Genomic DNA, 60948 nt, shown 5'->3' with positions numbered 1-60948 from the left:
CAAGTTTTTGGTGCGGTTGCCGGGGAATAGGTGTTTTAGAAACACTTTGCACTTTGCTATTTTAGCTATCCGTAACTTATTCTATTTCACATTTTCTTATTCTTTCATCGTTCAGATTTGTTTTTCTTTCTTTGGTTACGGCTCCAGGTTATAACCCAAGGGAACCGTTCGACACTGGTTGAAGGAGTCCATGAACTTGAATGAACACTTCATAGAAGGGGTAAAGAACCTATGCAAGAATAGTCTAATCAAGCTGAGATAGAAGTTGAAGGGTCAAATAATAAGGTAGAAAAGAATGAGCAACATAAGACACTCTCAGATTATTCCAGACCCTCAGTTTTGGGCACACATTCTAGTATTGTGCGGCCACCGATTACGGCTCAGAATTTTGAGCTAAAGCCGGCATTCATCTACATGTTACAACAGTCCGCATAATTTAATGGTTTGGCCGATGAGGATCCAAATAGTCATATAGAAAATTTCTTGGAAGTGTGTGACATGCTCAAGATCAATGGTATTACAGATAATGCCATCTAGTTGAGAGCCTTCCCATTTTCCTTTAAAGGGAGAGCGAAGCAATGTCTATATTCATTACCTAGAACATCGATTACTACATTGGAGGAGATGGTAGAAGCATTTCTTGCCCGATATTTTCCTCCCGGGAAATTTGCAAAGTTAGGAATGAAATATCCTCCTTCGTGCAAATGGAATTGGAGTCACTATTTGAGACATGGGAGAGGTTGAAGGAGCTCCTCCGAAAATGTCCTCAACTTGGGTTTTCCAAGTTGATGATTATTTAGACTTTTTACAACGGGTTAAACCCTAGCATAAGGCAGTTACTTGATACAGCAGCAGGAGGTGCCTTGGGTAGCAAGACCCCAGGAGAAGCATGACAATTGATTAAAGAAATGGGTTTGAATAGCTACCAATGGAATGCAATAGAGAAGAAAAAAGTGGCGGCCTCCATGAGATTGATGCCGTTACATCGTTGGCAGCCCAAGTGGAGTCATTGAGAAAGAAGTTGGACACTCTAACTTCTCCTAGATTAGCGGCTGTAACAAATTATAACGGATGTGGAGGAGGCCATGCTCCACCCAATTGCCCAATAGTTATTGGTGGTATATCCTTCGTGGAACAAGTTGATTTTGTAGGTAATACGATGAGGGGCCAAGGAAATCCATATAGCAATACCTATAATCCGGGTTGGAGGAGCCATTTGAACTTTTTTTGGAATAATCAAGGGCAACAAAAGGCCACGGCACCACCAGTTTTCCAACAATAACAACAAGCCCCAAACATGGAGAACTGAGTTTCAGGCTTGGAAACCCAGATAACTAATCTAGAGAAATCTTTAACGAGATTTGTCCAGTCATCGGACACAAGGCTTCAATCGGTTGAAGCTACACTTCGCAACCACACCCCCTCATTGCACAATCTAGAAAATCAAGTGGGGCAAATTGCGAAGTCTCTATCGGAGAGACTTCAAGGAAGTTTACCTAGCAACACGGAAAGCAATATCAGAGAACATGTGAAGGTGGTCACTTTAACAAGTGGTCGTGAGGTTGAGGGTGGGCTTCCAAGTGAGAAAACCAATATTGAAACACACGAGGTCGTGGAGGTTAAGGAGAGAGCAAACAATGAGAAGGAGGTGGCACCATCACCTTACAAGCTCAGAAGCCCTTACCCTTCAATATTAAAGAACGACCAAAATGATGACCAATACAAGAAGTTCTTGGGTCTATTCAAGCAATTGCACATCAACATTCCTTTTGTGGAAGCGTTATCTCAAATGCCTCGTTATGCAAAGTTTTTGAAGGATCTTTTGACCAATAAGAGGAAGTTAGAGAAGAGTGCATTGGTGATCTTAGATACCTCTTGTTCAGCGTTATTGCAAAAGAATATGCCGAACAAGAAGAAAGACCCCGGAAGCTTCATCACCCCATACAACATTGGTAATATGGGTGAAGAGATGACATTGGTGGATTCAAGGGCTAGTATCAAAATCATGCCATACTCATTCTTTCAGAAGCTAGGCTTGGGAGAGCCTAGGTCTACTACGAGGACACTTCAATTGGCGGACCGAATGGTTAGGCATCCGAGGGGCATCATAGAAGACGTGCTTGTCAAGGTTGACAAGTACATCTTTCCTGTGGACTTTGTAGTGTTGGATGTTGACGAGGATGTAGATGTTCCTTTAATACTTGGGAGGCCATTCTTGTGCACTTCCAAGGCACTTATCGACATGGACGGTGGGAAGTTGACACTGAGGGTTGGCGACTACAAGTTGACATAGCGTCTTACCGAAGCTATGCGACATTCTCTTGACTTTGATGATACTCTTTACTTTCTTGACACTATCGATGAACTAATAGATGAATATGTGCAGTAAATGATGAATCCAGACCCATATGAAGGAGTGTTAAACCAAGAAGTTGAAAATGAAGAAGTCTTGATGCTTGGTCTAGAGGTAAAGGTACCATCTACCCTGGGGATCGTGAAGAAGGTGCTCCAAAAGATAAAGCTAGCAAGGAAACATCACAAGAAACACCCCAAGGCTAATGGGGATGTACAAGATACGAGTAAGGGTGACAAACCCTAATGTGGTAACATGCTCAATAACTCCTCCTCTACCCTCAAAAGATTATGTTCATCATGCTTTCAGGCTATGGGTAAGAGGGAAACCTTCATCTATGAGCCCCGGTGAGGTAAGAAGAGGTACGCCAAGCTTAGTGACGTTAAACAAGCGCTTCTTGGGAGGCAACCCAAGTCTTTACTATTTTTCTAATTTTTAGTTTAGAAATTGCATGAATAAGGCTTTGAGTATCGGTGTCTTGATTTTTACATGCAAATTGCTGTGTTTTTCTTGTGGATCATTGGTGTTTTCATGTGCTTACTTATGTGTGGCGAAGTATCTTGGTCGTTTGAGCATGTTTTTCATGTGTCTCGGGTTACTTGTGCATATATAGGCATGCTTTGAATAAGTGTAATTATTGAGAAATTTTTTGCAAAGCTTGTAAAACTTTTCTAAGTTATGTAGAAAAGACACACGGCCGTGTGGAAATTCCACACAGGTGTGTGTTTTCGTTCAGAGCTCATCTCAAGAGGACATAAGGGCGTGTGTCTGCCCCTGTGAATAACCTTGTGACGGTCACACGCCCGTGTGGAATTTTCACATGGGCGTGTGTTTCTTTGCAAACGTTCAGAGCTCTATCCCGAGAAGACACAGGGGCGTGTGTATGCCCCTGTGTCTGACCTTGTGTATTACACACAGGCGTGGGTAATTTCCACATGGCAGTATGATTTCTTGTAGAGAAGACCTCACCATCCCAAGAAGACACAGGGGCATGTGGATGACCCTGTGAGTACCCCTGTGAAGATCCACGCCCTGTGAAATTTCCACACGGTCGTGTGGAACACTGAGAAGAATTCTCAGGTGGACAGAGGAGCAACAGGGGCGTGTGGATGGCCCTGTGGGTCGGGCGCGCGGGCGTGGGGAATTTCCACATGCCCATATTGATGTGTTCAGAGATACAGTGTGCTATCCCGAGAGCACACAAGGGTGTTTGTCTGTCCTTGTAAGGCTCTCCTGTGGAGCCACACAGGCGTGTGTAATTTTCACATGCCCGTGTGGATGTACATAACGCTAAAGGCCGCAAGTTTTCTTTATAAATCTTGTTTGCCTTTTTAGGTTTACACTTCTTAACACTGAAAGAACACTCTCTTTTACTCTCCTGACTTAACACTGTCATTTTAGAGGGATTCTACTCGAGTTTTCTGGCCGATTTCAAGTTTTCTATCTTCATCTTGTTGGTAAACACTATTTATCTCTTTTCTTCGCCATACTTGATTTTATTCGATTGAATCTTGTGAATGTTCTTCGTTTTGATGTCTAAATAATAGGTTCATGTTTTAGAAGCATTTTAGAATAAGTTTTTGATGTATTTTTTAGTATATTGCCTATAAGGCGTGCGGTTTTCATGCCCCGTGGATCCACATGGGCATGTGGAATTTCCACACGACAGTGTGGATTCCTGCAGTGCAGTATTATTCTGTGAGATTATTTGATCTATTTTCTTTTCAATACTTGCAGATATGACACCCAAGACTAAGAAAGCGGCCAGGAAGCACCCATGTGAGACATCACTTGAGTAAGAAAGTTTGGAGTTTGCCATTCCCGAGCACCTGGCTCGGTTTGAGTGGTTATCGAAGCTCAAGTTCAGCCAGACGTGAGTCCTAGACATAAGTTCACTCTGGGAGGTGCAATTAGCGGATGATATGGCTGACAAGGTGAAGGAGCTGCTTTCTGCCGGCAGCTGGAGGAGGTTATTATCAATCCGAGAGCTACCTATTCAGCTGCTCACTTTAGAGGTGCTAGCTTCATTCAAGTTCGACTGATCATATTCCCGATTTGACAACACTGACACTATACAGTTCAGAACATTTGGATAACATTATAGTATGAGTGTCGCTCATTTTTATGTCAGACTCGGACTCTATGATGAAGCATTCACTGACATAGCGGATTACGAGCAGTTGTCTATAGACTACCCTGGCAATTTGACGCCGCAACATGCATACAGAGCGTTGTGTGGACAAGGACAGTATGAGCCGGGGGTGTCTTAGTCTAGAATATAAAAATAGAAACACTGAAAATTGCATAAATCAGAATTAAGTACTCTCAAGTATAGAATCATCCCTTAAAGTGGAGTTGGCCTCGAACTACCATAACTCTGCCATGTCAATCCCAATGTCAAGAGATGGTCAGATAGGGAAACAGGCTTGAGGGATAACTGAACATCGAGGTGCTTAGCAATCCTAACCACATTACTCTAGAGCCACCTGAACATTGAAGAAGAACATGTAATCTGGTCATTGTGGCTAGAGGTAGCGTGTGGCGATGATGGAAATTTTGATCGAGCAGCATCAACAGCAAGAGGAGAGGTAGGGGCTGCAGTAGTGGTATCAGTAGATCGATGCACACAGTACTCTATCCCTCAAGTGGTGTGAACATGCTGCAGCATCCCCATCAACCTCAGAGTCTCAAGGGATATGGAGGTGACTCCTCCTACCACCCTCATCCTCTCTGTTCCTTTAAAAATGGCCATCAGCTTGACCAGTTGAGTGATATACGGGCGACAAATAGGGAATGAATTCTCTAGTTTGTCGCATCATGAGTAATAAAAATGGTAACCTCTTACCCTGACACGACCGAATATGCATGTAAATCGTAAGTGCACGGGTGTTGAAGTAATAATACCCAGGTGAAAGGGTAGTTGAATCCACAAGGAATAGTGCTTAGAACCACCAAGGTTGCTATTTAACTAGAATGAAAATATGTTAATAGTGATGTGAAAACAAACTCAATGCAAATGAAAATAAGAAAACATAAAGGAGGCTCAAGTAAAAGATTGGAGAGGCAATCGACGATAAATGGGGTACCCGGATATTGTTCTGCCTAAGACAATCATTTCAAGTGCAAAACCCTCTATTATGCTTTCTAACTAGTGCATTAATGAGTCGTGGAGATCCTTTAAGACATGGTCCCAAATCTAAGGTCAACCATGCCTAACTCTATACATATTCCAGAGGAGAAATTGAATAACCTCTCAACCTCGCACTTGTATAGAATTGCAATGAGTTCTAGGGATTCCAAGTGGTAAATCCTCTTCCTATATGTAGACCTAACCCTTTGGTCCAGGCGGAAGGTCTCTAGCCACAATTAAGCCCTAGATGCTAAAATCACTTCAACGCTTTACTCCATTGCACTCGCAACTAAGCCCCAGCAGAAGGTCATCCTTTAGCCCATTCACTCTACTATGACCGCAAAGATATCGAGGAAATGGAGGTAGAATAAATCACACAAGAGGGGAAAAGGGACACTCCGCTACCTCTCGACTCACCCTCTCAACCCTCTCCAATCTAGCTTTGTCTAACTATCGTGGTGTGTCACTCACTCACAAGGGTTACCAACAAGAACTCTCAACCCTAGTGTCACTCTAAGGGAGTATTCACTCAATCAAGCATACAAGATTGGAACTCAATTAAAACATCAATTAATTAAAAGCATAATAAAAAGGTTCAATGAAACAAATACATCCTAGGGTTCACAAATATCCAAGTACCCACTAGGGGTTTAGCTGTCCAAGGAGCAAAATACAATAGATAATGAAATCAAAAGCAAAGAGATGCAATCCATGAATGAAAACCCCCTTGTGTTCGTGTCGAAGGTCTTATGGGTCGGCCGCATCTTCTTCAAAGGTCCCCTCATTAAACCTAGGACACACCTTGCCGGATCGGTGCCGACGAAAGCTCCCCCAATAGCTTTCTTCTGAAGGAAACGCGGTGTCAAAGGATGTCAAACCTCTCTAAATCCTTGCTAAAGCCTCCCCAAACCCTAGTCGCGGGCGCGTCCAAAGATGGGGAAAGGTGGAAGAAAAGATACGGGAAAAGATGGAGAAAGCGGGGCTGAATCGCGGCTTTTAAAGGGCTGGAATCCGGCATCCACACGGCCCTGTAGATGTTCCACACGACCCTGTGGAATTTCCACACGGGCGTGTGGGATTTCCACATGCCCGTGTGGATTCTCTGAATTTTTGATTTTTTGCGGGCTGTGAATTGTAAATTACTACAGTGATTTGCGACAATACCTGCTACAGTATCGCCAACCCTACCTGCGCAAAAGAACACAAATACACATGTATTAGCCCTTAAACATGATAAAAGTAATGCTCATTGTAAGGAAAGAACACTTCGCATTCTTAACACACAAGCACTTACCAAATTCCCCCACACTTAAGCTTTTGCTTGTCCTCAAGCAAAGATTAAAACATTGTATGCATAGATGAAGGAAATATTGGAAGTGCTTGGCCTTAGGTTCACCAAAGCATGCAAAGAGAGAATTCTACAAGGGAAATTTCAACACTAAATACAAAAAATCAATGCTCTAGCTAAAAACTTGAATAGAAAAGGACAACAAACCCGAAATCGTGTAAGTGTGTGAACTCACATAAGTCAACCCAAAGTATACTCCTCAAAGTTCTATGTATAAGGTACTTATTTATCTACAAAAGGTAACAAAAATTCAAAAAGGGTAGTAGCTTCACACATCCTCTAAGGTAGCCCTTTCCAAACCGGTCGCTAAGGTGGCTTTCACACTTTCGAGGTGATAGCTCTTTCTACCGGGGTTGTAGCTTTCACACATCCCATGAGATAGCTCTTTCTCTCATTAGAGCATAACTAGTATCCGACTTATGAGAGTAGCTTCATACATCATAGGTGGTAGCTCTTTCCACCCAACAAGCACAACTAAACAACAAAACTATTTTGTCCTTTCTTTTCATTTTTCCATTTTTTTTTCAACAAAATACCATAAGAAATAAAACTAAAACTAGCCCCTTTAACATCAAACTTGAGTTTCCAAAAAAGTTTAAAGAGGGAGTAGTACACAAGTGACAATCGGGCAAAAATACCTAGAAATTCAAGCAAGAACTAGAGCATGAAAACATTCAATGTTAAAACTTCTCCTAAGCTCAAGAATACAATCATTGCAACTAAGGTGAACTGCCATTGGCTGCGTAAGCATGTATGTCAATCAAAACTTGTGTAAAAGACATGTGCAATGTGAACTCCCTCCCACACTTAAGATGTACATTGCCCTCAATATACACATGCAAGCATAATAAAAGTAATACAATTTAGAACACATGTGGGAGTGGGCAATTGAAACAATACTCTACTGACTCCTAGTGGTGCGTTTGATGGAGCTAAATCCTTTGGAGTTAAATTCCAACGGGTTGTGAAGCACACAAGGCCAAGTGTAAAACACATTGACAGTGTCTATGACTAATCCTCAATTTCCATACTGACAAGACCATCTGCACATATACACAAGGGGGTTCAGTGAAGCTCAATAATCAAAAATAACTCGAGTATATAAAAAAAATAAAGCAATGAAATACAACTCAAGACAAAACTAAAAGATAAACTAAGAAGGAAGATCTTTTCTGAGCATACAAGTCCAAAATAAAATACCAAAATAAAATGCGAAAAATAAGAACAGAGAAGGTAAAGACGCCTCAAGTGTAGGTGTCAATTGCTAGTGCATCTGCTGCCGCTGTTGGTGAAGATGATGCTGGTGCTGCAAAATATATGAAGATTGGGCAAAGAAAAGAGAAAGAGAAGCTTACCGATGAAATGACAATGAGAGACTAGAAAATGGCCGGAAAACTCAAGTAACAACCCTTTAAAATGACGGTGAAAGGTCAGGAGAGTGCAAGGGTGTTCTCTGAGTGGTTAGGAGTGTAAAGATGAAGAAAACTGAAAAAGATTTTAAATAAAACCCACGGCACTTGAGTTTTTGTGCATCAACACTTGCGTGTGCAAATTACCCACGCCTGTGTAACTCCCCAAGAGAGACCCACAGGGGTAGACGCACACCCCTGTGGCTTCTCTGTCTACCCAAGAAAATTCTCTAAGTGTTTCACACGCATGTGTGACAATTCCACACGGGCGTGGATCCTTACTTAGCAATTCATAGTGGCAGACGCACACCCCTGTGTCTTCTCGGGATGGAGAAGAAATTCTCTCCAGAGAAACACACGGCCGTGTGAAAATTCTGCACTGCAGTGGACCATCACAAGGTCGTTCACAGGGGCGAGTCCACACCCCTGTGCCGTCTATGGATGAGCTATGAACCAAAATGAACGCCCGTGCGAAAATTCCACACAGGCGTGTGTTTTCTCTGGACACTTAGAAAACTTTGCAGGCTCTGCAGAAAATTCCTGAACACAAATATACACTCAGATCCTGCCTAACAATGCAATTTTAACCAGAGAAAACACGAAAAACACGCTCAAACGACCAAGATTCTTCGCCACACACGATTAGGCACATGATAACACCACAATGTCGACAAGAAAATCACAGAGAAAGCATCTAAGAGTCAAAACATCAACACTCAAGGCCTTATTCATGCAAATACTAACTAAAAAATAGAAAAACAATAAAAACTTGGGTTGCCTCCCAAAAAGCACTTGTTTTACGTCACTTAGCTTGACGTACCTCTTCCTTACCTTATGGAGGCTTGAAAAGAGTGTATTCCTCCAGACTAGACATTGCATAGCTACTTCCTTTAAACCAAAAATCTACTTGCCAGGGTGGAATATTTGTTGGAGAGTCCAACCATCTTACCTTGGCCTCCAAGGAAACAATTTGGGTTAGGAATTGTCCAAGCTTAGCATAGGTGGGTCATTGGATGGCTTCAATCTCCTACCCACATCTTCTTCCAAACCTAAAATCTTTTTCTTGCAATTTGTGAATTAATTAATCCCAAAGAGAGGTGTTTGTTCCATTACCTTAGGATTTACTTCTTCTTGTGTGTTTTCAGCTTGAAAGGGACATGACACTAGCAAATCCTATTAAAAATTTTCTCGCTCATAAGCATAATCTTCATTCACACACTCCAAAATCTCAAAATGGTATTCAGCTTCTTCCTTTTCATTTTCTGCACCAATGTACTCAATTTGCCCAACTTCTTCATTGTCGTTCACTACCACATCATTTCTATAAGGAGCTTGAATTGCTTGCTCAAAAACTTGTTGTTCCTTGGAGAGTGTGTCTAGTATTCCTCCTAATTGATGCTCAAGGTTTTTAAAGGAGGCTTCATGACATCTTAGTGTGGTCTCAATATTTTGGACACGGACATCGGTTGCTTCAATAAAATTAGCTAATACTTTTTGCAATTGAAGTGCATCCTCTCCGAGTATCTCACCCTTTTGACATTCCTCTTGAGGTGCTTACCAATATTGTCCATCACTATTCCACAAGAAGTTTGGGTAGCACTTTTCAATTGGATGATTTGTGTTGCAACAAGGAATGCTTTGTTGTTGTGAAGCAATAATTCTATCAACTTGTTCACTCAGAGCTTCAACTCGAGAATACAGAGCAATAAGCGGATCAATCATCATTTAAACTCCTTGCAAGAAAAAGTAAGTCATGACAAAAGAAGACAAATGAGAATGATGAAAGAATAAAAAAGTGTGAAATAAAAATTGATGATAAATAGCTAAAATAGCAAAGTGCAAAGTGTCTCTAAAACGCTGACAAGATCCCCTTGCGTATATCCTGCTAGTGCACGGGTTTGTCGAAGTAATAATCCCAGGTGAGCTGGGTCGAATCCACAGGGAGTAAGGAGTAAAAACACTTAATTCGATTCTTAGCTATGTAAAAGATCAATGATAAAGAGTGTGACAATGATTCAATTCTCAACAGTAAAAGCAACAAGTAAGAGAGCAAAAGTAAAGAAGGGGGTAAGACAATCGATAAAGGTGGGGTACCCGGATAATGCTCCACCTAGGATAATTGTTTCAAGTGCAAGAACCTTCTATTATGCTTCCTAATCAATGCAATGGTGAGTCGTGGAAATCCTTAATTACATACTCCCAAATCTAAGGTCAACTATGCCTAACTCTATATATGTCCCGGAGGAGAAACCGAACAATCTCAACACCTCGCACTCGCATAGAGTTGCAATGAGCTCTAGGGATTCCAAGTAATAAATCTCTTCCTTATAATAGACCTAACGCTTTGGTCCAGGTGGAAGGTCCCTAACCACAATTGAGCCCTAGATACTAAGATCACCTCAACGCTTCACTCCGTTGCACACGCAACTAAGCCCCAGCGGAAATTCATCCCTTAGACCATTCACTCTATTATGGCCTCAAAGAACTCGAGGAACGGAGGTAGAATCTTTCACGCCAGAGGGGAAAGGGGACGCTCCTGTACCTCTCGACTCACCCTCTCAACCCTCTCCAACCTAGCTTTGTCTAACGCTCGTGGTGTGTCACTCACTCACAAGGTTACCAACAAGAACTCTCAACCATAGTGTCACTCTAGGGGAAATGTTCATACAATCAAGTATTCAAGGTTGGAACTCACAATAAACATCAATTTATTGAAAGCATAATAAAGAGGTTCAAAGAAACAAATACATCCTATGGTTCACAATACCCGAGTACCCACTAGGGGTTTAGCTCTCCATGGAGCTAAGTACAATCAAAGAAATAAAATGTAAAAGCAATTGATAAGTGCTTGAGTAGACATATTTTTATATATGTTTTACATGCATTGAGCATCATTTTTACTGTGGTTTATGTCTCATATTGTGTATTTGGTGTTCTTTTATGCATATAGGTTGTGAATGCCTTGAAGAGTAAAAAGGAAGCAAAGATAGGCTATAAAGACACAATGTTGGGAGTTCTTGTTCAATTCAAGGACCAAGACACGAGAGCAGTTGATAAGCGTGGAGATGTGTGCCAACTTCCAAGAAGATTCAAGTCAATTCACCATTTGGAAGGGCACAAAGGCAGCCACATCTTCATATTCCTTCTCTTTGTGAAGATTGCAAGACCTCTCAAAGATACGTCGATGAAGAAAAGTTTTATAGCCTACCACATGGACGTGTGCCCGGACATGTGACCTTAAGAGAAGAGTGTTCGGATCGCGTTTTGTGAAAAGTACCGTAGCAATTTCACTGAAGCGATCGTAGCAAAATTCATCGCTCACGCCGCGTGGAAATTCCACGCCCGCTGGAAATTCTTGCGACCCACGCGCGCGTGGAAAAATCCACACCCGGGCGCGTGAGGCCACGTGATGACGCGATCTAAGGCCTATAAATAGCCGTTTTGCCCTATTCTTTCTCATCTTTTGTGCGGCTCTTGAGGGGTGAGACGGCTAGGGTTTGGAGAGGAGGTCTTTGCGGCTTTGGAGGCGCTTCGTCACCAACTTTGATCGATTCCTCCTCCGTCATAGCATCAAGGAAGCCACCGGTGAAACTAGCTTCGGAGTTGGTCCTTCAAGACGTCGAAGCTCTCCATCAAGGCCATCAGTTCATATATAAGGGGGTTTATTTCTATGGTTTTAATGTACTTTCATTCATTGATGGTGTGTTTTGTATGTTGCTCCGTGGAGGGCTAAAACCCTAGAGGGTATTTGGGCTTGTGAACCCTAGGATTCTCACCTTTTGTGGATTTGCTTTGTGTTTCTATTTAATCCGAGTTTGATTAAGTTTCATTCTTGTTTGTTTAATGCTTGCTTGCCTTATTGATCTTATGGTTATTTGGTTTGCATGATTTGTTGCCTTGGTGGAAGAGAGATCTCCATTAGGGTTAGAACCTCAAGATTGAAGAGGGTTGAGAGGGTGAGTCATGAGATAGTGAAGTGTCCCCTTTCCCCTCCGATTGGTGTATTCTATCTCCATTCCCTAAGCTCTATGCAACCATATTTGGTGGGAGGCGTGAGATTGCTCGATTTCTCTCGGGACCTTGTAGGGGGTTAGGAACCTTTGTCGGGAATTAGGGTTGGATCAATCTTTAGGAATTGGATACAGCTTGGAATCCCTAGAGTGCTTTGCGGTCATATGTGGTGTGAGGTGTTGAGATTGAGCGATTTCTCCACCGGGACCTCAGTAGGGGGACTAGTATCGGTGATCTAGAGATAGACCCGATTATGTTTGGATTTCCACGACTTAACTTACTCATTATAGAAACACTTTGCTTATCCGGTACCTACTACCTGAATCCTAGGGGGAGCATTGCCCGAATACCCCACTTTTACTGATTGAGATTCTCCTTCCATTTTACCCTTGCATATTCGTCTCCGGTGTTCATCTCTTCGCACATTAGATCACCACACTATCCCATTATCATTAGGCTAGATAGCAGAGAAGAAGTTAGTACTAGTAGCCCTGTTCCCTGTGGATTCGACTACCCGACTCACCGGGTATTTATTACTTCGACACCCGTGCACTTGCGGTACACACACGCATATTCGGACGTGTCAGCAATGAATCCATAAAGAATCCCCCTCGATAGTTATGTCGATGGTCTTGTGGAGAGTCCTCTACTCGTCGCAAGGGATCCTTTGTCCGGCCTAGGATACACCTCGCCGGATCGGTGCCGACAAAAGCTTTCCCAATAACCTTCTTCCAAACGATGCGCGATGTCGGAGCCGTAGAACCTCTCCAAAAACCTAGCCAATACCCCTCGAAACCCTAGCCAAAGCCCTCTCGCAAGTTGGGGAAATGATGGAGAAAAGAATACCAAAATCGGGGCTGAATCGGTTTTAAATAGGGCTGGAATCGGGCGACTCCACGGGCGTGGATGCTCCACGCGCCCGTGCGGAATTTCCACACGGGCGTGGATAATTTCCACACGCCCGTGTGGATTCTTTGTTTCTCTGGTTTCTCGGTCGGCTATGAACAGTGCTGTTACAGTACGTACTACAATGTTACTATAGTGCTCTGCTACAGTATTCGACCTGAATAGCTTCCCAATTCCATACTTTCATCGGGGTAACGCAAACGGGCACACGTTCATGTCATAGATCACTTGCTTCTCACATTCTAGCATCTCACATCGACCTATGTCTTTGTGTTTGAACCTTAGCAAGATTTCCTCCAAAATCGGTGCAATGTGATCCACATTAGCCTATTTCCTTCATAGTCGGCCTCACGACCCTACCTGCATAAAAGTAACATAAAAACACACATATTAGTGTAAAACCCGAGAAAAGTAATGCTCAACATAAGGAATGAATGCTTCGCATTTGTATTGCACAAGCACTTATCAAACTCCCCCACACTTAAGCTTTTGCTTGTCCTCAAGCAAAAATCAAAAATGTTATGTGCATCAATGAAGAAGATATTGGAAGTGCTTGGCCTTAGGTTTACCAAAGTATACAAAGAGAGCATTCTACAAGTAAGGGAAATTCCAACACTAAATACAGAAAATCAATGCCCTAGCTAAAAACTTGAATTAAAAAGAAAACAAAACCCGAAATCGTGTACGTGTGTGAACTCACTCAAAAACAACCCAAGGTATACTCCTCAAAGTTCTAAGTACAAGGGACTTATTTATCTACAAAAGTGACAACAATTTCAAAGATGGTAGTAGCTTCACACATCATCTAAGGTAGCCTTTTCCAAAGCGGCCGCTAAGGTGGCTTTCACACTTTCGAGGTGGTAGCTCTTTATACCGGAGTGGTAGCTTTCACTCATCCTATGAGATAGCTCTTTCTCTCTTTAGGGCATAACTAGTATCCGACTTATGAGAGTAGCTTCATACTACATAGGTGGTAGCTCTTTCCACCCAACAAGCACAAATAATAAAACTATTTTGTTCTTTCTTTTCATTTTCCATTTTTTTTTAAGAATTTAAGACAAGAAAATAAACCTAACTAGTCCCTTTAACATCGAACATGAGTTTCCAATAGAGTTCAAAGAGTGAGTAGTGCACTAAGTATAAATCCGGCAAAAAAATTCCTAGAAATTCAAGCAAGAACTAGAGCATGAAAACATTCAATGTTAGAAATTCTCCTAAACTCAAGAATACAATCATTGCAACTAAGGTGAACCACCATTGGCTATGTGAACATATATCAATCAAGAACAATAGAAAAGATGTGTGCACTATGAAACTCCCCCCTCCCCCCCCAACACTTAAGTTGTACATTGTCCCCAATATACACATTCAAGCTCACTCAAAATATAAATCATTCAAAAGAAAATGTGGGAGAAGCAATCAAAACAATACTCCCCTGACTCCTAGTGTGACGTTTGATGAAGCTAGTTTGTTGGGAGTAGGGTTCCAACGGGTTGTGAAGCTTACACGGCCAAGTACCTCAGTACCTTGGCCGTGCCCATGACTAAGTCTCAATTCCCAAGAAGACAAGACCATCTGCACGCATACACGAGGGGGTTTAGTGAAGCTCAATAAAGACAAAATAAATCGAGTGCATATAAAGGATAAAGCAATGAATACAACTCGATGATGCAAAATGAAAATAAACTCAGAAGGGAAATCCTTTCTTAGTGAAAAAGTCTAAAAACAGGAAAAATAAAATAAAATGCAAGAAAGTAAAGGAAAAATCAAGTGTCGGTCTTGCTCTCGGGGCTCCCTGTCGCTGCTGCTGGTGAAGCACATAGTGGGTCTACCGGTGCCGTGGTAGAGGATGGAGGTGGTAGAGGAACTGAGGGGGCCGGAGGAGTCCTCGGCCGCAATACAAATGATGAGGCAACGTCTCACTCTAAAATCTGCTGTAACATGTCGAAACGCACCATGAACTCTGTGTACTGAGTGGCCTGCGTAGCCCTAATCTTGGCAACCTCAGCTCGGACCACTCCTATAGCATTCTCGAGCCTCTCAAAGTGATCATTGGCTCGAGATGGTGAAAACATACGCAGTGGGGGTGGCTCCTCTACCACTGGAGGTGCCTCGGTCTCCATCGTTGCTGGCTGAGACTCGGGAGCGGGCTGAGATGCTCCGGCATCATCACCCTCATCCTCGGCTATCACTTGAGCTGGTAGTACTAAAGCAAAAATCCCTGTCCGAACCCTGCGGACCATGCCCATCATCCGCATCGTCTCTAGACTCAGGAGAGCAGGTACACTCGTCTTCTCGGCCCCGCGAATCGAATCCAAGAGACCCATGCCAAACACTAATCTCGTAATGTAGGGGCCCGAGAAGATCGCTCCCAGTCTAGCATAGTGTCCCTGATGTCTGATGTACTCTGCCAGGATGTGCCCTAAATGAATCGGTACACGCTGTACCATCGAGTACAAGTACAGTAGCCCCTGACAGCTCAGGACACCAGTGCTATCACCACGGCCATTCACCGACCTACTCATAATGGCATGCAAGTATCTGTATGCAGGTCGCGAAAGGCAAGTGGCCTTGGACACCCCTGGCTCGTACTGACCTTGACCACATAACACTCTGTAAGCTCTCTGCGGGGTCAAGGTTCCAGGGTAATCAGTCGGTAACTGCGCGCACTCCTTTGTATCTGTGAATGCCTCCTCGTACAAGCCAAGTAGTACTGAAAATTGCGTGATGCTCAAGCTATGGTGGTGTCCAAATACTCTGAACTGAATGGTGTCCACACTGTTGAAACTCGCATACGATCTATCGAACTCGAATGATGAAAGTACCTCCAGTGCAAACTCTCGGATGGCTGGCTCTCTAATCATCAGCAACTTCCGCCAACCACCTTCTGAAACGAGATCCTCGATCTCATCGGCAGACTCTTCTCCCTTCTACAGATCTCGCAATATAGTCGTGTCTAAAAATCGAGTCTGCCCAAAACAGAGCCTCGACAGGCGCTCATAACGAACCTGATGCTCTGGAATTATAAACCGCATGCCCTCAGGCTCAGGAGATGACTCACGTGGTCTCTTATCAGCTTGCTTCTTTGACTTAGGTGCCATAATCTGCAAGATTTAAACAAAATGGATTAAACAAGTTGATAAACTAATACTGTAGAAATCCACACGGTCGTGTGGAATTTCCGCACGTCCGTGTGGATCCACGGGGCTTGAGAACCGTACGACTCAAAAATCCAAAAATACAACTCAAAAATGCTTCTAACTTTGTTCTAGACATAAATCAACGTTCTAATTGAAGAAACGAACCATTTATAACCATATTAATCGATGGAAGCATTGAATTGGCAAAAATCATGAGAAATGGGGTTTACTGACGAGATGGGAATAAAAAGTGAAGAATCGGCGGGAAAACCTCGCTAAAATTCTCCCAAATTGGCGCTATGGAACCGGAGAGTGATGTGAAAGTGTTTTTAGACGAATAGAAGTTGTGAAGGGGGAGAGAAACTGTTCTTCTTTTAAAGAGAACTCACGACCCTTGGCGTTCTGTGCAACCACACGGGCGTGCGTTAATTATCCACGCCCGTGTGTCCTTTCTCCAAAAACACTACAGGGGCGTGCGCACGCCCCATCTCCTTTGAGTCTGACTGCTCTCACACGGGCGTGTGGAAAACATCCACGCCCGTGCTCCCGAATCACAGGGGCAGCCGCACACCCCTGTGGCTTCTCTGGACATTCGAGAAAAGTACTAAGTGTTACACACGCCCATGCGGAAATTCCCCACGAGCGTGGAGATTCACATGCCCAATTCATAGGGGCAGCCGCACACCCCTGTGTCTTCTCGGAATGGAGAGAACTCCTCTGCAGGGTTTCGCACGGGCATGTGGAAATTACCCACGCCCGTGCATGGTTCACAAGGTTACCCACAGGGGCGAGTCCACGCCCCTGTGTGCTCTCGGGAAAAATCTGCCCAACTCTGCAGGAATTCACACACCCGTGAGGAAATTACCCACGGGCGTGCGACATTCGCATGGTCGTTCACTGGGGCAGCCGCACGCCCCTGTGCCTTCTCTGGATGGGCTCGCAGTATACACCCACGGCCGTGTAGAAATCCCACACGCCCGTGTGTTTTCTCTGGATGACTTAGAAAAATCTGCAGGCTCTGCAGAATATTTCTGAACATGTTTGCACACTCAGAGCCTGCCCTATTATGCAAATTTTACCACTGAAGAACACGAAATAGAACCCAAACGACCAAACCTCACCAATTCCTCATAAAACACACGATGAATTTTAAACAAAACCCACAACAAAATCGCAACACGACATCTAAAAATTAAGACACCAACACTTAATAATTTATTCATGCAAACAAACTAAACTAAAAGATAAGAAAACAGTAAACACTTGGGTTGACTCCCAAGAAGCGCTTGTTTAACGTCATGAAGCTTGACGTACTGATAAGTGCTTGTGCGATATGATTGCAAAGTGTTCATTCCTTATGTTGAGCATTACTTTTCTCAGGTTTTAACATTAATATGTGTGTTTTTATGTTACTTTTATGCAGGTAGGGTTGTGAGGCCGAGTATGAAGGAAATAGGCCAATGTGGATCATAATGCACCTATTTTGGAGGAGATCTTACTAAGGTTCAAACGCGAAGACATAGGTCAGGTGTGAGATGTTAGAGTGTGTGCCAACCTCCTCGTAATCGAGTGAGCACATTCATTTGGAGGGGCGCAACGGCAGTCACACTTGAGCATTCTGACTTATGCATATAAGAACAAGAGATCCACCAACATGTACATCATTGAAGAAGCAAGTGATTCACATTGGCCTATTTCCTTCATACTCGGCTTCACAACCCTACCTGCATAAAAGTAACATAAAAACACACATATTAATGTAAAAACCTGAGAAACGTAATGCTCAACATAAGGAATGAACGCTTTGCAATCATATCGCACAAGCACTTATCAAACTCCCCCACACTTAAGCTTTTGCTTGTCCTCAAGCAAACATTAAAACATTCTGTGCATCAATGAAGAAAATGTTGAAAGTTCTTGGCCTTAGGTTCACCAAAGTTTACAAAGATAGCATTCTACAAGTAAGCAAAATTTTAACACTAAATACGAAAAAAATCAATGCTCTAGCTAAAAACTTGAATCAAAAAGGATAACAAACCCGAATTTCGTGTAAGTGTGTGAACTCACTCAAAACACCCCAAGTTATACTCCTCAAAGTTCTAAGTGCAAGGGACTTATTTATCTACAACAAGAAAACAAAAAACATTTCAAAAACGATAGTAGCTTCACACATCCTCTAAGGTAGCCCTTTCCCAAGCGGCCGCTAAGGTGGCTTTCACACTTTCGAGGTGGTAGCTCTTTATGCCCGAGTGGTAGCTTTCACTGATCCTATGAGATAGCTCTTTCTCTCATTAGGGCATAACTAATATCTGACTTGTTAGAGTAGCTTCATACTTCATAGGTGGTAGCTTTTTCCACCCAACAAATACAAATAAACAATAAAACTATTTTGTTCCTTCTTTTTAATTTTTTTTGTTTTTGAATTAGCACAAGAAAATAAACCTAACTAGTCCCTTTAACATCGAACAAGACTTTCCAATAGAGTTCAAAGAGTGAGTAGTGCACTAAGTGTAAATCGGGCAAAATTTCCTAGAAATTCAAGCAAGAACTAGAGCATGAAAACATTCAATGTTAGAAATTCTCCTAAACTCAAGAATACAATCATTGCAACTAAGGTGAACCGCCATTGGCTATGTGAGCATATAACAATCAAGAATAATAGAAAAGATGTGTGTACTATGACATACCTTGCTTACCTCACGGGGGTTCATGAATGAAGGTTGCCCTCTTACCCATAACTTGAAAGCATAATGAGCAAAGTCTCTTGAGGATAGAGGGTGTACTATCGGGCTTCGGACCACCTAAAAATTGTTCATCCAACCTTCTTGGTTCTTGTGCGTCTCCAACAGTCTTGGAGTATTTCTGGTGGCGTCTCCTAGCCCTCTTCATATTCCGGAGCACCTTCTTCAATATCCTCGGGGTAGATGTTACCTCCTCAGTCGACCCAAGCATCATTACTTCTTTATTGCTCTCCTCTTGGTTGAACAAACCTTCATATGGATCTGGGTTGAACATTTCCTACATGTATTCATCAACAAGCTCATCACTAGTGTCTAGGAAATACAAAGTATCATCGAAATCGATAGAATGCCGCATGGCTTCAGCAAGGCGGTAAGTGAGTTTGTCATCTCCAACTCTCAATGTGAGCTCTCCGCCGTCCATGTCAATCAATGCTTTGGAGGTCTGCAAGAACGGTCTCCCAAGTATCAAGGGTACATCCACATCCTCATCGACATCTAGCACTACAAAGTCAACCGGAAAAATGTACTTGTTCACCTTGACAAGCACGTCTTCAATGATACCTCTCGGATGTCGTACCATTCGGTCCGCCAATTGTAAAGTCATCTGAGTAGGCCTAGGCTCTCCCAAGCCTAGCTTTTGAAAAAAAGTGTATGGCATGACGTTGATACTTGCCCCTGAATCCGCCAATGCCATTTCCTCACCTAAGTTGCTGATGTTACACGGAATGATGAAGCTTCCCAGGTCTTTCTTCTTGTTCGGCATGTTCTTTTACAGCACCGCCGAGCATGAAGCATCTAGCACCACTGAAGCACTATCCTCCAACTTCCTCTTGTTAGTTAACAAGTCTTTCAGGAACTTCGCATACTTAGGCATTTGAGCTAATGCCTCTACAAAAGGAATGTTGATGGCGAGTTGCTTGAAAAAACTCATCAACTTCTTATACTGTTCATCCCCTTGGTCATTTTTCAATCTAGAAGGATAAGGGATTCTTGGCTTGAAAGGTGGGGATGCCACCTCTTTCTTTTTCTTTGCTCCCTCCTCAACCTCTACAACCTTGGGTGCGTGTTCTTTCGGTTTCTCACTCGGAAGCCTCCCTTCAACCTCACGACCACTTCTTAAAGTGATCACCTTCACATGTTCTCTAGGGTTGGTTTCCGTATTGCTTGGTAAACTTCCATGTGGCCTTTCGGAAAGAGACTTCGCAATTTGCCCCACCTGATTTTCAAGGTTGTGCAAAAAGCGGTGTGGTTGCGAAGTGTAGCCTCGACTGATTCAAACCGTGTATTTGCAGATTGAACAAATCTAGCCAAGTACTTCTCTAAATCCGTCATTCGGGTTTCCAAGCCTGAAATTCTGTTTTCCACTTGAGGTGCATGTTGTTGTTGGAAACCCGGTGGCCCCATGGCTTTTTGTGGTCCTTGGTTACTCCATGAAAAGTTGGGATGATTCTTCCAACCTGAATTGTAAGTATTGCTATATGGGTTCCCTTGAGATCTCATGCCATTACCTACAAAGTCAACATTTTCCACTGAAGAAACATCACCAAAAGAGATCGGGCAATCAGAGGGAGCATGTCCTCCACTACAACCGGTGCAATTGGTCACGGCCGCAACTCTGTTCGAAGCTATGAGATCTAGCTTCTTACTCATACTCTTTACTTGTGCCGCCAATGAGGTCACTGCATCGATTTCATAGATACCAGCCACCTTTTTCTCCTCCCTAGCATTCCATTGGTAACTATTTAACCCCATTTCCTCAATTAATTGACGAGCTTCATCGGGGGTTTTGCTACCTAAGGTACCTCCTGCTGCCGCATCCAAGAGTTGCCTTGTACTCGGGTTCAAACCATTGTAGAAGATTTGAACAATTATCCACTCCGGGAATCCGTGTTGCGGACACTTTCTCAGGAGCTCCTTAAACCTTTCCCATGTCTCGAATAGAGACTCCAATTCCAACTGAACAAAGGACGAGATCTCATTCCTAAGCTTTGCTTATTTTCCGGGAGGGAAATAACGGGCTAGAAAAGCTTCTATCATCTCCTCCCATGTAGTGATTGATGCTCTAGGTAATGAGTGTAGCCACTGCTTCGCTTTCCCCTTCAAGGAAAATGGGAAGGCTCTCAATTTGATTGCATCATCCGTAACCCCATTTATCTTCAGCATGTCACACACCTCGAGAAAGCTCTCTATATGACTATTTGGATCCTCATCGGCCAAACTGTTGAATTGTGCGGGCTGCTGCAGCATATGGATGAATGCCGGATTTAGCTCGAAGTTCTGAGCTATAATCGGAGGACGCACAATACTCGATTGCGTCCCCAACACTGAAGGTCTTGCATAGTCGGATAGTGTTCGTTGTTGCTCATTCTGTCCTGCCATGTTTTTAGATTCCTCTCTTTCCAAATCAGCTAAATTATGCTGTTCTTCCACAGGTTCTTTCCCTTTTCTTCTAAGTGTACATTCAAGCTCAGGATCTCCTTCAATCAATATTGATGGATTCCCTCGGGTCATAACCTGGAGCTGCACCAGAAAGAAAGAAAAAGAAAATCAGAACGATGATAGAATAAGAAGACGTGAAATAGAATGTGTGGTGAAATAGCTAAGAAAACAAAGTGCAAAGTATCTCTAAACGCCTACTCCCCGGCAACGGCGTCAAAAACTTGACAAGATCCGCTTGCGTATATCCCGCAAGTGCACGAGTTTGTGGAAGTAATAATCCCGGGTGAGCGGGGTCGAATCCACAGGGAGTAGGGAGTAAAAACACTTAATTTGATACTTAGCTATGTAAAAAATTAATGATAAGGAGTATGATAGTGATTCAATTCTCAACAATAAAAGCAACAAGAAAGAGAGCAAAAGTAAAGAAGGGGGTAAGGCAATCGATAAAGATGGGGTACCCGGATAATGCTCCACCTAGGATAATTATTTCAAGTGCAAGAACCCTTTATTATGCTTCCTAATCAATGCAATGGTGAGTCATGGAAATCCTTAATTACATAGTCCCAAATCTAAGATCAACTATGCCTAACTCTATGCATGTCCCGGAGGAGAAATCGAACAATCTCAACACCTCACACTCGCATAGAGTTGCAATGAGCTCTAGGGATTCCAAGTGATAAATCTCTTCCTTATAATAGACCTAACCCTTTGGTCCAGGTGGAAGGTCCCTAACCACAATTGAGCCCTAGATACTAAGTTCACCTCAACGCTTCACTCCGTTGCACGCGCAACTAAGCCCCAGCGGAAGTTCATCCCTTAGACCATTCACTCTATTATGGCCTCAAAGAACTTGAGGAACGGAGGTAGAATCTATCACGCCAGAGGGGAAAGGGGACGCTCCTGTACCTCTCGACTCACCCTCTCAACCCTCTCCAACCTAGCTTTGTCTAACGCTCGTGGTGTGTCACTCACTCACAAGGTTACCAACAAGAACTCTCAACCATAGTGTCACTCTAGGGGAAATGTTCATACAATCAAGCATTCAAGGTTGGAACTCACAATAAACATCAATTTATTGAAAGCATAATAAAGAGGTTCAAAGAAACAAATACATCCTAGGGTTCACAATACCCGAGTACCCACTAGGGGTTTAGCTCTCCATGGAGCTAAGTACAATCAAAGAAATAGAATGTAAAAGCAATGAATCCATAAAGAAACCCCCTCGATAGTCATGTCAATGGTCTTGTGGAGAGTCCTCTACTCGTCACAAGGGATCGTTTGTCCGTCCTAGGATACACCTTGCCGGATCGGTGCCGACGAAAGCTCTCCCAATAACCTTCTTCCAAATGACGCGCGATGTCGGAGCTGTAGAACCTCTTCAAAAACCTAGCCAATACCCCTCGAAACCCTAGCCAAAACCTCTCGTAAGTTGTGGAAAAGATGGAGAAAAGAATACCAAAATCGGGGCTGAATCGGCTTTAAATAGGGCTGGAATCGGGCGACTCCACGGGCGTGGATGCTCCACGCGCCCGTGCGGAATTTCCACATGCCCGTGTGAATTCTTTGTTTCTTTGGTTTCTCGGTTGGCTGTGAACAGTGCTGCTACAGTGCGTAGTACAATGTTGCTACAATGCTCTGGTACAGTATTCGACATAAAATAGCTTCCCAATTCTATACTTTCATCGGGTAACGCAAACGGGCACACGTTCACGTCGTTGATCACTTGCTTCTTCAATGGTGTACACATTGGTGGAACTCTTGTTCTATGTGCATAAGTCGGAATGCTCAAGTGTGACTGTCTCTGTGCCCCTCCAAATGGATGTGCCAACTCGAATACGAGGAGATTGGCACACATTCTAGCATCTCACATCGACCTATGTCTTCGCGTTTGAACCTTAGCAAGATTTCCTCCAAAATCGGTGCATTGTGATCCACATTAGCTTATTTTCTTCATACTCGGCCTCACAACACTACCTGCATAAAAGTAACATAAAAACACAAATATTAGTGTAAAAACCCGAGAAAAGTAATGCCCAACATAAGGAATGAACGCTTCGCATTCGTATCGCACAAGCACTTATCAAACGCCTATTTCCCTGCAGCGGTGCCAAAAACTTGACAGGACCGAATATGCATGTAAACCACATGTGCATGTGTGTCGAAGTAATAATACCCAGGTGAGAGGGCAATCGAATCCACAGGGAATAATGCTTAGAACCACCAAGATTGCTATTTAACTAGAATGAAAATATGTTGATAGTGCTGTGAAAACAAACTCAATGCAAATGAAAATAAGAAAACATAAAGGAGGCGCAAGTAAAAGATAGGAGAGGTAGTCGATGATAAATGGGGTACCCGGGTATTGTTCTGCCTAAGACAATCATTTCAAGTGCAAAACCCTCTATTATGCTTTCTAACTAGTGCATTAATGAGTCATGGAGATCCTTTAATACATGGTCCCAAATCAAAGGTCAACCATGCCTAACTCTATACATATCTCGGAGGAGAAATTGAATAACCTCTCAACCTCGCACTCGTATAGAATTGCAATGAGTTCTAGGGATTCCAAGTGATAAATCCTTTTCCTATATGTAGACCTAACCCTTTGGTCCAGGCGGAAGGTCCCTAGCCACAATTAAGCCCTAGATGCTAAAATCATTTCAACACTTCACTCCATTGTACTTGCAACTAAGCCCCAGCGGAAGGTCATCCCTTAGCCCATTCACTCTACTATGACCGCAAAAAGTTCGAGGAAATGGAGGTAGAATAAATCACACTGGAGGCGAAAGGGGACGCTCCGCTACCTCTTGACTCACCCTCTCAACCCTCTCCAATCTAGGTTTGTCTAACTCTCGTGGTGTGTCACACACTCACAAGGGTTACCAACAAGGACTCTCAACCCTAGTGTCACTCTAAGGGAGTATTCACTCAATTAAGCATACAAGATTGGAACTTAATTAAAACATCAATTAATTGAAAGCATAATAAAAAGGTTCAATGAAACAAATACATCCTAGGATTCACAAATATCCAAGTACCCACTAGGGGTTTAGCTCTCCATGGAGCGAAATATAATAGATAATGAAATCAAAAGCAAAGAGATGCAATACATGAATGAAATTCGTGTCGAAGGTCTTGTGGATTGGCCGCGTCTTCTTCAAAGGTCCCCTCGTCAAATCTAGGGCACACCTCACCGGATCGGTGACGATGAAAGCTTCCCCAATAGCTTTCTTCCGAAGGAAACACTGTGTTGAAGGCCGTCAAACCTCTCCAAAGCCTTGCCAAAGCCTCTCCAAACCCTAGCCAAAGCCTCTCCAAACCCTAGCCACGGGCGCCTCCAAAGATGGGGAAAGATGGAAGAAAAGATAGGGGAAAAGATGGAGAAATCTGGACTGAATTGCTGCTTTTAAAAGGCTGGAATCGAGTATCCACACGACCCTGTAGATGTTCCACACGGCCCTGTTAAATTTCCACACGCCCGTGTGGATTCTCTAAATTTCTGATTTTCTGCGGGCTGTGAACAGTAAATTGCTATATTGATTTACTACAGTAACCTCCTACAGTACTCTGGCAAAAACACTCCCGAATCCACTTTTGATCGAGGCAACATAAATGGACACATATTTATACCGTAGATTGCATCGCTTCTTCAATAAACGGGTTCATTGGTGAAGATCTTGCTATCAATGCATAAGTCGAGATACACAATTGTGACTGCCCTTGTGCCCCTCCAGATCATTGTAATTGCTTGAATACATGGAGGTTGGCACACATTCATGTATCTTTGAGCCCAACTTGTGTCTTCGACTTTGTTCCTTCCAAGATTTTATCAAATAGTGCATTCACGATCTACTTTTGGCTTTTTTTCTTAAAACATAGCTTCACAACCCTACCTGCGCAAAAGAACACAAATACACACGTATTAGCGCTTAAACATGATAAAAGTAATGCTCATTATAAGGAAAGGACACTTCGCATTCTTAACACACAAGCACTTATCATACCCCAAATGTAACTCGAATCGGCCGAGCATGGACAGTAAGAAATTGAAGTCACACAGGCTAACAACACTGGTACTATCACCGTGACCCATCAGGGCATGGCTAAGAATGAAATGAATGTACCTCAGAGCCTTAGACCGACATGGGTCATAGGCAGGGTTGGTACTGAGTCTCCTCCATGCATCCACCTGCGACTTTCCAATCTGCTTGGATATTGATAAGTGCTTGAGTAGACATATTTTTATATATGTTTTAGGTGCATTAAGCATCATTTTTACCATGGTTTATGTCTCATATTATGTATTTGGTGTTCTTTTATGCATATAGGTTGTGAATGCCTTGAAGAGTAAAAAGGAAGCAAAGATAGGCTATAAAGATACAATGTTGGGAGTTCTTGTTCAATTCAAGGACCAAGACACAAGAGGAGTTCATAAACGTGGAAATGTGTGCCAACTTCCAAGAAGATTCATGTCAATTCACTAGTTGGAAGGGCACAAAGGCAGCCACATCTTCATGTTCCTTCTCTTTATGAAGATTGCAAGACCTCTCAAAGATACATCGATGAAGAAAAGTTTTATAGACTACCACATGGACGTGTGCTCGGACATATGGCCTCAAGAGAAGAGTGTTTGGACCGCGTTTTGTGAAAAGTACTGTAACAAAGTACACTAGAAATTTTACTACATCAGTACTGTAGCAAAATTACTGTTTACACGCCCGCGTGGAATTCCACGCGCCCGTGTGGAAATTCCTGCAGCCCAGGCGGGCGCATGGAAAATCCACATGGGCGTGTGGGGGCACATGACAGATGCGGTCTAAGTCCTATAAATAGCCATTTTGCCCTATTCTTTCTCGTCTTTTGTGCGGCTCTTGAGGGGTGAGACGGCTACGGTTTGGAGAGGAGGTCTTTGCGGCTTTGGAGGCGCTTCATCACCAACTTTAATCGATTCCTCCTCCGTAATAGCATCAAGGAAGCCACCGGTGAACCTAGCTTCGGAGTGGGTCCTTCAAGACGTCGAAGCTCTCCATCAAGGCCATCGGTTCATATATAAGGGGTTTATTTCTATGGTTTTTAATGTACTTTCATTCATTGATGGTGTGTTTTTGTATGTTGCTCCGTGGAGGGCTAAAAACCCTAGAGGGTATTTGGGCTTGTGAACCCTAGGATTCTCACCTTTTGTGGATTTGCTTTTGTGTTTCTATTTAATCCGAGTTTGATTAAGTTTCATTCTTGTTTGTTTAATGCTTGCTTGCCTTATTGATCTTATGGTTATTTGGTTTGCATGATTTGTTGCCTTGGTGGGAGAGAGATCTCCATTAGGGTTAGAACCTCAAGATTGAAGAGGGTTGAGAGGGTGAGTCATGAGATAGTGAGCATCCCCTTTCCCCTCCGATTAGTGTATTCTATCTCCGTTCCCTAAGCTCTATACAACCATATTTGGTGTAAGGAGTGAGATTGAGAGATTTCTCCACCAGGACCTTGTAGGGGGTTAGGATCCTTCGCCGAGAATTAGGGTTGGATCAATCTTTAGGAATCGGATACACCTCTTGGAATCCCTAGAGTGCTTTGCGGTCATATGTGGTGTGAGGTGTTGAGATTGAGCGATTTCTCCACCGGGACCTCGTAGGGGACTAGTATCGGCGATCTGGAGGCCGGATCCAATTAATTTTAGATTTCCATGACTTAACTTACTCATCATAGAAACATTTTGCTTATCCGGTACTTAATACCTAAATCCTAGGGGGAGCATTGCCCGAATACCCCATTTTTACTGATTGAGATCTCCATCCATTTCACCCTTGCATATTCGTCTCCGGTATTCATTTCTTCTCACATTAGATCGCCACACCTTTCCATTTATCATTAGGCTATAAAGCAAAGAAGAAGTTAGTGCTAGTAGCCCTATTCCCTGTGGATTCGACTACCTGACTCACCGGGTATTTTCTTACTTCGACACTTGTGCACTTGCGGTTCACACACATATTTGGACGTGTTAGATATCAATAGGGAATCATATATAGGAGTTTGAGTGAACTCCACATCATTGAGTTCGAGCTGAATGAGGAGCTCGGTGAGGCTCATCCGGTGTAGTATGCAAAATACCTGGAACTGAATTGTGTAAGCACGGTGTAAGTTGACGGTCCCTTGAGACAACTCAAAAGTAGCTAACACTTCGAGAGACAGCTGCTCGTAAGTGTTGTTGGTGATGAGGAAGAGTAGTATCCATGCTCCTACGCTGAGCATTTATCAGACCTTCTGCTCTAGTCTCGCCTCGTATAGCAAATCCCAATCAATCTCCCTTGAGTCACCAAAGCGACAATGAGAGAGCCGAGTATAATACTCCTTATGCACCTATGTGGAGAATACATGTGTCTGGTCAGTGGTTTGGGTAGGCTTATCACATCTGGGCCTCTTTAATTATATCCCAGATGATGTGTGCTTCCTCGGTATAATCTGCAGAAGAAAACAACTTAGTTTAGTTCAAGTGTTCACAAGTTTTGGGGGAAGCACGGTCATGCTAGGAGCACACAAATCATGCTCAGCATGGGTACAAGAGTGTGCATGATAACTGCTTGTGTATTAGTAATACGAAGTATTCTTTTCTTACATTGAGCATTACTTTTCTTAGATTTTATCGCTTATGCATGTGTATTTGTGTTCTTTTGTAGATGTAAGGTTGTAGAGACAATAGTGGAAGAAAAGAACCAAAAGTAGATCGTCGATGCATTTTGTTGATGAAATCTTGGTTTGAACAAACACGAAGACACAAGTTGTACATGAAGACATGTGAGAGTGTGCCAACCTCCATTGTGCTCATGCGAATACATAGTTTGGAGGAGTACAAGAGCAGTCACACTCATGTGTTCTGACTTGTGCATTACTAGCAAGATCTTCATCAAATGTGATTTTATTGAAGATGCAACGTGGTCTACTGCATGAATGTGTGCCCATTCATGTGGCCTCGATGAAAAGTGTGGATTCGGGAGTATTTTGGCGAAGCACTGTAGCAATTTACTGTATCAAATCACTATAGCAAAAGTACTATAGTAGTTACTGTTCTAGCTCGCAGAAATTGAATTCCTGGAAATTCACACGGGCGTGTGGAAATTCCACACGCCCGTGTGGATGCCCGATTCTAGCCCTATTTAAGCTGTGACTTCGGTCCTTTTAAGAGATCTTTTTCCAATTTTTTCAACACATTTGGAGGCGCTTGTATCTAGGGTTTGGAGAGGCTTCGGCTAGGTCTTGGGAGTGGTTCTACGGCCTTCAACACCGCGTTCCTTTGGAAGATAGTTATTAGGGAAGTTCTCATTGGCATCAATTTGGTAAGGTGTGCCCTAGGTTTGACGAGGGAACCCTTGGAGAATATGAGGTTACTCCACAAGACCATCGATACGGACTACAAGGGGGTTTTACTTATATATTGCATGCTTTTACATTCAATTTCACTATTGATTGTATCTTGCTCTATGGAGAAGCTAAACCCCTAGTGGGTGCTTCGACTTGTGAACCCTAGGATGAGTTTATTTCATTAACCTTTCATTATGTTTCTTTAATTGATGTTTTTAATTGAATTCCAGCCTTGAATGCTCTTTGATTTGATTATCCCTTAGAGTGACACTAGGGTTAAGAATCTATCTTGGTAATTCTTGTAGATGAGTGACACACCATGAGAGTTAGACAAAGTTAGGTTGGAGAGGGTCGAGATAGTAAGTCGAGAGGTAGCGGAATGTCCCCTTTCTCTTCTGATGTGATTTATCCTACATCCACATTCCAAGAGTTCTTTGCGGTCATGATAGAGTGAAGTGCTAAGAGACGAACTCCGCTGGGGCTTAGTTGTGCAAGCAACAAAGTAAAGCGTTGAAGTAATCCTTAGTGCTGGGGCTTAATCGTGATTAGGGGTCTTTTCGCCTGGATCAAAGTGTTAGATCTATATTAGAGAATAGGGTTTATCACTTGGAGTCCCAAGAGCTTCTTGCAACGCCACACAGTGTGAGGCATCGAGAGTACTCCTTTCTGCCGAGGCATAGTGTAGGTTTAGTCACGGTTGACTTTAGGTTTACAACCGTCTGTTATAGGATTTCCACGACTCATTAAATATCAGTTAGGAGACATAATGATTGGTCTTCCACTTGAAATAATAGTCCTAGGGAGAGCAATATCCGGGTGCCCCACTTTCTATCAATTGCCTCTCCTATTATTCTCTTGCATCTCTTTCTTATTTTTTTATTTCTATTTGCATTGATATTGTTCTCTTAACTCTCGAATCATCTTCATCATAGTTAAATAGCAATTCTTGTGATTTTGATCATTATTCATGTGGATACGACTACTCACTCACCAGGGTACTTTATTACTTCGACAACCTATGCACTTGCGGTACGCACATACAAAGGGGTTTGTCAAAGTTTATGGCACCGTTGCCGGGGAATAGGTGTTTTGGAAGCATTTTGCACTTTACTATTTTAGCTATTCATCACTTGTTCTATTTCACACTTTTTTATTCTTTCATCATTCTGATTTGTTTTTTATTCTTTGGTTGCAGCTCCAGGTTATGACCCGAGGAAACCCTTCGACATTGGTTAAAGAAGATCATGATATTAGACAAAGAATTCATAGAAGGGGAAAAGAACCTATGTAAGAACAGTCAAGTCAAGCTGAAATAGAAGGTGAAGGGTCTAATAACACGGCATAATAGAATGAGTAGTAGAGGACACTCTCAGATTATGCTAGACCTGTAGTTCTTGGCACGCAGTCCAGTATTATGTGGCCACCGATTAAAGCTCAGAATTTTAAGCTTAAGCCAGGCTTCATAAAGATGTTACAACAGTCAGCACAGTTTAGTGGTTTGGACGATGAGGATCCAAATAATCACAGACAAGATCCCCTTGCTTATATCCCGCAAGTGCACGGGTTTGTCGAAGTAATAATAACGGGTGAGCGGGGTCGAATCCACAGGGAGTAGGGAATGAAAATACTTAATTTGGTTCTTAGCTATGTGGAAGATCAATAGTGATTAGTGTGAAATTGATTCAATTCTCAATAATAAAAGAAACAAGTGAGAGAGCAAGAATAAAGAAAAGGGTAAGGCAATCGATAAAGATGGGGTACTCGGATGATGCTTCACCTAGGAAAATCGTTTCAAGTGCAAGAACTATCTATTATGCTTCCTAATCAATGCAATAGTGAGTTATGGAAATCCTTACATACATAGTCCCAAATCTAAGGTCAACTATGCCTAACTCTATTCATGTCCCGGAGGAGAGATTAAATAACCTCTCAACCTCGCACTCGAATAAAGTTGCAATGAGCTCTAGGGATTCCAAGTGATAAATCGCTTCCTAATTATAGACCTAACCCTTTTGTCCAGGCGGAAGGTCCCTAGCCACAATTAAGCCCTAGATACTTAGATCCCCTTAACGCTTCACTCCATTGCACGCGCAACTAGGCCCCAGCGGAGGTTCATCCCTTAGACCATTCACTCTATTATGACCGCAAAGAACTCAAGGAACGGAGGTTGAATCTATCACTTCGGAGGGGAAAGGGGACGCTCCTGTACCTCTCGACTCACCCTCTCAACCCTCTCCAACCTAGCTTTGTCTAACACTCGTGGTGTGTCACTCACTCAAAAGGTTACCAACAAGAACTCTCAACCCTAGTGTCACTCTAGGGGAAATGTTCATACAATCAAGCATTCAAGGTTGGAACTCACAATAAACATCAATTTATTGAAAGCATAATAAAGAAGTTCAATGAAACGAGTACATCCTAGGGTTCACAATCACCCAAGTACCCGCTAGGGGTTTAGCTCTCCATGGAGCTAAGTACAATCAAAGAAATCGAATGTAAAAGCAATAAATCTATAAAGAAACCCCCTCGATGGTCGTGTCGATGGTCTTGTGGAAAGTCCTCTACTCGTCGTCCAAGGATTCCTTCATCCGGTATAGGATACGCCTCGATCGAAGCTCCCCTACCAACCTTCTTCCTAATGGAATCACGATGTCGGAGCCATAGAACCTCTCCAAAACCTTGGCCAATACCCCTTGAAACCCTAGACGAAGCCCTCTCACAAGTTGGGGAAAAGATGGAGAAAAGAATCCTGAAATCGGTCGGGGCTGAAATCGGCTTTAAATAGGGCTGGAATCGGGCGACTACACGGGCGTGTATGATGTCACATGCCCCTGTGGAATTTCCACACGGGCGTGGATAATTTCCACACGCCCATGTGGATTCTCTATTTCTCTGATTTCTCCCGAATTCCTTACTTTCGTTGGGGTAACGCAAACGGGCACACGTTTACGTCGTGAATCACTTGCTTCTTCAATGATATACATGTTGGTGGATCTCTTGTTCTTATATGCACAAGTCAGAATGCTCGAGTGTGACTGTCTTTGTACCCCTCCAAATGAATGTGCTCACTCGAATACGAGGAGGTTTGCACACACTCTAGCATCTCACACCTGACCTATGTCTTCGCGTTTGAACCTTAGCAAGATCTCCTCCAAAATAGGTGCATTATGATCCACATTGGCCTATTTCCTTCATACTCGGCCTCACAACCCTACCTGCATAAAAGTAACATAAAAACACATATTAATGTAAAAACCTGAGAAAAGTAATGCTCAACATAAGGAATGAACGCTTCGCATTCATATCGCACAAGCACTTATCAATCACATTGAGAACTTCTTGAAAGTGTGTGACATGCTTAAGATTAATGGTGTTACTTATGATGCCATGAAGTTGAGGGCCTTCCCATTTTCCTAGAAAGGAAAAGCAAAGCAATGGCTACACTCATTACCTAGAGCATTGATCACTACATGGGAGAAGATGGTAGTCTTGCCTAATATTTGTCTCCCAGAAAATCTGCAAAACTTAGGAATGAAATATCTTCTTTTGTGCAAATAAAATTGGAGTCTATAGTGGGTTTAAGGAGCTCCTACAGAAATATCCTCAACATGGGTTCCCCGAGTGAATGATTATTCATACTTTCTATAGTGGGTTGAACTCAAGCATGAAGCTGTTACTTGATGCTATAGCAGGAGGTACCTTAGGAAGCAAGATCCCTGAAGAAGCCCGACATTTCATCGAAGAAATGGCTATGAACAGTTATCAGTGGAACACACAAGACAGAAAGAAGATAGTCGGATGTCATGAGATTGATGCGGTCACATCATTGGCCACCCAAGTTGAGTTATTGAGCAAGAAGCTAGATACTCTAACTTCTCCTAGAGCGGCGACCGTGACGAATTTGCACTGGGTGTGGGGAGGACATGATCCATCTGATTGCTCGATTTCTAATGGTGGTACATCCTCAGTGGAACAGGTTGATTTTATAGGTAATGAAATAAGAGGGCAAGGAAATCCGTATAGCAATACCTACAATCTGGGATGAGGAGCCATCCAAACCTTTCTTAGAGTAATCAAGGGTAATAGAAGACTGTGGCACCACCAGGTTTCCAACAACAACAACAACAAGCCCCGAACATGGAAAATAGAGTTTCAGGGTTGAAGAACTGGATGACCGATCTAGAAAAGGCTTTGATAAAGTTCATTTTATCATTGGATACAAGATTTCAATAGGTTGAAGCCATACTTCGCAACCGCACCGCGTCATTGCATAACTTAGAGAATCAAGTGGGCCAAATTGTGAAGTCACTGTCGGAAAGACCTCAAGGGAGTTTGCCTAACAACATGGAGACAAATCCGAGGGAACATGTGAAGGCGATCACTTTTAGAAGTGGTCATGAAGTTAAGAGTAGGCTCCCTAGTGAGAAGACCAATGTTGAGTCACCTGTGGTCATGGAGATTGAGGAGGAAGCCAACAAAAAGGAGGAGGTGGCACCCCACCTTACAAGCCAAGAATCCCTTACCTTTCAAGGTTAAAGAATGACCAAAATGATGAGCAATATAAGAAGTTCTTGGGTCTATTCAAGTAGTTACACATCAACATTCCATTTGTAGAGGCGTTATCTCAAATACTTCATTATGCAAAGTTTCTCAAGGACCTCTTGACCAACAAGAGGAAGTTGGAGGAGAGAGCATCTGTGATCTTATATGCCTCTTATTTGGCAGTGTTGCAAAAGAACATGCCGAACAAGAAGAAAGACCCCAGAAGCTTTATCATTCATGCAACATTGGTAATTTGGGTAAAGAGAAGGCATTGGCGGATTCAGGGGCTAGCATCATGCTTTCAAGTTATAGGTAAGAAGGAAACCTTTATCTTTGAGCCCCTGTGAGGTAAGCTTTAGTCTTTACTATTTTTTTAGGTTTTACTTTAGTTTTTGCATGAATAAGAACTTGAGTACTTGTGTCTTGATCTTTTACATGCTATTGTTGTGTTTTTCTCGTGGATCATTAGTGTTTTCATGTGCTTAATTGTGATTGGTGAAGTTTCTTGGTCATTTGAGCGTGTTTTCCATGATTCTTAGGTCAATTTTTCATAGCATAAACAGACTCTGTATGTTTATAAGTGTGTAGAAATTTTCTGCAGAGTCTGTGATTTTTTTTCTAAGTCATCTAGAGAAGACACATGGCCGTGTGGAATTTTCACACAGGTATGTGTTTCCATTCAGAGTTCATCTCGAGAGGACACAGGGGCATGTGTCTGCCCCTGTGAATGACCTTGTGACGGTCACATGCCCGTGGGTAATTTCCACATTGTCATGTGTTTTTCCGCTGAGTTCTCAGACTCTATCCAGAGAAGACACAGGGGTGTGTGAACGCCCCTGTGGATAACCCCGTGAACTACACATGGGCGTGGGTAATTTCCACACGCCCGTGTGAAACTCTGTACAGAGTTCTCATCCATCCTAAGAAGACACAGGGGTGTGTGAGTGCCGCTGTGAGAACCCCTGTGAAGATCCACACGCCCGTGTGGAATTTCCACAGGGGAGTGTGGAACACTTAGCCAAATTTCCCTTTTTCCTTTTTCTTCGCGAATCTTGATTTATTTTGCTTAAAACTGGTTAATGGTGCTCTATTTCATAATTAAATGGTTAATGTGAGCTTTTAGATGGAATTTTGAACTATTTTTGATGTATTTTCGTGATTTTAACATAGTGGCCATGCAGCTTTCAAGCCCTGAAGATCCACACATGCGTGTGGAACTTCCACACGACTATGTGGATTTCTACAGTTTTGATTTTTAAGTTTATTTGATCGATTTCTTTATCAATTCTTGCAGATATGGCATCTAGGACTAAGAAAGCGGCCGACAAGCGTCCCCGAGAGCCCTCTCCGTAGCGGTTATGGTTCACTATCCCCGAGCATAAGACTAGTTTTGAACGATTAGCGTAACTCAAGTTTGGACCATCGAGGTTTCCTGACTTGAGTGCATTGAGAGAGGTTCACTTGGGAGATGATATGGCTGATGAGGTAGAGGAGCTTATCTCCGTGGCTAGCTAAAGGAGATTGTTGTCTATTCGTGAGCCAGCTATCCGTATGTTGATTTTGGAGGTATTAGCATCATTCGAGTTTGATCGATCATATTCTAGATTTGACAGTATTGACGCCATACAGTTATGAGCATTTGGACACCACTACATTATTAGCGTCACACAGTTTTTGGTTCAGCTTGGATTGTATGATGAGGCTTTCACTGACACTGAGGAGTACGATTGATTACCGACCGACTATGCGGGTAATTTGACACCTCAGAGAGCATATAGGACACTATGTGGCCAAGGTCAGTATAAGCCGGGAGTGTCTAAGGCTACATGCCTCTCCCAACCAACCTATAGATATATCCACGCCATTCTGATCAGATCAGTGAACAGCCATGGTGATAGTATACGTGCTTTGTGCCGACAAGAGCTACTTTATCTGTATTTGATGGTGCAGAGTGAGCCACTCCACCTAAGGCACATTTTAGCAGAGTATTTGAGGCACCAAGGTTAGTACACTAGGATCAGAGTCATCTTTTCAGGCCCGTACATTACGAGACTCATCATGGGTATGGTACTCTTGGATGCGATCAGGGGGCTGAGAAGATCGTAGTATCGTCTCCCCTCGGCTTGGAGACTATGAGACTGATAGGTATAGTCAAGAGATATAGAGATGAAGTATATGTGATGATCATGCCCCCGCCAGAGAGAGCCGAGGGTGAGGAAGATGCAATAGAGGGGTCTCAGCCTGCGCTCGAGCCACAGCCTGAGCAGAGGGAGACCGAGGCACCACCTGCAGCACAGGAGCCATATCCAGTGCATATGTTTTCTCCATCTCGAGCCTATGATTACTTTGAGAGGCTCAAGAGTGCTGTAGGGGTACCACGGGCTAAGATTGATGAGGTTTGCGTGACATAGGCCGCGAATCACACAGAGGTGATGGCACGTCTAAATAGTTTACACTAGTTACTTGAGAGAGACGTGACCTCACTATTTATTATAAGACCTCAAGCTCCACCGACTCCTACAGCATCCCCAGCACCACCAGTAGAATCACCAGTTCCAGCAGCACCAGTTGATCCACTAGCATCATCTTCTTCACTAGCAGCAGCAGTCGATACAGCAGCAGACACCGACGCTTGATGCGTCTTTATTTTTACTTGATTTATGTTTTCGTATTTTATTTTTGCATTATATTTTGGACTTGTATCACTCAGAAAAGATCTTCCTTCTGAGTTTATCTTTTATTTCCAGTTGGTTCGAGTTGTATTTCATTTTCATATCTTTATATACTCGAGTTATTTTGCTTTTGTTGAGCTTCACTAAACCCCCTTGTGTATACATGCAGATGGTCTTGTAAGTCTGTAAATTGAGCATTAGTCATTGGTACGGTTAATGTGACATTCACATGGCTGTGTGTGCTCCATAACCCATTATAATTCAACTCTCAATGAATATAGCTCCATCTAACGTACAATCAGGAGTTCAGGGGAGTATTGTTTTAATTACCCATCTCCACACATGTTTTGACTGTTATACTTCTTATTGTGCTTGCATGCGTACATTGAGGGCAATGTACATCTTAAGTGTGGGAAGGGGGGGGGTGGGAGTTCACATTACACATGTTCTATACTTATGCTTTTATTATCCATGCTCATGTAGCCAATAGCGGTTCACCTTAGTTGCAATGGTTGTATTCTTAAGTTTAGGAGAACTTTTAACATTGAATGTTCTCATGCTCTAGTTTTTACTTGAACTTTTAGGAATTTTTGCCTGATTGACACTTGTTGCACTACTCACTCATTAAACCTTGTGGAAACTCAAGTTCGACGTTTAAGGGACTAGTTTAGTTGTTTCTTGCTATTAAAAAACAGTTATGTTTGTTGTGTTTGTACAGTGAGGGTGGAAAGAACTACCACCTATGAAGTATGAAGCTATTCTCATAAGTCGGATACTAGTTATGCCATAATGAGATAAAGAGCTATCTCATGAAATGAGCGAAAGCTCTACCCCGGTAGAAAGAGCTATGACAACACCGCTTGCTTATGTCACGCAAGTGTATGGGTTTGTCGAGTAATAAAATCCCAGGTGAGTGTGTATCGTATCCACAGGGAATAGAGAGTAAAAATACTTCAGTTGTTTCTTAACTATGTGAAATATGAATAGTGATTTGTGTGGTAAGATGTAATGCAAACAAAAGTAAAAGAGACAAGAGAGAGAGCACCAGTAAAGAGGAGGTAAGGCAATCAATATAAATGGAGTACTCAGATATTGATCCACCTAGGATAATTGTTTCAAGTGCAAAAACTCTTTATTATGCTTCCTAACTAATGCATTAATGAGTCGTAGAGATCCTTTAATACATGGTCCCAAATTTAAGGTCAACCATGCCTAACCCTATATATGTTCCGGAGGAGAAATTGAACAATCTCTTAGCCTCGCACTCGTATAGAATTGCAATGAATTCTAGGGATTCCAAGTGATAAATCCTCTTCCTATATGTAGACCTAACCCTTTGGTCCAGGCGGAAGGTCCCTAGCCACAATTAAGCCCCAGATGCTAAAATCACTTCAACGCTTCACTCCATTGCACTCGCAACTAAGCCCCGGCGGAAGGTCATCTCTTAGCCCAGTCACTCTATTATGACTGCAAAGAACTCAAGGAATTGCAGGTAGAATAAATCACACCGGAGGACAAAGGGGATGCTCCGCAACCTCTCGACTCACCTTCTCAACCCTCTCCAATCTAGCTTTGTCTAACTCTCGTCGTGTGTCACTCACTCACAAGGATTACCAATAAGAACTCTCAACCCTAGAGTCACTCTAAGGGAGTATTCATACAATCAATGCATTCATGATTGGAACTCAATAAAAACATCAATTAATGAAAGCATAATAACAAGGTTCAATGAAACAAATACATCCTAGGGTTCACAATCCAAGTACCCACTAGGGGGTTTAGCTCTCCATGGAGCTAAGTACAATCAATGAAATCGAATGTAAAAGCAATGAATACATAGAAAACTGATAAGTGCTTGTGCGATATGGATGCGAAGCGTTCATTCCTTATGTTGAGCATTACTTTTCTCAGGTTTTAACACTAATATATGTGTTTTTTATGTTACTTTTATGCAGGTAGGGTTGTGAGGACAAGTATGAAGGAAAGAAGCCAATGTGGATTACAATGCACCGATTTTGGAGTAAATCTTGCTAAGGTTCAAACGCGAAAACATAGGTCGATGTGAGATGCTAGAGTGTGTGCCAACTTCCCCGTATTCGAGTTGGCACATCCATTTGGAGGGGCACAAAGGCAGTCACACTCAGGCATTCCGACTTATGCACATAGAACAAGAGCTTCACCAACGTGCTTATCATTGAAGATGCAAGTGATCCACGACGTGAACGTGTGCCCGTTTGCGTTACTCCGATGAAAGTATGGATTCGGGAAGCCATTCAGGTTGGATACTGTAGCAGAGCACCGTAGCAACACGATAGAATGTACTGTAGAAGCACTGTTCACAGTCGGCCGAGAAAACAGGAGTTCAGAGGATCCACACGGGTGTGTGGAAATTATCCACGCCCATGTGGAAATTCCCCACGGGCGCGTGAAGCATACACGCCCGTTTAGTCGCCCGATTCCAGCCTATTTAAAAGCCGAATCAGCCCCGCTTTTAGTATTCTTTTCTCCATCTTTTCCCCAACTTGAGAGAGGGCTTCGGCTAGGGTTTCGAGGGGTATTGGTCAAGGTTTTGGAGAGGTTCTACGGCTTGGACATCGTCATTCCTTAGGAAGAAGGTTGGCAGGGAAGCTTCCGTCGAGGAGTATCCTATATCGGACGAGGGAATCCTTGGACAACGAGTAGAGGACTCTCCACAAGACCATCGACACGACCATCGAGGGGCTTTCTTTATGGATTTATTGCTTTTACATTCTATTTCTTTGATTGTACTTAGCTCCATGGAGAGCTAAACCCCTAGTGAATACTCGGGTATTGTGAACCCTAGGATGTATTTGTTTCTTTGAACCTCTTTATTATGCTTTCAATAAATTGATGTTTATTGTGAGTTCCAACCTTGAATGCTTGATTGTATGAACATTTCCCCTAGAGTGACACTATGGTTGAGAGTTCTTGTTGGTAACCTTGTGAGTGAGTGACACACCACGAGCGTTAGACAAAGCTAGGTTGGAGAGGGTTGAGAGTATTAGTCGAGAGGTACAGGAGCGTCCCCTTTCCCCTCTGGCGTGATATATTCTACCTCTGTTCCTTGAGTTCTTTGCTGCCATTATAGAGTGAATGGTCTAAGGGATAACCCTCCGCTGGGGCTTAGTTGCGCGTGCAATGGAGTGAAGCGTTGAGGCAATCTTAGTATCTAGGGCTTAATTGTGGTTAGGGACCTTCCACCTAGACCAAAGGGTTAGGTCTATAATTAGGAAGAGATTTATCACTTGGAATCCCTAGAGCTCATTGCAATTCTATGCGAGTGCGAGGTGTTGAGATTGTTCGATTTCTCCTCCGGGACATGTATAGAGTTAGGCATAGTTGACCTTAGATTTGGGACTATGTAATTAAGGATTTTCACGACTCACCATTGCATTGATTAGGAAGCATAATAGAGGGTTCTTGCACTTGAAACAATTATCCTAGGCGGAGCATTATACGGGTACCCCATCTTTATCGATTGCCTTACCCCCTTCTTTACTTTTGCTCTCTTTCTTGTTGCTTTTACTGTTGAGAATTGAATCATTATCACACTCATTATCATTGATCTTTTACATAGCTAAGAATCGAATTAAGTATTTTTATTCCCTACTCCTTGTGGATTCGATACCCGCTCACTCGGGATTATTACTTCGACAAACCCGTGCACTTGTGGGTATACGTAAGGGGACCTTATCAAAAACCCCCTCGATAGTCGTGACGATAGTCTTGTGGAGAGTCTCCTACTTATCCAAAGGTCAATTTGTCTGGCCTAGTGACAAGGTCCCCTTGCGTATATCCCGCAAGTACACGGGATTGTCGAAGTAATAATCTCGGATGAGCGGGTATCAAATCCACAGGGAGTAGGGAATATAAACACTTAATCCACTTCTTAGCTATGTGAAAGATCAGCAGTGATAAGTGTGACAATGATTCAATTCTCAAAAGTAAAAACAACAAGTAAGAAAGCACGAGTAAAGGAGGAGGTAAGGCAATCGATAAAGATGGGGTGCTCGGATAATGCTCCGCCTAGGACAATCGTTTCGAGTGCAAAAACCCTCTATTATGCTTCCTAATCGATGCAATGGTGAGTCGTGGAAATCCTTAAATACATAGTCCCAAATCTAAGGTCAACTATGCCTAACTCTATGCATGTCCCGGAGGAGAGATTAGATAACCTCTCAACCTCGCACTCGAATAGAATTGCAATGAGCTCTAGGGATTCCAAGTGATAAATCTCTTCCTAATTATAGACCTAACCCTTTGGTCTAGGTGGAAGGTCCCTAACCACAATTAAGCCCTAGATACTAAGATTGCCTCAACGCTTCACTCCATTGCACGCGCAACTAAGCCCCAGCGGAGGGTTATCCCTTAGACCATTCACTCTATAATGGCAGCAAAGAACTCAAGGAACAGAGGTAGAATATATCACGCCAGAGGGGAAAGGGGACGCTCCTGTACCTCTCGACTAATACTCTCAACCCTCTCAAACCTAGCTTTGTCTAACGCTCGTGGTGTGTCACTCACTCACAAGGTTACCAACAAGAACTCTCAACCCTAGTGTCACTCTAGGGGAAATGTTCATACAATCAAGCATTCAAGGTTGGAACTCACAACAAACATCAATTAATTGAAAGCATAATAAAGAGATTCAATGAAACAAATACATCCTAGGGTTCACAAATACCCAAGTACCCACTAGTGGTTTAGCTCTTTATGGAGCTAAGTACAATCAAAGAAATAGAATGTAAAAGCAATGAATCCATAGAGAAACCCCCTCGATAGTCGTGTCGATGGTCTTGTGGAAAGTCCTCTACTCGTCGTCCAAAGATTCGCTCATCCGGTATAGGATTCCCTCATCTTGTGGAAAGTATTCTACTTGTCGTCCAAAAATTCCCTCGTCCTGTATAGGATGTCAGAGCCGTAGAACCTCACCAAAACCTTAGCCAATACCTCTCAAAACCCTAGCCGAAACCCTCTCTCAAGTTGGGGAAAAGATGGAGAAAAGAATGCTGAAATCGGGGCTGAATCGGCTTTAAATAGGGCTGGAATCGAGCGACCACACGGGCCTATGGATTTTACACACGCCCATTTGGAATTTCCACACGGGCGTGTATAATTTCCACATGCCGGTGTAGATTCTCTAAATTCCTGTTTTCTCGGCCGGCTGTGAATAGTGCTACTACAGTACTTTCGTTGCGGTGTTCCGCTCCAGTACCTGGCCTAAAATACTTCCCGAATCCATACTTTCATCGAGGTGACACAAACGGGTACACGTTCACGTCGTGGATCGCTTTGCTTCTTTAATGATGGACAAGTTGGTGGAGATATTGTTCAATGTGCATAAGTCGGAATGCTTGAGTGTGACTACCCTTGTGCCCCTCCAAATGGTTGTGCTAACTCAAATACGAGGAGGTTGGCACACACTCTAGCATCTCGCACCCGACCTATGTCTTCGCGTTTGAACCTTAGTAAGATTTCCTCGAAAATAGGTGCATTATGATCCACATTGGCTTCTTTCTTTCATACTCGGCCTCACAACCCTACTTGCATAAAAGTAACATAAAAACACACCTATTAGTGTAAAAACCCGATAAAAGTAATGCTCAACTTAAGGAAAGAATGCTTCACATTCATATCACACAAGCACTTATCAAACTCGCCCACACTTAAGCTTTTGCTTGTCCTCAAGCAAAAATTAAACTTTATGTGCATAGATGAAGGAAATATTGGAAGTGCTTGGCCTTAGCTTCACCAAAGTGTACAGGGAGAGCATTCTACAAGTAAGGGAAATTTCAACATTAAATACAAAAAATCAAAGATCTAGCTAAAAACTTGAATAAAAAAGGACAACAAACCCGAAAGTATACTCCTCAAAGTTCTACGTACAAGGGACTTATTTATCTACAAAAGTGACAACAATTGCAAAGATGGTATTAGCTTCACACATCCTCTAAGGTAGCCCTTTCCAAAGCGGCTGCTAAGGTGGCTTTCACATTTTTCAGGTGGTAGCTCTTTCTACCAGAGTGGTAGCTTTCACTCATCCTATAAGATAGCTCTTTCTCTCATTAGGGCATAGCTAGTATCCGACTTATGAGAGTAGCTTCATACTACATAGGTGGTAGCTCTTTCCACCAAAAACGAACAAGAAATCTATTTTGTTCCTTCTTTTCATCATTCATTTTTTTTAAACATAAAAAACAACCATAACTAGTCCCTTTACCATCGAACATGAGTTTCCAATAGAGTTTAAAGAGTGAGCAGTGCACTGAGTGTAAATCGGGTAAAAATTCCTAGAAATTCAAGCAAGAACTAGAGCATGAAAACATTCAATGTTAAAAATTCTCCTAAACTCAAGAATACGATCATTGCAACTAAGGTGAGCCTCCATTGGCTATGTGAGCATGTATATCAATCAAAACTAATATAAAGGAGATGTGCATTATGAAACTCCCCCCCACACTTAAGTTGTACATTGTCCCCAATGTACACATGCAAGCTCACTCATAATGTATATCAATGAAGAATATATGTGGGAGAAGCAAATAAAACAATACTTCCCTGACTCCTAGTGTCATGTGTGATGGAGCTAAATCCTTGGGAGTAATGTTCCGACGAGTTGTGAAGCTCACACGGCCAAGTGCCTAAGCACCTTGGCAATGAGCATGACAATGTCTTAATTCCCAAGATGACAAGACCATCTGCACGCATACACGAGGGGATTTAGTGAAGCTCAATAAAACAAAAACAACTCGAGTATATATAAAAGATAGACAATGAATACAACTCGAGATGCAAAATGAAAATAAACTCAGAAGGAGAATCCTTTCTGAGTGAACAAGTCTAAAATAAAATGCAAAATAAAGAAAATGCAGAAAAAATAAAGTTAAATGTCGGTGTCAGGCTCTGTCGGCTCCTCTGCTACTGCTGGTGGTGGGGAAACATAAGGTGGATCCACCGGTGCTGGTATAGGAGATGGGGGTGAAGGAGATGCCGAGGAGGACTGAGGAATCCTCGGTCGCAAGACAAATGAGGACGCGACGTATCGCTCTAAGATCTGCTGTAATACGTCAAAATGTGCCATGAACTCTGTGTACTGAGTGACCTGCGTAGCCCTAATCTCGGCAATCGCTGCTCGAGCCTTAGCCACCTCTGTCCGTATCACTCCCACTGCACTCTCAAGCCTCTCGAAGCGATCATGGGCTCGAGATGGTGAAAACATACGTCACGGGGGAGCGTCCCTCATCGCCGAAGGTGCCTCGGTCTCCATCGGTGCTAACTGAGGCTGGGGAGCACGTTGGGAAGCCTCGGCATGATCACCCTCACCCTCGGCTATCTCTGGAGCTGGTAACACCAATGCATAAACCCCTGTCCAAACTCGACGGACCATGCCAATCAATCTCAGTGTCTCTAAACTCAGGGGGGTAGGTATACTCGTCTTCTCAAACCCATGAATCGAATCCAAGAGACCCATACCCAGCACTAATCTCATAATGTAGGGGCCCGAGAAAATCGCTCCCAGTCTAGCATAATGCCCCTGATGTCTGATGTACTATGCCATGATGTGTCCTAAGTGAATCGGTACGCGTTGTACCATCGAGTACAAGTATAGAAGCTCCGGCCAGCTCGGAACGCCAGTGCTATCACCACGACCATTCACCAATCTGCTCATGATGGCATGTAAGTATCGGTATGCAGGTCAGGAAAGGCACGTGGCCTTGGACATCCTCGCCTCGTACTGACCCTGACCACATAGCACCCTGTAAGCTCTCTGCGGGTTCAAAGCTCCGGGATAATCAGTCGGTAACTAAGAGTACTCCTCAGTGTCTGTGAATGCCTCCTCATACAAGCCAAGCAGAACTGAAAACTGAGTGATGCTCAAGCTATGGTGATGCCCAAGTGCTCTAAACTAAATGGTGTCCAAACTGTCGAAGCTTGCTGATAAGATCCCGTTGCGTATATCCCGTAAGTGCACGGGTTTGTCGAAGTAATAATCCAGGATAAGCGGGTATCGAATCCACAATGAATAGGGAATAAAAACATTTAATCTGCTTCTTAGCTATGTGAAAGATCAGTAGTGATAAGTGTGATAATGATTCAATTCTCAAAAGTAAAAACAAGTAAGAAAGCACGAGTAAAGGAGGAGGTAAGGCAATCGATAAAGATGGGGTACTTGGATAATGCTCCGCCTAGGACAATCATTTCGAGTGCAAAAATCCTCTATTATGCTTCCTAATCGATGCACTGGTAAGTCGTGGAAATCCTTAAATACATAGTCTCAAATCTAAGGTCAACTATGCCTAACTCTATCATGTCCCGGAGGAGAGATTAGATAACCTCTCAACCTCGCACTCAAATAGAATTGCAATGAGCTCTAGGGATTCCAAGTGATAAATCTCTTCCTAATTATAGACCTAACCCTTTGGTCTAGGTGGAAGGTCCCTAACCACAATTAAGCCCTAGATACTAGGATCGCCTCAACGCTTCACTCCGTTGCACGCGCAACTAAGCCCCGGCGGAGGGTTATCCCTTAGACCATTCACTCTATTATGGCAGCAAAGAACTCAAGGAACGGAGGTAGAATCTATCACATCGGAGGGGAAAGGGGATGCTCCTGTACCTCTCGACTCACCCTCTCAACCCTCTCCAACCTAGCTTTGTATAACGCTCGTGGTGTGTCACTCACTCACAAGGTTACCAACAAGAACTCTCAACCCTAGTGTCACTCTAGGGGAAATGTTCATATAATCAAGCATTCAATGTTGGAACTCACAATAAATATCAATTAATTGAAAGCATAATAAAGATATTCAATGAAACAAATACATCCTAGGGTTCACAAATACCCAAGTACCCACTAAGGGTTTAGTTCTCCATGGAGCTAAGTACAATCAAAGAAATAGAATGTAAAAGCAATGAATCCATAAAGAAACCACCTCGATAGTCGTATAGATGGTCTTGTGAAAAGTCCTCTACTCGTCGTCCAAAGATTCCCTTGTCCGGTATAGGATACGCCTCGACGGAATCTCCCCTACCAACCTTCTTCCTAAGGAATGACGATGTCGGAGCGGTAGAACCTCTCCAAAACCCTAGCCAATACCTGTCAAAACCCTATGGATTTAAATCGGGGCAGAATCGGCTTTAAATAGGGCTGGAATCGAGCGATCACATGGGCCTATGGATTTTACACACGCCCGTGTGGAATTTCCACACGGGCGTGTATAATTTCTACACGCCCGTGTGGATTCTCTGAATTCCTGTTTTCTCGGCCGGTTGTGAACAGTGCTGCTACAATGCTTTCGTTACGGTGTTCCGCTCCAGTACCTGGCGTAAAATAGTTCCCGAGTCCATACTTTCATCGAGGTGATGCAAACGGGCACACGTTCACGTCGTGGATCGCTTTGCTTCTTTAATGATGGACAAGTTGGTGGAGATCTTGTTCTATGTGCATAAGTTGGAATGCTTGAGTGTGACTGCCCTTGTACCCCTCCAAATGGTTGTGCTAACTCAAATACGAGGAGGTTGGCACAAACTCTAGCATCTCGCACCTGACCTATGTCTTCGCGTTTGAACCTTAGCAAGATTTCCTCCAAAATAGGTGCATTATGATCCACATTGGCTTCTTTCCTTCATACTCGGCCTCACAACCCTACCTGCATAAAAGTAACATAAAAACACACCTATTATTGTAAAAACCCGAGAAAAGTAATGCTCAACTTAAGGAAAGAATGCTTCGCATTCATATCACCCAAGCACTTATCAAACTCCCCCACACTTAAGCTTTTGCTTGTCCTCAAGCAAAAATTAAACATTCTGTGCATAGATGAAAGAAATATTGGATGTGCTTTGCCTTAGGTTCACCAAAGTGTACAGAGAGAGCATTCTACAAGGGAAATTTCAACATTAAATACAAAAAATCGAAGCTCTAGCTAAAAACATGAATCAAAAAGGACAATAAACCCGAAATCGTGTACGTGTGTGAACTCACTCAAAACAACCCAAGGTATACTCCTCAAAGTTGTAAGTAAAAGTGACTTATTTATCTACCAAAGTGACAACTATTTCAAAGATGGTAGTAGCTTCACACATCCTCTAAGTAGCCCTTTCCAAAGCGGCCGCTAAGGTGGCTTTCACACTTTCGAGGTGGTAGCTCTTTCTACCGGAGTGGTAGCTTTCACTCATCCTATGAGATAGCTCTTTCTCTCATTAGGGCATATCTAGTATCCGACTTATGAGAGTAGCTTCATACTTCATAGGTGGTAGCTCTTTCCACCCAACAAGCACAAATAAACAATAAAACTATTTTGTTCTTTCTTTTCATTTTCCTTTTTTTTTCAGAATTTAACACAAGAAACAAATATAACTAGTCCCTTTAACATCGAACATGGGTTTCCAATAGAGTTTAAAGAGTGAGTAGTGCACTGAGTGTAAATCGGGTAAAAATTCCTAGAAATTCAAGCAAGAACTAGAGCATGAAAACATTCAATGTTAAAATTTCTCCTAAATTCAAGAATACAATCATTGTAACTAAGGTGAGCCGAGATTGGCTATGTGTGCACTATGAAACTCCCCCACACTTAAGTTGTACATTGTCCTCAATGTACATATTCAAGCTCACTCAAAAATATATATTAATGAAGAATATATGTGGGAGAAGCAATCAAAACAATACTCCCCTAACTCCTAGTGTCGCGTTTGATGGAGCTAAGTCCTTGGGAGTAATGTTCCGACGGGTTGTGAAGCTCACACGGCCAAGTGCCAAAGCACTTTGGCTGTGCCCATGACAAAGTCTCAATTCCCAAGATGACAAGACCATCTGCACGCATACACGAGGGGGTTCAGTGAAGCACAAGAAAAACAAAAATAACTCGAGTATATAAAAGATAAAGCAATGAATACAACTCGAGATGCAAAATGAAAATAAACTCAGAAGGAGAATCCTTTTTGAGTGAACAAGTCTAAAATAAAATGCAAAATAAAGAAAATGCAGAAAAATAAAGTCAAATGTCGGTGTCAGCTCTGTCGGCTCTTCTGCTACTGCTGGTTTTGGAGAAGCACATGGTGGATCTTGTGGTGCTAGAATAGGTGATGGGGATGCTGGAGGTGCCGAGGGAGCCTGAGGAGTCACCGGACGCAAGACAAATGATAAGGCGACGTCTCGCTCTAAGATCTGTTGTAATACTTAGAAACGTGCCATGAACTCTGTGTAATGAGTGACTTGCATAACACTAACCTCGGCAATCTCTGCTCGAGCCTCAGCCACCTCTGCCCATATCACTCCCAACGTATTATCGAGCCTCTCAAAGCGATCATGAGCTTGAGATGGTGAAAACATACGCATGGGGGGTGCATCCTCTGCCGCCGGAGGTGCCTCGGTCTCCTTCGGTGCTGGCTGAGGCTCGGGGGCAGGCTGGGAAGCCTCAGCATGATCATCCTCATCCTCAACTATCTCTAGAGCCGGTAACACCAAAGTATAAACCCCTGTCCGAACTTTGCGGATCATGCCCATCAATCTCAGTGTCTCTAAACTCAGGGGGGTACGTATACTCGTCTTCTCAGCCCCACGAATCAAATCCAAGAGACCCATGCTTAGCACTAATCTCGTAATGTAGGGGCCCGAGAAGATCGCTCCCAATCTAGCATAATGCCCCTGATGTCTGATGTACTCTGCCATGATGTGTCCTAAGTGAATCGGTACGCGCTGCACCATCTAGTACAAGTATAGAAGCTCCTGCCGGCTCAGAACACCAGTGCTATCACCACAACCATTCGCCGACCTACTCATGATGGCATATAAATATCTGTATGCAGGTCAGGAAAGGCACGTGGCCTTGGACATCCCCGGCTTATACTGACCCTGACCACATAGTACTCTGTAAGCTCTCTGCGGGATCAAGGCTCCAGGGTAATCAGTCAGTAACTGAGTGTACTCCTCAGTGTCTTTGAATGCCTCCTCATAAAAGCCAAGCAGAACTGAAAACTGAGTGATGCTCAAGCTATGGTGGTATCCAAGTGCTCTAAACTGAATGGTGTCCAAACTGTCGAAGCTCGCGTAAGATCTATCAAACTCGAATGATGATAGCACCTCTAGTGAAAATTTTGGATGGCTGGCTCTCTAATCGTTAATAACTGCCTCCAACCACCTGCTGAAACGAGATCCTCGACCTCATCAGCGAGCTCATATCCCTGCTGTAGATCTCTCAGTATACTCGTGTCCAGGAATCGAGTCTGTCCAAACCAGAGTCTCGACAGGCGCTCATAGTGAACCTGATGCTCTAGAATCGCGAAACTCATGCCCTCAAGCTCAGGGGATGACTCACGCGGCCTCTTATCAGCTTGCTTCTTCGACCGAGGTGCCATAATCTGCAAAATTTGAAACGAAATCGATCAAACAATTTGATAAACTAACACTGCAGAAATCGACACGGTCGTGTGGAATTTCCGCACACCCGTGTGGATCCACGGGGCGTGAAAGCCGCACGGCCGCGCCTTAAAACTCCAAAAATACACCGTGAAATTACCTCTTCTTCGTTCTAAAACACAAATAATCTTTCTAATTGGATAAACGAAGCATTTTTCTCAAAATTAATCGATGGAAACCATGACTTTGTGAAGAAAATCATAAATAGGGCTTACTGATGATATGGGAAGTGAAAATCAAGAACTGGAAAGAAAACCTCACAAAAATCCCACCAAATTGGCGCTATGAAGTCGGGAAGTGATGTGAGAGTGTTTTCAGATGGCTGGAAGACGTGAAGAAGGAGAGAAACTATTCTTCTTTAAAAATAAATCGCGCCCCTTGGCGTTTTGTGCATCCACACGGGCGTGCTTGAATTACCCACGCCCGTGTTCCTCATTACGAGAGAGCCATAGGGGCGTACACAAGCCCCTGTGCGCTCTCAGGAAAACACCTCATTGTCTCTGAACACTCTCCCATGGGCGTGCGGAAAATACCCACGCCCGTGCGCCCTTCCCACAGGGGCAGCTGCACGCCCATATGGTTTCTCTGGACATGCGAGAAAAATCGCTAAGTGTTCCACACGCCCATGCGGAAATTCCACACGGGCGTGGACATTCACATGCCCAACTCACAAGGGCACCCACAAGCCCCTATGTCTTCTAGGGATGAAAAGGGCTCCTGTGCAGAGTTTCACACGGGCGTGTGGAAATTACCCACTCCCGTGTACATTTCACAAAGTCACCCACAGGGGCGAGTTCACGCCCCTGTGTGCTCTCGGGATAATCGGCCAAACTCTGCAGGAATTCACATGCCCGTGCAGAAATTACCCATGGGCGTGCGATATTCGCATGGTCATTCACAGGGGCAGCCGCACGCCCCTGTGCCTTCTCTGGATGAGCTCGCAATACAAATCCACGGGCGTGCAGAAATTTCACACGCCCGTGCGCCTTCACTGGATGCCTTAGAAAAACCTGCAGGCTCTGCAGAAAGTTTCTGAACATGTTTACACACTCAGAGCCTGCCCTAGTATGCGAGTTTTACCAGTGAAAAACATGGAATAAAGCTCAAACGACATAACTTTGCCAATTCCACATGAAAACACACGATGAATATTCAAAGTTCACAAGAAAATCTCAGCACAAGCATCTAAAAATCAAGACACCAATACTTAACTATTTGTTCATGCAAACAAACTAAACTAGAAGATAAGAATACAGTAAACACTTGGGTTGTCTCCTAAGAAGCGCTTGTTTAACGTCACTAAGCTTGACGTACCCTGTCTTACCTCACGGGGGTTCATAGATGAAGGTTGCCCTCTTACCCATGACTTGAAAGCATGATGTGTAAAGTGTCTTGAGTATAGAGGGTGAATTATCGGGCTTCGGACCACCTAGCGATGGTTCATCCAACTCCTTCAATTTACAGACGTCTCCAACAGCCTTGGAGTGTTTTCGGTGTCGTCTCCTAGCCCTCTTCATTTTCCGGAGCACCTTCTTCAAGATCCCCGGGTTAGATGGTACTTGATAAGTGCTTGAGTAGACATATTTTTTATATATGTTTTACATGCATTGAGCATCATTTTTACTGTGGTTTATGTCTCATATTGTGTATTTGGTGTTCTTTTATGCATATAGGTTGTGAATGCCTTGAAGAGTAAAAAGGAAGCAAAGATAGGCTATAAAGACACAATGTTGGGAGTTCTTGTTCAATTCAAGGACCAAGACACGAGAGCAGTTGATAAACGTGGAGATGTGTGCCAACTTCCAAGAAGATTCAAGTCAATTCACCATTTGGAAGGGCACAAAGGCAGCCACATCTTCATATTAATTCTCTTTGTGAAGATTGCAAGACCTCTCAAAGATACGTCGATGAAGAAAAGTTTTATAGCCTACCACATGGACGTGTGCCCGGACATGTGGCCTTAAGAGAAGAGTGTTCGGATCGCGTTTTGTGAAAAGTACCGTAGCAATTTCACTGTAGCAGTACTGTAGCAAAATTACTGTTTACGCGGCCGCGTGGAAATTCCGCGCGCCCGCGTGGAAATTCTTGCAGCCCACGCGGGCGCGTGGAAAATCCACACGGGCGCGTGAGGGCACGTGACAGACGCGATCTAAGGCCTATAAATAGCCGTTTTGCCCTATTCTTTCTCATCTTTTGTGCGGCTCTTGAGGGGTGAGACGGCTAGGGTTCGGAGAGGAGGTCTTTACGGCTTTGGAGGCACTTCGTCACCAACTTTGATCGATTCCTCCTCTATCATAGCATCAAGGAAGCCACCGGTGAACCTAGCTTCGGAGTGGGTCCTTCAAGACGTCGAAGCTCTCCATCAAGGCCATCAGTTCATATATAATGGGGTTTATTTCTATGGTTCTAATGTACTTCATTCATTGATGGTGTGTTTTGTATGTTGCTCCATGGAGAGCTAAAATCCTAGAGGGTATTTGGGCTTGTGAACCCTAGGATTCTCATCTTTTGTGGATTTGCTTAGTGTTTCTATTTAATCAGAGTTTGATTAAGTTTCATTCTTGATTGTTTAATGCTTGCTTGCCTTATTGATCTTATGGTTATTTGGTTTGCATGATTTGTTGCCTTGGTGGGAGAGAGATCTCCATTAGGGTTAGAACCTCAAGATTGAAGAGGGTTGAGAGGGTAAGTCATGAGATAGTGAAGTGTCCCCTTTCCCCTCCGATTGGTGTATTCTATCTCCATTCCCTAAGCTCTATGCAACCATATTTGGTGGGAGGCGTGAGATTGCTCGATTTCTCCGCGGGACCTTGTAGGGGGTTAGGATCCTTCGCGGGAATTAGGGGTTGGATCAATCTTTAGGAATTGGATACACGTTTGGAATCCCTAGAGTGCTTTGCGGTCATATGTGGTGTGAGGTGTTGAGATTGAGCGATTTCTCCACCGGGACCTCGTAGGGGACTAGTATCGGTGTTCTAGAGATAGACCCGATTATGTTTGGATTTCCACGACTTAACTTACTCATCATAGAAACACTTTGCATATCCGGTACCTAATACCTGAATCCTAGGGGGAGCATTGCCCGAATACCCCACTTTTACTGATTGAGATTCTCCTTCCATTTAACCCTTGCATATTCGTCTCCGGTATTCACTTCTTCGCACATTAGATCACCACACCTTTCCATTTATTATTAGGTTAGAAAGCAGAGAAGAAGTTAGTACTAGTAGCCCTGTTCCCTGTGGATTCGACTACCCACTCACCGGGGTAATTATTACTTCGACACCCGTGCACTTGCGGTTTACACACGCATATTCGGACGTGTCAGTACTTCTTCCGTCAAACCAAGCATCATTACTTCTTCATAATCCTCCTCTTGGTCGAACAAACCCTCGTATGGGTCCGGATTGAACATTTCCTACATGTATTCATCAACAATCTCATCAGTAGTGTCTAGAAAGTATAAAGTATCATCGAAATCAAGAGAATGCCGCATGGCTTCAGCAAGGCAGTATGTGAGCTTGTCATCTCCAACCCTCAAAGTTAGCTCTCCGCCGTCCATGTCAATCAATGCCTTGGAAGTTTGCAAGAACGGTCTCCCAAGTATCAAACGTACATCCGCATCCTCATCGACGTCTAGGACTACAAAGTCAACCGGAAAAATGTACTTGTCCACCTTAATAAGCACGTCTTCAATGATGCCTTTCGGATGTCGTAATGTTCGGTCCGCTAGTAGCAAAGTCATCCGAGTAGGCTTAGGCTCACCCAAGCTTAGCTTTTGAAAGAAGGTGCATAGATAACGTTGATACTGGCCCCTGAGTCCGCCAATATCATTTCCTCACCTAGATTGCTAATATTACGTGGAATGATGAAGCTTCCCAGGTCTTTCTTCTTGTTCGGCATGTTCTTTTACAATACCACCGAGCATGAAGCATCTAAAATCACGGAAGCACTTTCCTCCAATTTCCTCTTGTTAGTCAACAAGTCTTTCAAGAACTTCGCATACTTAGGCATTTGGGCCAATGCCTCAACAAAAGGAATATTGATGTGGAGTTGCTTGAACAAACTCAAGAACTTCTTGTATTGTTCATCCCCTTGGTCATTTTTCAATCTAGAGGGATAAGGGATTCTTGGCTTGAAAGGTGGGGGTGCCACCTCTTTCTCTTTGCTTGTTCCCTCTTCCACCTCTATAACCTCGGGTGCGTGTTCTTTTGGCTTCTCACTTAGAAGCCTACCTTCAACATCACGACCACTTCTCAAAGTGATCGCCTTTACGTGCTCTCTAGGGTTGGTTTCTGTATTGCTCGGCAAGCTTCCATGTGGCCTTTCAGAGAGAGACATCGCAATTTGCCCCACTTGATTTTCAAGGTTATGCAAAGAGGCGGTGTGGTAGCGAAGTGTAGCCTCGACTGATTCAAACCTTGTATTTGCAGATTGCACAAATCTAGTCAAGTGCATCTCTAAGTCATTCATTCGGGTTTCCAAACCTGAGACTTTGTTTTCCACCTGAGGGGCTTGTTGTTGTTGTTGGATACCCGGTGGCCCCATGGCCTTTTGTTGACCCTGATTACTCTATGAGAAATTGGGATGATTCTTCCAACCAGAATTGTAGGTATTGCTATAAGGGTTTCCTTGAGGTCTCATGCCATTACCTACAAAATCAACGTTCTACACCGAAGAAACATCACCAATAGAGATCGGGCAATCGGGGGTAGCATGCCCACCACTCTATTTGAAGTTAAAAGATCTAACTTCTTACTCAAATTTTCCACTTGAGCCACCAATGAAGTTACCGCATTTATTTCATGGAGGCTAGCCACCTTTTTCTTCTCCCTAGAATTCCATTGGTAGCTGTTTAGCCCCATTTCCTCAATTAATTGGCGGGCCTCATCGGGGGTCTTGCTACATAAAGTCCATACTTTCATCGAGGTGATGCAAACGGGCACACATTCACGTCGTGGATCGCTTTGTTTCTTTAATGACAGACAAGTTGGTGGAGATCTTGTTCTATGTGCATAAGTCGGAATGCTTGAGTGTGACTGCCCTTGTGCCCCTCCAAATGGTTGTGCTAACTCAAATACGAGGAGTTTGGCACACACTTTAGCATCTCACACCCGACCTATGTCTTCGCGTTTGAACCTTAGCAAGATTTCCTCCAAAATATGTGCATTATGATCCACATTGGCTTTTTTCCTTCATACTCGGCCTCACAACCCTGCCTACATAAAAGTAACATAGAAACACACCTATTAGTGTAAAAACCCAAGAAAAGTAATGCTCAATATAAGGAAAGAATGCTTCGCATTCATATCACACAAGCACTTATCACCTAGGATACACCTCCCCGGATCTGTACTGACGAAAGCTCTCCCACTAACCTTCTTCCAAATGAAGCACGATGTCGGAGCCGTAGAACCTCTCCCAATCCCTAGCCAATATCTCTGAAAATAATATTCCCCTGACTCCTAGTGTTGAATTTGATGGAGTTAATTCGTTGGGAGTGGTGTTCCAACGGGTTGTGAAGCACACATGGCCAAGTGCTGAAACACCTTGGCCATGTCTATGACAAGTTCTTAATTCCCACGATGACAAGACCATCTGCACACATACACGAGGGGGTTCAATGAAGCTCAATAAAACCAAAATAGCTCGGGTATATAAAAGATAGAGAAATTAATACAACTCGAGACAACAAAACGAAAATAAACTCAGTAGGAAAGTCCTTTATGAGTATACAAGTCCAAAATGAAATGTAAAAAGTAATAAAATCGGAAGAAAATAAATTAAGTGTCGGTGCAGTGCTCTAGCTCCTCTACTGCTAATGCTAGTCCTAGGTCAAAGGGTGCCAATGGAGGAGGTAATGGTGATGCTGAAGGGGCCCGAGATCTGCTATTCAATAACTAATATAATACGTCGAATCGGGCCACCATCTCAGTATACTGTACAGTCTATATAGCCCGAAGCTCTGCGATCTCGGTCAGAAGCTCACCCACAGCACTCTCGAGCCACCCAATACGATCATGATCTCGAGGAGGAGTAAAAATAGGTACTGATCGCCAGCATGTCTCCTGTGCTACAAGGGGTGCTCCGTTCCCCATCTGTGCCAACTGAGGCCCGGGAATCTGTCGGGGACCCTCCACTGCATCCCTCCCGCTCCCAGTGGTCTCTGGGGTGGATGCAACTATAATATATATCTCGGGACCACATCTGTGTACCAACCCCATCAGTCGGATCGTCTCAAATCCCATAGGAGCAGGCACAACTGTCTTCTCAGCACCACGTAAAGCGTCCATCAAGCCCAACCCCAAGATGAGTCTGGTGACGTAAGGACCAGCAAATAATAATCCCACTCTCGCAAACTGGCCCTGGTGCCTCAAAATGTCTACCATTATGTGCCCCAAATGAATTGGCACATTGTGAACCATGGAGTCTAGATAAAGTAAGTCTTGCCTGCTTAACAAAGCTGTGATGTCGCCTCGACCTGACACAGATCTGCTGAGGACCGAATGCAAATACTACAGCTTGACCGGGATAGGCTGGTGGCCTTAGACACTCCCGGTTCATACTGCCCATTCCGACACAAAACCCTGTACGCTTGATGCGGAGTCACTATACCTGGGAAATGTATCGGCAGACTTCTATACTCCTCTGTATCTATATACGTGGCGCCATACAGGCCCATACGGACCAAGAACTCGGTAAAACTCACGTAGAATGGATGTTTGAATACTCGGAACTGTATAGCATACATGGTGTCAACTCTCCTATGTGGATTATCAAACTTGAAAGATGCCAATACCTCTAGTGTTACTGTGCGGAAAACTGGTTCATGGATCGTCAATAACCTCCTCTAGCTCCCCACTACTACCATCTCATCAATCTCATTGGCTAGCTCATTACCCCGCTAAATATCTCTAAGCACCTACAAATCTACAAAGCGAGTCTAACCAAAACCGAGCGCTGATAATCTCTCAAATCGAGCCTAATGCTCGGGATTCGAGAATTCCATGTGTATTGGCTCAAGTGGGGTATTTCAGAGATGCTTAATTGCATTCATCCTACATCGAGGTGCCATATCGATGAAATGGCTATGCGCACTTTGAATTCGACATGAAAATTTTCTGAAAAGCCGTCTAAAACAGCAGTGAGAGGTCGGGAAACTAATCAGGAGTGGTTTTCGGATGGTTAGAAGTGAAGAAGAGGAGAATTCACAAAGATTTTAAAGAAAAATTCGCGTCTCTTGGAGTTCTGTGCATCCACATGGGTGTGCAGAAATTACACACACCCGTGTGCCTCTATAGGAGAGCTTCACAGGGGCTGATGCACGCCCCTGTGCACTCTCGAGAAAACCCTCACTGCCTCTGAATGTAAACACACAGGCGTGTGGGAAATACCCACGCCCATGCGATCGACCTACATGGGTAGCCGCACGCCCCTGTAACGTCTCTATCCATCCGAGAAGAATCGTTAAGTATTTCACACGCCCACGCGGAAATTCCACACGGGCATGGACAGTCACATGCCCGACTCACAGGGGCAGCCGTAAGCCCTTGTGTCTTCTTGGGATGGAGAGAGCTCATCTACAGAGATTCACACGGGTGTGCGGAGAATACCCATGCCAGTGCGTTTTTCACAGGTTCGCTCACAAGGGCGAGTCCACGCCCCTGTGTGCTCTCGGGATAATTTGTTGAGTCTCTGCTGGAAAACGCATGCCCATGCGAAAATTACCCACGGGCGTGGACCATCACAAGGTCGCTCACAGGCATGTGTTTTCTCTATACAAGGTCACTCACAGGATGAGCTCTGAACAAAGACGCACGCCTATGCAGAAATTCCACACAGGCGTGTGTTTTCTCTATACACCTAGAAATCTTTGCAAGATCTACAGAAAATTTTTGAACACAACTAAACACTCAGAGCCTGCTTTACAAGGCAACTTTAACCAGAGAAAACACGAAAAATAAGCTCAAACGACCTAAACTTCGCCAAATCCATATGGAAACACACGATGACATTAAAACCCACAAGAAAACAAAAACTAAACTACTAGCTAAGAAAATAGTAAGCACTTGGGTTACCTCCCAAGAAACGCTTGTTTTACATCACTAAGTTTAACGTACCTTGTCTTACCTCACGGGGGTTCATAGATGAAGGTTGCCCTCTTACCCATAGCTTGAAAGCATGATGAACAAAGTCTCTTGAAGGTAGAGGGAGAGTTATCAGGCTTGGGACCACCTAGTAATGGTTCATCCAACTTGTTCGGTTCACGTACATCTCCAACAGCCCTGGAGCGTTTCCGGTGGTGTCTCCTCACCCTCTTCATCTTCCGAAGCACCTTCTTTAAGATCCCCGGAGTAGACGGTACTTCTTCCGTCGAGCCAAGCATCATTACTTTTTCAATTTCCTCCTCTTGGTCGAACAAACCCTCGTACGGGTCCGGATTAAACATTTCCTGTATATATATTCATCAACAATCTCATCAGTAGTATCTAGAAAATACAAAGTATCATCGAAATCAAGAGAATACCACATGGCTTCAGCAAGGCGGTATGTGAGCTTGTCATCTCCAACTCTCAAAGTTAGCTCCCTGCCATCAATGTCAATCAATGCCTTGGAAGTTCGCAAGAACGGCCTCCCAAGTATCAAGGGTATATCTACATCCTCATCGATGTCTAGCACCACAAAATCAATAGAAAATTTGTACTTGTCCACCTTGACAAGCACATCTTTGATGATACCCCTCGGATGTCTCGCTGTTCGGTCCACCAATTACAAAGTCATCAGAGTGGGCCTAAGCTCGCCCAAGCCTAGCTTTTAAAAGAAGGTGTATGACATGACGTTGATACTGGCCCCTAAGTCTGTCAATGCCATTTCTTCACCTAAATTTCCAATGTTACACGGAATGATGAAGCTTCCTGGGTCTTTCCCCTTGTTCGGCATGTTCTTTTGCAAAACCGCCGAGCAAGAAGCATCTAATATCACTAAAGCACTCTCCTCTAACTTCCTCTTGTTAGTCAACAAGTCCTTCAATTATTTTGCATACTTAGGCATTTGAGACAATGCCTCAACAAATGGAATGTTGATGTGGAGTTGCTTGAACAAGCTCAGGAACTTCTTGTACTGCTCATCCACTTGGTCATTCTTCAACCTAGAGGGATAAGGGATTCATGGCCTGAAAGGTGGGGGTGCTACCTCCTTCTCTTTGCTTGTTCCCTCTTCAACCTCTATGACCTCGGGTACGTGTTCATTGGGCTTCTCACTCAGAAACCTGCCTTCAACCTCACGACCACTTCTCAAAGTGATCACTTTCACATGCTCTCTAGGATTGGTCTCGGTATTGCTTGGCAAGCTTCCTTGTGATCTCTCCGATCGAGGCTTCACAATCTGCCCCACTTGATTCTCAAGGTTGTGCAAAGAAGCGGTGTGGTTGTGAAGTATAACCTCAACTGATTGAAACCTTGTATCCGATGATTGCACGAATCTAGTCAAGGCCTTCTTCAAATCGGTCATTCGGGTCTCCAAACCGGAAACTCGGTTCTCCATGTTTGGGGCTTGTTGTTGTTGGTAACCCGGTGGCCCATGGCGTTTTGTGGACATTGGTTACTCCACCAGAAATTGGGATGATTCTTCTAACCCGGAATGTAGGTGTTGCTATATGAATTCCCTTGATTCCTCATCGCATTACCCACAATCAACATTCTCTACCGAAGATGCATCACCAATGGAGATCGGGCAATCAAAGGAAGCATGTCCTCTACCACACCCAGTACAAGTAGTTACGGCCGCCACTCTATTCAAAGTTAGAATATCTAACATCTTACTGAATGATTCCACTTGAGCCGCCAATGAAGTTACTACATCTATCTCATGAAGCCCTGCCACCTTCTTCTTCTCCCTAACATTCAATTGGTAGCTATTTAACCCCATTTCTTCAATTAGTTGACAGGCCTCACCGGGGGTCTTGTTACCTAAGATACCTCCTACTGTCGCATCTAAGAGTTGCCTTGTGCTCAGATTCAACTCGTTGTAAAAGGTCTGAACAATCATCCACTCTAGGAATCCGTGTTGCGGGCACTTTCTCAGGAGCTCCTTGAACCTTTCCCACATCTCAAATAGATACTCCAATTTTGACTATACAAAGGACAAGATCTCATTCCTAAGCTTTGCAGATTTTCCGGGAGGGAAATAACGGGCTAGAAAAGCTTGTACCATCTCCTCTCATGTGGTAATTTATGCTCTAAGTAATGAGTGTAGCCACTACTTTGCTCTCTCCTTTAGGGAAAATGGGAAGGCTCTCAACTTGATGGCATCATCCGTCACATTGTTTATCTTGAACATATCACACACCTCAAGAAAGTTCTCTATATGACGGTTTGGTTCCTCATAGGCCAAACCATTGAACTGTACGGATTGCTGCAACATGTGGATGAATGCAGGCTTCAACTCGAAGTTCTGAGCTATAATCGGGGGACGTACAACACCCGATTGTGTCCCCAATACTGAGGGTCTGGCATAATCGGATAATATCCTCTGTTGCTTATTTTGTTCCGCCATATTATCCGATCCTTCAACTTCCAATTCAGTTAGATTAGACTATTCTTGCATAGGTTCTTTCCCTTTTATTCTAAGTGTACGTTTAAGCTCGAGATCTCCTTCAATCAATATTGAGGGGTTCCCTCAGGTCATGAACCAGGAGCTACACAAAAAGAAAGAAAACATATCAGAATGATGATAAAAAAGAAGATGTGAAATAGAATGAATAAATGAATAGCTAATAAAACAAAGTGCAAAGTATCTCTAAACGCCTATTCCCCGGCAACGGCGCCAAAAACTTGACAACGCCCCTTGCGTATGTACCGCAAGTGCACGGGTTTGTCGAGTAAAAAAATCCCAGGTCAGTGGGTATTGTATCCATAGGGAATAGGGAGTAAAAATACTTAAGTTGTTTCTTAACTAAGCGAAATATGAATAGTGATTTGTGTGGTAAGAAGTAATGCAAACAAAAGTAAAAGAGACAAGAGAGAGAGAACAAGTAAAGGGGAGCTTAGGCAATCGATATAAATGGAGTACTCGGATATTGATCCACCTAGGACAATTGTTTCAAGTGCAAAAACCCTTTATTATGCTTCCTAACTAATGCATTAATGAGTCGTGGAGATCCTTTAATACATGGTAACAAATCTAAGGTCAACCATGCCTATCCCTATACATGTCCCGGAGGAGAAATTAAACAATCTCTCAACCTCGCTCTCATATAGAATTGTAATGAATTCTTGGGATTCCAAGTGATAAATCCTTTTCCTATATGTAGACCTAACCCTTTGGTCCAGACGGATGGTCCCTAGCCACAATTTTCCTTCTTATATGCCCTAATGTTTTATTTTTGCTTAAGGACAAGTAAAAGCTTAAGTGTGAGGGAGTTTGATAAGTGCTTGTGTATTAGTAATACGAAGTATTCTTTTCTTACATTGAACATTATTTTTATCAGATTTTATCGCTTAGGCATGTATATTTGTGTTCTTTTGTGCATGTAGGGTTGTAGAGACAATAGTGGAATAAAGGAACCAAAAGTAGATAATGGATGCATTTTGTTGATGAAATCTGGGAGTGAACAAACGCGAAGACACAAGTTGTGCTGAAAGACATGTGAGTGTTTACCAACCTCCATTGTACTCGAGCGAACATACAAATTGGAGGGGCACAAAGGCAATCACACTCATATATTCTGACTTTTGCATTACTAGCAAGATCTTTGTCAAATATGATTTTATTGAAGACACAACACGATCGACCTCATGGATGTGTGCCCATTCATATGGCTTAGATGAAAAGTGTGGACTTCGGAGTATTTTAGCGAAGTACTGTAGCAGTTTATTATAAAAAATCAATGTAGCTGTAGCATTTACTCTTCACAGCTCGCAGAAATTGAATTCCTGGAAATTCACACGTGCGTGTGAATATTCCATACGCTCGTATGGATGCCCGATTCTAGCCCTATTTAAGCCATGACTTCAGCCATTTTAAGAGATCTTTTTCCCATTTTTTCCCCACCTTTGAAGACACTTGCAGCTAGGGTTTGGAGAGGCTTTGGCTAGGTGTTGGGAGTGGTTCTACGGCTTTCAACACCGTATTTTGTTGGGAGTGGTTCTACGGCTTTCAACACCGTATTTTTTTGGAAGATAGTTATTAGGGGAGTTGTCGTCGGCATCGATTCGGTGAGGTGTGCCCTAGGCATGACGAGAAAACCCTTGGAGAATATGAGGCTACTCCACAAGACTATCGATATGAACTACAAGGGGGTTTTACTTATGGATTGCATGCTTTTACATTCAATTTCACTATTGATTGTATCTTGCTCTATGGAGAGCTAAATCCCTAGTGGGTGCTTGGACTTGTAAACCCTAGGATGATTTTGTTTCATTAACCTTTCATTATGTTTCTTTAATTGATGTTTTTAATTGAGTT

The 60948-nt window shown here is 43.3% G+C and overlaps 3 non-coding genes across 3 annotated transcripts; 2 read left to right on the top strand and 1 right to left on the bottom strand.

The window, feature by feature from the left end:
• Positions 1 to 671: 671 nt before the first annotated feature.
• LOC120250893 lies at positions 672 to 778 on the bottom strand. Its single transcript, XR_005533224.1, has one exon. It is a non-coding gene; the product is annotated as a small nucleolar RNA R71 (small nucleolar RNA).
• Positions 779 to 20920: 20142 nt separating this feature from the next.
• On the top strand, positions 20921 to 21027 carry LOC120250802. The gene has a single exon (XR_005533138.1). It is a non-coding gene; the product is annotated as a small nucleolar RNA R71 (small nucleolar RNA).
• Positions 21028 to 58540: 37513 nt separating this feature from the next.
• LOC120250841 lies at positions 58541 to 58647 on the top strand. The gene has a single exon (XR_005533175.1). It is a non-coding gene; the product is annotated as a small nucleolar RNA R71 (small nucleolar RNA).
• The last annotated feature ends 2301 nt before the right edge of the window (positions 58648 to 60948 follow it).

This window comes from Dioscorea cayenensis, chromosome 19 (assembly GCF_009730915.1).
Source record: "Dioscorea cayenensis subsp. rotundata cultivar TDr96_F1 chromosome 19, TDr96_F1_v2_PseudoChromosome.rev07_lg8_w22 25.fasta, whole genome shotgun sequence".
Classification (NCBI taxonomy): domain Eukaryota; kingdom Viridiplantae; phylum Streptophyta; class Magnoliopsida; order Dioscoreales; family Dioscoreaceae; genus Dioscorea; species Dioscorea cayenensis.
This window is presented reverse-complemented; position numbering and strand designations above follow the sequence as displayed.